Source organism: Cupressus sempervirens, chromosome 3 (genome assembly GCF_028749045.1).
Source record: "Cupressus sempervirens isolate cs-2001-9-10 chromosome 3, ASM2874904v1, whole genome shotgun sequence".
NCBI lineage: Eukaryota > Viridiplantae > Streptophyta > Pinopsida > Cupressales > Cupressaceae > Cupressus > Cupressus sempervirens.
The window spans coordinates 790,760,258-790,832,346 of record NC_143120.1 but is presented as its reverse complement, the minus strand read 5'-3'; the positions used below and the strand labels follow the sequence as shown (position 1 = coordinate 790,832,346).

Sequence of the window (72,089 nt, the reverse complement as noted above, 5' to 3'; positions counted from 1 at the left end):
CATTGTAGTGTTCTCAAATTTAAACATTATAAACTCCTTGGTCTCATGAACATTATTAAAAACCTTCATTTCATTTTAATCACACTCTTCAATCTCACGAATAAATGAAAACAAATTTTCATTTCAGAACAATGGAAATGAATTATTTACTATAATGGGAAGCATTTTACAATAATAAAGAATCTACAAATTAAAGTAGTAAATATAATATTGATGTCTCTTAATCATATACATACTAATCTTAGAAATGTTTATAACAAATATAATAATTGTGTCTTTTAATAATAAACACGATTGTATGACTAATGAATGTTATGATTTGAAGGGTAAAATTCAAGAATTCATTGATTTGGTATGATTATAATGACATGTAACAATGAAATGTGCATTTATCATAATTAATGTAAATAACATTTATGTTCCTATTATGTTGCTTCTCACTATGCGGCATTGCTAGCCTATCCTTTTCATGCTCACTATCATTTATGGTGATCTAGTTTACATATAATCATACTTTATGACTAGCATAATAGTCCTTATTCCCTCTCCTCACTTGATGACTATTTCACTCTCCTTTTTATCCCAATGATCCATTTTCTGCCTTTGTTGACTCGTTTATTTTATAACATGACATCCTTTCTTACATGTATTTGTTCCTTTACATAGGGATCTTCTATTTTTTCAAGAGATTCACATCTCAAGTTTCAACAAGTTATCTTGAAAGTGTTGGACTAACCATCAACATTCTCCTTTGGGATTTGTTACATGGCTTAACAGTCTCTTGTGTTCTATAAGTCTAGTGGTTGTATCAGGCATTGACAAGTAGATCTTTGAGTGCAACGACAACCTTGACTTCTTAACAATTGGTATTAGAGCTTGGTCACATGTTCAAATCTCCTCAAGTAATGTTGAGGGGGGTGTTGTTGGATTACCTGTTAGCATTCCCCTTTAGGATTTGTGACATGGCTTGACCTCCCCTTGTGTTCTATAAGTCTAGTGGTTGTATTGGGCGTTGACATATTGAGCTTTTGGTGCAACAATAACCCTAGTTTGTAATAGAAAGCACACGATTGTTATAAATAAACATTCACCAAAGGAGCATAATGTGTCGTCCTTTGTCAAGTATTCCCTTACCTAGCAATAGAGAAGGTGTGGATACTTGATCTTTCTTCCTCTTTTCTCTTCATTTCCAATAGATCCAATATTCCTTACAAACTCTCCTTTTATAACATTATATCCTTTATTGCATGGAATTTTTGATTTCCATATGTATCCTCCCTTTTTCGAGAGATTTACATGAGTTGTAACTTTACACTTACATGAAAGTGCATGTCTATCACAAATGGTATATATTGGATGTATTGTCTTAAAAAAGTGCACACTTGCTTTGTAAGACATTTTAGCCCTCCTTAATGTGGTTTGGTATATTAGGACCTCCTACTCTATTTAATAACTTAAATCAAGGTCATTTTTCTTCCTCTAATCTTGCTCAAAACTCTTGGTTGGCATCAATTCTATGCTTGGATTCTTATTTATTCTTCCAATCACAATAATCATGTTTTAAATGCATTTCCAACTATTTTTTCTGTATATCTCATCATATTTCCCCCAATGTCACAATATTTTTGAAATCAATAAAAATTTCCTAGATGTAATGCCCTACCCTGAAACCCATGAGAAATTAAACTATCTTTACACTAAGTGAATGCAACTTTTTTTTCTTAACTATTAAAAAATACATTATATATAATAAATGTGGAAGCAAGTACAACTATAAACTAAGACATCATCATTAACATATGATAACACCTTATATCAAACTAAAGCCAGTAAATTATCCAAAGGGTTATAAGACTGACTTACCTTTAACTATATTAATTAAACTACTAAGATCAACAATAACTTAAACATATGATATGACCTAAGTTCATTTAAAAATCAAAATAAAATATTTTTAATTCTTTAATTACCCATATTAAAATGAACACGTATCGAGAAGTAGACTTTTGCATTTAAAATGCTTCTAACATATAGTTTAAATATATCAGATGCATTTTTATTTGTGTTATGTGTACTTAATATTTTGGTGTTCTCCTCTGGCTTTTCTATGTCCTCATTTTTTGGTTATTCAGTTAGATAGTTTTCCATGTTTACTCATCTAGTCAGCGTTTAAGCCCATGCCTCATCGATGGTTTTAGTTCTTATCCTTGCATATAATATTAGCACTTATATATTTTTGGGTACGTTTATAAGTATGTGTACGTATATATATATATATATTAGCTGCCCACTTGCATATGTAATGCGTGTATTACATATACACCTCATGTATTTATTATATTTTTCTTTTTTCTTTTTTAGGCTTTTAAGTTGCTAGGGTATTTCTTAGTTGCTTTGATATTTTTACGTATATATATATATATATATATATATATATATATATATATATATATATATAGTGTTGCATATATGCATCTATATATATAGATTTACATATATGCATATATATATATATATATACATATATATATATATATACACACACACACACACACACACACACACACACACACATATATATATATATACATATTTATATATCTTTGTTTGTATTCTTGTATATATATATATATATATAACATTTTTTAGCTTTTGTTTGTCTTGGTCTTCAATAATAATTTATTTAAGTCTTATTTTTATTTTTATTTTTAATTTTTAATTTTTAATTTCATTATTCTTTATTCATTTCTTTTCATCTCTTTTTTAACTGTATTTGATTTTCTTGTCTTTTATTATTCATCTTTTTCTTGTGTGTTGACTTTGGTTTTAGTCTTTCCCCCCTATTGTCTTGTTTTGTTTTTATATAATTTTATTTATTTATTATGTTTTTTGGTTTAACTTTGGGGTTGGTGCTTTCTTTTCTTTTTCCTGTTCTCCTATATATGGTGAGTCTTTACTAAATCTGCTACTTACTTCATTTGACATCTCCTGCTCTCTCATCCTGATGATGGATCACATAGTGTGATTCGAAACGTTGATGACAAAAATCTCCACACAATCTAATCCATAAACTGATTAACATGACATATGAGGAATCAAGACACACTTATCATATCCATATAAGTAAAGTAAAATCCATAAAATACAATGATACATCATGACATATTAAAAAATGACATCTTTTAGTGCACATGTTGTAGGGAATACAATAATAATGAATCAAGTCATGATAAATTATCCTGAGTGGATCTCACGTAGCAATATGTCATAGAATACATGATAATATCTCATGATGACAATGAGAAAGTCTCCAAGCAATGATCAAGAATGTAGAAGCAACATCAAGGATCATCCGATGACACTAACATCCATTGATAACAACATATGATGAAAAACTATCAACCCAAAAAGTAACCTTTATACTAGTAATAGTTCAATAAAAATTTCTGAATATCCTCAACATATACAACCTTCAAAACTTTGATACAATGCTACGATCGTATGCTCCAATAAACTTCTCTCCTGTACTACTAATCCCCTTTTCATTTAGGTTTTTCACTTTACTACTTATCACTCTTTGACATCAATGGAAAAGGTGTCAATTTATGCCAAATATCATTTGACCTTATAAAGTTCTCCCCCTCCGATGATGATCTTCATCAAAGAACCTGCATTGGATCAATATAATCTCCAACCAAAGAATATGTAAGTGTCAATAAACATTGTTATGCCAAAAATAATTACATAAGAGATTTCAAAATAGCTCTGCTCACTGTGACCAGTCCTAAGGAGCAGTACTAAGCATTATTGTGATGTGGAGTCTAATTAGACTTAGAGGTTAATTTTCCCCCCTTTATTCAACACAATTTCCCCCCATATTTTATGACAAGGGTCCAAGGGCAGTGCCTCCAAGTTCAATGGGTCAACGGGGAACACCCCTTTGAGGTTCCTAGGGCAATATCATAGGAAGGGTCAAGGGGCAATGCCCCTTGTAGGGTAAGCGTGCTCCTCGAAGCCAAAAATGAATTTAATATTGTAAAAGGCATTGAGGGTTATATTTTTTTTTTCTATTGTTCAGCTTATTCTAGTCCTAATTATGTAAGCATAAAAATCTTGTATAAAAGGCTTAGGGTTAGGAATTTTATTATGTATGATGAGATTGTAGCTTCTTGCAGCAGTATTGAGCTATAAGGGAATACCAATTGTAATTAGGTTTTAGTCACTAGATAATAAGAATGTTGAACTCGTTGTTGGTGGATGTAGCCCAGGGATTGGGTGAACCACATTAAATCTTTGTGTCTTGTGTTCTATGTTGTGTGATTTATTATTTTTTGATATTGGTTATATTTGCATGTAACTATTATTTCTATATCTTTAATCCTAACAAGAATCACATCTAGATGAATGAATAAGCTTTGAATACACCAGTATGATGCAAATTTTCAATAATTACTTTGTACTAGGTGAGGTCATTAACCCAAGCATACCTCTAGGATACTCAATTGATGACGGTACACTCTGATACCACTTGATGAAGGTACGCTCTGATACTGTTGATGAAGGGCCACACCACCCTACCAACTCATAACCAAGAATGCAACAATATGAAGACAAAGAGAGATAAAATGCTTCCCAAGAAATTTTATTAAACTTGAAAATCCTTAGCAATTACAATAACCTTTCTGCAAGATCTCTCAAGATCCAATCCAAACCCAAGCTAGTCCAAATCCACACTCTAGTAGAAACCTCTGAGATCTCAACTTGTGCTCACAAGCAACCAAGCAACCTTCTTGTTTCTAAACCGTAGTCACTAGCTCTTCTCCAACTTTATCCAAAATCCAAGTGTAAACTACCTCACATTCAGCATCTGTCTACACACTCACAACTCTACTACAATCCCACTGTAAACTGCCTCACATTCGGCGCTCTGTCCACAGACTAAGGAAAACTCACTCTTCACTTTCTCCTTCTCTTTCACACCTTGAAGCCTTCACACCTTCCAACTTTCGCCTTTCCAAGCTTTCCTTCCAAAGCTTCTACTTCTCGAGCTTCTCCTTCTTGAGCTTCCACTTCTCAAGCTTGATTAGAAATGCTCATATGCCTTGCTTAAATAGGCACTTACCACCCAATGCATGACTTATCCACAACCTTCTAGAATTCCTCCACAACCTTCTACAACTTCCATAACCTTCTACAATATTCATAACTTTCTACAATATCCATAACTTTCTAGAATTCTTCCCACACACCACGATAAATGGAATGACAACCATTTATTTTTTTATTTTTTCTATTATGCCACCTATGCACCTCGAAAATAGAAATCCCTTTTTCCTTTCTTTTCTCCTTTTTTCCCCTTTTTATTTATTTTTATTATTTCTCCTCTAATTTTTGTCACTTTCTCTCTCCTCCAAATTTTTTTATTTTTATTTTCCATTTTTTTCCAATAATTTTCCCATGCAAGATGCTCCTGCATCATCAATGGTGTCTTTAGATAATGATTTAGTGAATATATATGCTATTTATTCTTTTGTACTCATATACTCCAATCTAATTTCCTTCTCAGTGCCTTCTCTCTTAGAAAATGATACTTAATTGCAATATGCTTAGTCTTGGAATGTAAAAATAGATCTTAGATGTGTTAATTGTACTTGTATTATCACAATGCATAATAGTAGGTTCAAGAAATGTAATACCAATATTCAACAACATATGTTTCATCCACACTATCTAATTATAGTTATTTTTTGTTGTTGCATATTCTACCTCTATTTTAGACTAAGATATACAATTTTGCTTCTTGCTCAACCAAATTACTAACCTTCCTCCAAGAAAAAATGCTTCTCCACTTGTGATTTTCTTGTCAACTACATTTCTTTCTCAATCAACATCAATATATGCATATAATGTAAAATCATTATGTATGCCATACCATAAGCCAAATTCTAATTTTCCCTTCAAATATCTGAAAAAACATTTTTACTATATCAAAGTGTGTCTCGTTAGGATTTTCCTAATACCTTGCTATAATTCTAACCATGTTAGCAATATTGGGTCTCGTATGAGCTAAATATTATAAATGACCAATCATTGATCTATATATAGTTTGCATAGTACTGGATGAATCACCATTGCTAGTAAAATTATATCATATAACCATAGGTGTTCCAATTGGTTTCCAATTCTCCATGTCAAATCTTACCAACAATTCCTTAAGATACTTAGTTTGAGATATAAAGATACAATCTTTACTTGGGTTATTTGAAATCCCAAAAAATACTTCATCTCACCAATCATGGACATTTCAAACTCATCTTTCATCTCATCGAAAAACTGATTTCTTGCATCATTATTCCTCCCCAAAACAATATCATCCATAAATACTTCAATAATCATCAGAATTAATTATCAAATACATGTACTATTTGCATTACCTTTCTTGAATCCCAAATTAACAAGTATTTATCCAATCCACTTACCAAGTTCTTGTTGCTTTCTTTAATTCATAGAGTGCATTCTTTAGCTTGCATACCATGTCTTTCTCTTCTATCGATGGTAATCCACCAGGTTGCTCAATGTAAACTTCTTCTTCAAGTTTTCCATTCAATAAAGCTTAGTTAACATCAATTTGATACATTTTTAAAAATTTAATAGATGCATATGCCAAAAATAATCTTAAAGCCTCTAATCTTGCTACAAGGAAAAATGTTTCTTCGATGTCTATACCTTCGTGTCGTGAATAGCCTTAACATACTAGTATTGCTTTGTTCCTTACAACTCCTCCTTGCTCATTCATTTTGCTACTGAAAGCCAATCTTGTTTCGATAAAATTTTCATCTTTAGGCCTAGGGACCAATTCTCGTGTATTGTTCTTTTCAATATTCTCAAGTCCTTTTTTCGTAGAATTAATCCATGATTCATCTTTACATGTTTCATTAGTATTCTTAGGTTCAATTTGTGAAATCAAATAAATTTCATCTCTTACCTTTCTTCATGTCAATACTCCAATATTTTCATTGCCAATGATCTAATCATCAAGATGATTTCTTGCAAAAAACTTCACTTCAATATGTACTTGAATCCCATCATCAATTTCAAAGAATAGCTCTTATTTTGTATCGTGATTTTGTACTAGTCTTTGACTTGTACTAGCCTAATTTGAATCATCATCGGAGTAATACTGAAAATTTCATTCTTATACATGAAATCTCTTTCAATAACTTTCTTTTATCTTGAATTATAATATCTATAACCCTTACACTTAGTTGTATATCTGAGAGATATGCCTTCATCATGTCTAGGATCAAATTTACCTATTTCATCTTCTCTTTTGATATAACATTTTCTTCCATTTTGTTTGAAATATTTAAAAATAGGTGTATGACCAAACCAAAGCTCATAAGGTGTCTTACTTATTCCTTAATAGATCTGAACTATGTTCATGGTGTATACTCCAGTATTAACTACTTCTCTCCAATGCACATGTGGTACCTTACCTTCAAGTAGCATCACTCTTGTTGCTTCACTCATTATTTTGTTTCTTATCTCTGCTACACCATTATGTTGTGGTGTCTTGGGTGTTAAAGTCTGCCTACAAATACATTTATTCTCACAAAATGTATTGAATTTTTTATAAGTAAACTCTCCACCTCTTTCATAGCTCAACATTTTATCCTCGCTCCTAATTATTTCTCAACTTTTTTCTTTAAATATCTTGAACTTATCAAAGGCTTCATATTTCTCTCTCAAGAAAGCAACCCACACTATCCTAGTAAAATCATAAATAAAGATGATAAAACACCTCTTACCATATAATGTTCTTGTCTTCATAGGTCCACATATTTTTTTGTGAACAATCACCAACTTTTTTGAACTAGTTAATTTTTTCTTGGAAATGTACTTCTTTTTTGTTTAGCTATTATACATTCCTTACGCATCATGTTAGCAAGTTGCACAATCTTAGGTAGATCTCTAACCACATTATAATTACTCATCTTCACTATATGATCAAGATTTACACGACAAAAGCATCTATGTCATAGCTAACCATCATCATATTTTGCAACAAGACGATTAACCTCAATGAGATTCAACTGAAATACATTACCTCTAGTCTTTATACATGTGGCAATCTCATTTGCATGGTTATCCTTAATTGAATATTTCCCATAAAAAAATTGCAAATGATAGCCCTAATCAACAAGTATAACACTCAACAAGTTATGTTTTAGTTCATAAAAAATGCGTACATCTTCACTATTAGTCTTACCATCAAGAGTAATATAACCTTTTACCACTACAAAATTTGGGGTCAAATTGTGATGACAATTTGCACTGGCGGTGTAATTTGTGGTGATTTTCATGTTTTATTTTTGCAATTATCCCCGACACATTGCAATACTAATGTTGGCATCATAATTGCAACACCTGCATGAGTATTAAAAAAATTGACATAAATCTTTCCCCATTTGTTTTGATGATGGAGAGTTGCGCATGAAAGAGGGTGGAGAGCTCTAAACATTGTCGTGTCCTTGTGATCGATGCATTTTGTTGGTGTGATCTTTGCATTTTTTTGTCATGCCCTTGCTTTTTGATTTCATTGCTTTGATCTCTGCATTTCGTTGTTGTGCCCTTGCTCTACGATTTTGTTGTTGTGCCCTTGTGATCTCTGCATTTCATTGTCGTGCCCTTGCTCTGTAATTTTGTTGCCATGTTGTGCCCTTGTGATCTTTGTGCCCTTGCTCTATGATTTCGTTTTTGTGTCATGCACTTGCTCTGGGATTTTCTTCAAGGGCTATGTAAATGTTCGTTTATTTTCCTTCTAAATAGGTATCTCTTTATATTTCCTTACAAACATGTATATCTTAGAGATCTTTTTTAAGGTGCTTATTACATCTTAGCACAATATAAAAATTGATCCAGCTGCATACATATTCTACAATCAAAATAATAAAACAATAAAAATCACTCAACCCATGCTAAGTGACTTACCTCAAGATCTTGCACATAAATAATGCAGACTAGGAAACATGGCCAAAGTTCAAAAGAAACTTTACAAAAACATATCCTAGCAGATATTTGTAGAAAGAAACTAGCCATAACCCAGTTAAACGGGTCCAAATATTGATTAGATGGGTTGATTACAAATTCCTATAGAACTATCATCAAGTAAGGTACAATAAAATGAACAATCAGTTGTTCCCAGCTAACAGGATCAAATATAGTTTTCCAAGATGATGAAATTGCATATGCAAATGCATCACTTACATGCCAGACATGAAGCGTATTGCCCAATTTATAATGAATGGTTGGATATAAAGGCTCTTATGCTGGCCCAACAATGGAAGCCAAGGACGTAACCATGCATGCATTGGCACACTCTCCCTATGAGGGTCCCAAGTATTTACTACTACTACTAATTTGGGCATCACTATACAATCCAAAATGTTATGAATAACTGAAGCCGGTAGTAACTTATCCCATGTCTCCAAAAAATGTAGCATAGGTTCAAGGTCCCTTGGCTCCCATGAATTCATAGTAGCTATTCTGACTACTGGAAGAATAACTTCAGTGAAGATTTGAGTGTAAGGAGTTGAAGAAGCAAGTTCTTCTTTTGTGTAAATGCCATTATCACGAAGCTCATTCCCTTGCCGAAGCCTCTGCCACAATGGCATTACCTCTAAACCATGCAAAAGATGTTAAAGTGGTTCCCAACCTTGAAACACTCTTACAAGCACTTGATACTTGGTATCATCATAGGGAGACTGTGCCAATACTTGAAACACTCTTATAAGCAAAATGAGATGCAATACATGACAAATTGCACAGCGTCTAGTCCTCTCGATATTTGGACTGTAGATTCTCAAAGATACTTGCAAGTAATTCCAATGTCATAGTACCTACTGCAACACTTTCATGAATTCTATCTAGTGGCTCCCATAATATCCTCTATGTTGTCTTGTTGTTTCTACCGTGTAGTCTCTTTCTAAAGCCACTCCTTCTCCTTCTCTTTCTAAAGCCACTCCTTCATTCTCATGCCTTAAATTTTGATTATCAAACTTTTGAATATCTGCCTCTACCATATCTAAAATCAACTTCACATTATCTTCTAACTTTGGCATAGGTGTTTGATCAATGATAGCTTTCATTTCAGCATTCAAGTTTTCAAGATTGGTCAACACCCTCACTTGCGGACCTCTCATGTCAAGCACTTTATGTATTGTTTCAACACCATGTTCTTGCTTATGAGCTAACATTTCTTCAAGTGCATTTTCTTGTAAAATATTAATTTTGTTGAACAATTGTAAACCCTTAGAAAGTGCATTGTTGTTTTCATGTGTGTGTGTGTGTGTGTGTGTGTGTGTGTGTGTGTGTGTGTGTGAATGTATATATGTATATATATACATGCACATACATATTTGTGTATGTATGTATGTGTGTATGTATGTATATATATAGAGAGATCTTGTGGATTGTGGATCATGGATTAAAAACAAAAAAGAAAAGAAAACACAACATTAATCAGTCCCCATTTGTTTTGATTGATTGTGGAGAGTTGTGTGTGGAAGAGGGTGGAGAGCTCTGAACGTTGGTAGAGATCAGTGGAGATCTAGAATTTTGTTGTCGTTCCCTTGTGATCTTTGCATTTCATTGTTGTGTTGTGCCCTTGCTTTGAAATTTTCTTCAAAGGGAGAAGAGGTACCAATGTAATGTTCTTTTCTTTTTTTCCCCCTTTCTAAACATGTATCTCTTGTTCATATATAATAGTTTTGGTTAGATTCAAGGATAAATGATTATGATGATTGTATGAATATGTGCATGTATGTATGTGTATTAGTTCATTATGTGAACTGCTTTACATGCATACATACACACTTGCATACACACTAGTTGTGCTAAATTAAATTAATCATTCATTTCTTGAATTCACACAAGAAATTATCCTTCCATTCAATCAAAACTATTCATACAAAACTAAGTATGCAAAAATATGTATTTACAAATTATATTATCTCTTGGTGATTGAGTAAAGATCTCATGCATAATATCATCGAGGTAATGATCAGATGCATTCACATTAAGTCATAATAGTATTCGAGCAAAATGATCCATTTATGTTACTCCATACTTGTTTTATTGAACATTTTGTTTAACATAATCAATAATACTAGAATTATACAACTACAACTAGTACTCTTGTTTATTTTATTTAATCATATACATTTAAGAATATTATTTTTCTTAAGATTAGACTGTATATTTGTAATAGGCCATATGGAGGACTACGCAAAATAAAAGACCATATGCCTATGTAATTTCTTGCATTCATCTCTAACATAATTTTGATTATGTATAAGAGGATTATATGTTTCTTCATTGTTGCCAATATCTATGTTCATTCTAAATATGTACTCTTTCTTATTTTTAGCACATTCTTTGACAATAATTTAACTTTTGACTGTTGTTAGGGCCCAAACTTCAGAATCAATGTAAGTTATTTTGCACGGTAGTAGAATTTCTTGAATTTATTGACATAGTGCTAAGTGGAATCCGAAAAAATTGCACTTCAATTCTCTGCTGGGGACATGATCATATTTTATTCCATAATTTTGGATGCAATAATGAAGGTTTTAGCTTAGGCCATGGGAGAGCATTTGAGTTGTGAACATAAAATTGGGAATATTTGAGCTAGAAACAACATCTAATCTTTTGTAAGTCTCTCTCTCCTCTAAAGACCCAATATATAGAGCCATTATCATCATGAGTAGACTCACTTTCCTTAGATGAATTCAAGAGAAACTATTCATACCAAACTAAGTATTCAGAAATATGTACTTATAGATTATATTATCTCTTGGTGATTGAGTAAAGATCAAATATAGTTTTCCAAGGTGATAAAATTGCATATGCATATGTATGTATGTATATATTTTATATGTATTTTATATGTATGTATGTATGTATCTATATATGTATCTTTGCATCTCTACATTTTGTTACCATGCCCTTGTGATCTTTGTATCTCATTGTTGTGCCCTTCTGATGCAACACAAGGTAGGAGAATCCCCAAAGGAGATGTCCTAGCCGCCAACAAATAATCACACAACAAAAACACAATAACAATGCAAGATCTGATACCAAATTACAATAATTATTCATAAAATAACTGTTACATGCAATGTGTCAGGCTGTAAGGCCTTCTCAATCATGGCCAAATACAAAGCAATTATAATAACAGTTCTGCAAGATCCCTCAAGATCCAACCCAAAAACTAGCTAGTCCAGATCTACACTCTAGTAGAAACCTCCAAGGAAGATCTCAACTTGTGCTCGCAAGCCCACCAAGAAATCTCCTTGTTTTCCAAGTCGTAGCCACTAGCTTTGCTCCAACTTTATCCAAGATCCAAGTGTGAACTACCTCACATTCGACACTCTATCCACACACTCACAACTTCATCACAATCCTGCTATAAATTGCTTCACATTCGATGCTTTGTCCATAGACTTAGGAAAAATCACCCTTCAGCTGCTCCTGCACTCACTCCTCTGAATGAATGAATCATTCCATGGATGAATGACTAAAAGACTCCACAAGACCCCCTACTTACACTAATCTAATCCATAAATTGGCCTAGAATGCTAAAACTAAATAAACCTAACATTAAATACTTGAAGAGCCACAAGTCAGCCTCCAACAACAATTAAATGTTAAAAAATTGATACCCGAGAAAAATCATGATATCTCCTAGCTTTGATTGAATTAGAGCTTGTGATTTAAATTAAATGTAGTACTTTATGTCCTCTACAACCACTTAAGCTCTCTAAGGTTGATTCATTAAGGATATCTTCGAATTCATCTCGGAAGTCACGCACAGAAACCAGTCATGCAAACTGCCAGAAATCGATACTCCAAGAGAATTTCCATATCTCCCAACTTATAATGAATTAGGACTTATGACCTTAACCAAAGATATTACTCTAGGCCCTCTTCAATCCTTGAACTCCATAGCCTCTAACTCATTGTGGAAAATTAGTTATATGACTCGCAATAGGCACCCAAAAACTAGAAAATACAGTTCTAGCAACAAGGTAAAACGACTCAAACTTCAACTCAATCCATTTGATCTTTATGCAATCACGAGGAAAGGTTCTCCAATGTGTCTCCAACACATCCCTAACCATGAAAAGCATAACTCCACCAAAATCCAAGCTTGATGTTCCTACATTAGACTCCCCAGGTAAATAGAAAAGTATATCCCATACTTTGATGCCCAAAGAAAGATTTGCAACCAACTTCATCTTTACTAAAGGCTTCCACTTCATCAAAGTCAATATAACAAATCTAAAAATAAACCATCTGTGCTTCATCCACTAAAACATCATAATCAAATACATATCAACAACCCAATCAACATGCTTACACCCAAGAACAAATTGAACATAATGTTTCATCAATAGATCTTCATCCTCATTAGCAACTAGTGAATCCACACCAGCAATAACAAACTCCACATCAACAACAATATGTAGATATTCATCAACACATGCCAAACTCACAACACCAACAATCTCATTACTCACAACAAGATGCTTTGCAACATACAAGTCATCACCAACATCAACCAGATCATCCACGACCAAGTGCTTTGTAATTTCCATGTCAAACTCAGCCAACTGATCATGAAAACCAACCTCTATCCCAACATCAACAAGGTTAGGAATATCCTCAGCAACAACCTCAAGTTTCTCTATAGGTTTTGTATCATACTCCACAAATTGATTAGAAAAACCAACCTCTTCTACCTTGACCTTGCTATGCCATCTTCTCTCACGAACAAGTCTCTTAACCAACCAGACAACTCTCTTCTAGATTGGTAGACTTTAGCTCCACAAACATCTATGAAATGCCTTCCTCATTCTATCCTTATCTCATTGAGCCAAACTAGTTTCAAACTGAGCATCCACCTCCTTAGCTTGATCAACCAAACTAGCTTTAACTCGAGCAAACATCTCAAAAAACCTCAGGCTCTAGCACATCACAGAGATTTGCAATCATATCAGGGTCCAATCCTCTCGAAGCCATCTCCTAAGATCTTCATAAACCCTCTACAATAAATCCTTCCTACGCTCCTTATGACAAAACTAAATTGTTTGCAAGTCAGATTGTAACTTGCCACCTCGCACAAACAATCAAGAACCACATCACAAGTCTAGGACCCCAGATCCGAAATCCACAAACTCTCTACGATCATGCTTCAATAAGATTAGTCTTCCATCTTCACATCCATCGATCCATTTGCAAGTCCTCTACAATTGCAAGCTAGAACTATTATCTACCTCCTTGCAACCAAGAGATCTAGGACTCTTGAAAGAAAATACACCACCAGATCAAGATCAACTCAAATCTACTTCTCCAACCCAAGTCTTGGTGCAAACTGCCACAACTTTGGCGATCTGTCTACACACTCAGGAACAACCTCCACTCTGATAAACTTCATCGAACCAAGGTCCTGGTAGAAACTACCTCACACTTCAGCAATCTACTTTTACACTAAGGAACAACTGAGCTCTTATACCACCTGACACAACACAAGGTAGGAGAATCCCCAAAGAAGATGTCCTAGCTCCCAACAAATAATCACACAACAGAAACACAATAACAATGCAAGATTTGATACCAAATTACAATAATTATTCATAAAATAACTATTCTATGCAATGTGCCAGGCTATAAGGCCTTCCCAGATATGGCCAAATACAAAGCAATTACAATAGCAATTTTGCAAGATCCCTCAAGATCTAACCCAAACACTAGCTAGTCCAGATCCACACTCTGGTAGAAACCTCTAAGGAAGATCTCAACTTGTGATTGCAAGCCCACCAAGCAATCTCCTTGTTTTCCAAGTTGTAGCCACTAGCTTTGCTCCAACTTTATCCAATATCCAAGTGTAAATTGCCTCACATTTGGCATTCTATCCACACACTCACAAATTTATCACAATCCTATTGTAAAATGCCTCACATTCGGCACTCTGTTTATAGACTTAGGAAAACTCGCCCTTCAGCTACTCACACACTCATCTTTCCTCTAAATGAATGAATTATTCCATGAATGAATGACTAAAAGACTCCACAAGACCCTTTACTTATACCAATCTAAGCCACAAGTTGGCCCAAAATGCTAAAAACTAAATAAACCTAACATTAAATACTTGAAGAGCCACAAGTCGGCCTCCAACAACAATTAAATGTCCAAAAATTGATACCCATAAAAAATCACGATATCTCTTAGCTCTGATTGAATTAGACCTTGTGCTTCAAACTAAAGGTAGTACATTCAATCCTCTACAACCCCTTAATCTCGCTAAGGCTGATTCATTAAGGATATCTTCAGATTCATCTCAGAAGTCACACAAAAAAACCAGTTGTGCAAACTATCGAAAATTGATATTCTAGGAGAATTGTCATATCTCCCAACTTATAATGAATTAGAACTTGTGACCTTAACCATAGATAATAATCTAGGCCCTCTTCAATCCATGAACTTCATGGCCTCTAACTCATGTGGAAAATTAGTTACACGGCTCGCAATAGGCACCCAAAGACTAGAAAACACAATTCCAACAACAAGGTAAAATGACTCAAACTTCAACTCAATCCATCTGATCTTTATGCAATCATGAGGAAAGGTTCTCCAATGTGTCTCCAACACATCTTGAACCATGAAAAGTATAACTCCACCAAAATCCAAGCTCAATGCTTCTGCATCATCTTTTGATTTTTGTATACGTATGTATATATATATATATATATATATACATATATATATATATATATACATATATATATATATATACATATATATATATATATATACATATATATATATATATATATATATACACATATATATAGATATATATACATATATATATATACATATGTATATATATGTATATATATACATATGTATATATATGTATATACATATATATGTATATATATGTATATACATATGTATATATATGTATATACATATATATGTATATATATGTATATACATATATATACATATGTATATACATATATATACATATATATGTATATACATATGTATATATGTATATATACATATATATGTATATACATATATATGTATATACATATGTATATATGTATATATACATATATATGTATATACATATATATATGTATATATATATATATATATATATATATATATATATATATATATATATATGTATACGTATATATATATATGTATATGTATATATATATATACATACACACACATATATGTGTGTCTATGTATGTATGTATATAAACATATAGATCTCTCTCTCTCTATATATATACATACATATATAGACACACACACGTGTGTGTGTGTGTATGTATATATACACATATGTATATATAAAGAGAAGCTTCTATATATATACATAAATACATAGACGCACACACATATGTGTGTGTATTTATGTATATATACACATACATATACGTAAAGATAAGATTCTCTAATCACCTACTAGGGGAAATATAAAGAGATACATGTTTACAGGGAAAATGAAAGAACATTTACATAGATACCTCTTCTCCCCTTAAAGAAAATTGTAGAGCAAGGGCACATAGATCACAAGGGCATGGCACAACAAAGAAATTGCAGATCAAGGGCATGACATGACAACAAAATCGCAGAGCAAGGGCATGACAATGAAATACAGAGATCATAAGGGCATGACAATGAAATGTAGTGATCATAAGGGCATGACAATGAATTCCTAGATCTTCACTGATCTCTACCAAGGACAACAACAAAATCCTAGATCTCCACTGATCTCCACTAAGGACAACAATGAAATACAAAGATCATAAGAGCATGACAACTAAATACAATGATATGGTGATTGGTCTTGGAAGATGACTCTTCAAATTTTGATTTTAAGGCTTGTTCATGCATAATGCACATCTAATGTTTTTTGACTGTAGTTTTAAGAGAGGGACCAAACTCACCACCATAGAAAATTCCCTACTTAAAAAGTTACTTTACAGACCCTCAAGTTGAGAAGGAGTTATTTTTAATCTTTGGTTGGAGGTGTGTGTGATTCCTATAGGTTTTTTGACTATAGTTTTAAGAGAGGGACCAAACTCACCACCATAGAAAATTCCCTACTTAAAAAGTTACTTTACAGATCCTCAAGTTGAGAAGGAGCTATTTTTAATCATTGGTTGGAGGTGTGTGATTCCTATAGGTTTGGAAGGGTTTAAAGTAGCAACAAAGGCCCCTATTTTAAGAATCTTGATAAGTTTTTTAGGAAGGCCTTAGAAAGGCACATGAGAAGGGAAGATGAAAAATAGAAGAAGGACCAAGATTGCTTTTTAGTTTGTCTTTCTTTTTGCCTCAACAATGTGCTTTCTTTTGTAGTTGTTTAATATGAAGACATTTATGAGGCAAACAATCTCTTGCTCAATATTCTAGGCCTTACAATTTCAAAATTCATGCAAGACCAAAGTTTTGATGGCACCAACCTTTTGGGTAGGATAACAATGAGAGGAAGATGGAATGAATAAATTGGAATGGGTGGCTTTGTGGTAGACACAATATCGAAAGGAGTTATTTGGTGGTGAAGAGAATGTCAACAAAGAGGAGGACTTGGTTTTTTAAACACTTTCATAAATAATATGAACTTGTCTATGTTATTTAATTGAGATTGAAAATCTTCCAAATTTTCATGATTGCAGGGCCAACAAGCATTAGTGTCATCAATATAGTGCTTCCACCAATTTGGTTTAAGAGTAAAGGACCGAAGAACAATATTTTTAAAGTGTCCACGTAAAGGTTGGTTATAATTAGGGAAGAGGAGAACTTGTGGCTACTTTATCCACTTGCGAATAAACTACACCTCGTAATGTGAAGAAAGGGATCTAAGGCACAATTTGACTAGGTTGGCATTCTCGATGTTGGATTTTTACTGAATCAACTCAATGAGTTAGGGAGGGAGACCTTGGTGAAGAGAGACACAACACCAAAGTTGACTAAGAGGTCATTATTATCAAATTTTTTACTATAAATTAAACCAATGAAGTGAGATGAATTTAACATAACATATATTTTTTAGAGAAAGGAGAAATGAGCTTCTCCAGCTGCACAATGAGGTTGTAGGTAGGTAACTTAATGACATCCACTATAGATTTAAGGAGAATACCAACCTTATGTATTTTTTATACCCCATGTAAATGTGGCGGGTCCAAGTTTGTGGCATCATTCAAGGATGAATTAGCAATGGTTGATTTAACTTTATTTAGCAATTGCGATGGGGTTGCTTATTTAAGATTTTTATATCTACAACCATCAAATAAGAGATCATGTGTCTTAGTTATATAGTCTTGCCTTTTCCTTATAACAACAAGATAACCTTTATACTCTTTAGGAATGATAAGGTCATTATTGTTTAAAAGGTTTTAAAACACATAGAGTTCAATTTCAGGGACATTGCTCTTAGGGATTCTAGCATGACGAAGAATGACCACACTCTCTTGTCTAACTTCTTTGACCACATCTTATCTAATTCTTAATCATAAATAATGTCACATCAATTATTTATCCACTAAGATAATAATTATGTACTCATTAATGGTCTAAAAAAAAATCTTAATTTTTGTGGGATTTAAGTTGTGTGATTTATAGTTCAAGATAACCTCACTAAGAAGGCAAGAACCCTCTTAATGTACAAAAACCTTACACACAATGTTCTTTAAATTTGAACAATGTAGAATAGTTATTACACTAATGGCCTATTCTTGATTTATAAGAAATTTGACATGTATGGCGTAATTGTTCTATTAGTATATTCCACACACTAGACTCTTGACTAAATATGAATAATAAATGTCAATTTTTTCTAATATAGCAAAAAATAAATCTTACAAATCATCTTCCATTTTGTATCAATATAATTTTACAAAATTACAATCCAAGATAATAGGTTTCCACAATCCTATACAATTGCTTCTTGTGTTCTTTAAGTATACTGTGTTTCTATTTTTGCATCAACGTTGTAGATGAATATTTAGCTCTCTCATTTGATGATATATTACAAAGTGTGATCCAAAAATAGAAACACAATCTACACATAAAACACAACACAATAAACGAATTACAATCCACTCTTAGATATTAAGAAAATGCATGACAAACTACTATAGATACTTTAAATATTGTATTCAAATCCCTCAAAAGAAGAAGAAGAAGAAAGCATCACTTGCTACATTTAAAATTCAAACAATGTAAAAACATACCCTTTTTCCTCCTTTAGCTAGTGCTTCCCAACTTGAAGGTTTAGTGTAGTCCCCAAAAGGAGACCATCATTTACCTTAAAAATAAGAAAAGCTTGTAATAAAAGCACAATATAAACTCTAAGGAATCTCTAGTCCTCTATCTTTAGGGCTCGTTTGGTTGTTGTAATATGATTTAGGAGTTAGAATCTAAAATCCTTGATTTGGGATTTTGGAACTCAAAATCCATATTATGGTTTCTGGAATTTATTCTGGGATTGTTTGGTTCAAACCCAAAAATATTTGATAATTGAAATTTCTTATTCCAAGCCTGTTTGGTTCAAAATACGAATATGTAGTTCAAAAAATGAATATAAAAGTTATAGTGAGAAAGGCGATTCATATTTCCAATTTGTTCAAGAACTTGTTCATGGTGCTTCCAACTCCACACATGCCAAAAATGTCGATGTTCATTGCAAAATAAAAATTTAAGAAAAAGTTAAAAGAAAGATGAAAGAAATTAGATATGTGTGGTACTAGTTATTTTATTTAATCCAAACATATGAGCAGGTGCAACAATAGCTGAAATTTTTCCCCCAATTAAAAAAAGAATGTATTTGTATGAATTTCTGCAATAATCTTTCTAATTTCTTCAAGCAACACCTGCTGATTTTTACAAAAATGGTGTTCAAAGGGTGCTCAAAGTAGATGCAAAGGGTACCATTTCTTGAAACACTTCTCTCTCTCAGTTACAACTCAATTAAATTTAAAAAATATGTGCAAAAATAGGTGCTCCCAAATGGGCATCTAGATGTCAAACCCAATTAAATTTCACTTTAGTTGAAATCCTCATTTTCAAAAAATGGGAATTAAAACGAGAATTCCAAATAACAAGTATTTTGAGGGGAGACAAAATTCTTGTTTTGGGGGTCAAATGGGGATACCGAATCCACATTTCCCCAAATTTCAATTCTCATTTTGCAAACGCAAACAATAGATTGAGAATTTTTGAGAATTTCGAATTCCAATTCACGCTCAAATCCACGATCCAAATGGACCCTAAGTCATGCATTGGTTTGTTTTATCCTCATCAAACCCCCCCAAAAAATAAAATTCACTCAAGGTTCCTTCTCAATCAACTTGGCTTCCTTAATTCTTATCTTTAGTTAGTAGCCGCCAAAAGTTAGCCGACTCTTGAGGTAATTTGTCTCACAACGTTAATTGAGGGTGATTTTCAACAACATTTTTCTCAAACAAATAAACAAAGTTGGCTTAAAGCTATATATAAATAATGGGTGATAAATATCTACGAAAAGTGTGTGCATTTAATTATACGATATGAATGAATGAAAGATTTTTAATCACGTCCACGAGGCCCTAAGCCTAAGGGACCCATATAAAACTCATAGATGTGATTTCTCCATATTGTCTCTTTTTTGTGAAATAAGTAAAAATGGCCGAGTCTTGGTTCTTCTAAAAGGTCTTTTATGTTGTTTGTATGAAGTGAAGTTTTTATGCTAGAGAACAAAGGCTTTTGCCATGGGAAGAGGAAGACTGAAAATCCGATTCGCTGGTTTCATCCCCAACTTCAATTAGACGCAGCAGTATCCATTCGCTCTTCAGGTAATCCCAACTTTTCTGAAAAAAATTGATAGAAAAAATCACAGGCTTGAGCAATGCGTGGGTTCTTTTTGTTTTTCTTTGTTTCACCAACAAGATGTAATCAAGATATGTGGATATGCAAGATTTTTATGGGCTTTGCTTGATGTGTTTTCATCTTGTAAGTTTAAGTGTACGGATTCGTTGGTTGCTCTGAGAAATACGAGAAACGGTTTTGTGATCATCCTGGGCTAACCATTATAGGGTAGAGTTTCTGTCATTGTGGTTTTGGGTAGAATTTTTAGTTTGTATTTTCGACCTTTATTAGCACTAGGGTTTTTGAACATCAACTAGTTAATTATTCTTTACAACTGTTTCTGGGGTCGAGGGTGACAGCTAAAGAAGAGAAGATTTCGGATAGATGTGATATGATATAATGATTCGGATTACCGGCAATGAAATTGAAGTGGGATTTGAATTAGAAGAATAACGAAAATATTCACTGTTTTTGGGTTGAGGATGACAACTAAAAGAACAAGATATCAGGTAGATATGATATGATATTGTGATTAGGAGTACTGGCAATTATACTGATGTGGGATTTAGAATTAGAAAAATAATGAGAAACTTCATTGTTTTGTTGATCTGTTGAGATCAGTCTTACGAGGTTTTATGTTTGGCCCTTCTGGCGCACTTTGTGTGTGGTCATATTGTTTTTTGAGAACGTTTTTGGTTGTTTGTTCATATTGATGATAACTTCACGAGTACTTGTAAGGAAATTGGATTTTCAGACAGCGATCCTGAGAGTTCAATTTTTACTTAGACTGTTAGTATTCTTATTAGAGATTATTCTCGGAAAGTTGTATTCATTTAGCTCAATATACGTGTACTGCTGCTGATAATGATTTATTGAGGAGGAAAGCTATAGTGTATAACGCATTGATTGACTGTATGGTCATCAACAATGCTAAGTATGCTATTTGTACCTTAGTTTAACAGTAAGAGATTAATGAGTAGGAGGCATTTTCCATAGTAAGTCAAATTGTGATATTGCTATCCAGATTAAACCATGTAGTTTTGAGGGAATCTTATTAACCTATGAGCTGTGGGTTCATTAGAAGTTAGAATCCTTCGCTCATGAAAATGAATAGAGCACTAAGCACTCACTACATCACATATATGTGACACTCATAGAGGTAAAGCATTGGACCTTCTATGTAGGTCAACCGTCCCAGTACTACTCCCAACTCACTGCATCACATCTATGCGACACTCGTAGAGGTAAAGCATTGGGCCTTCTATGTAGGTCAATCGTCCCAGTACTACTCCCAACTCAAACACACTTATTCAAAGGAAGAAAGGAGATTATATCCATACGTGGAAACCTCAAGATAATATATGAGGCGATTCTTTGTATCAACTCATAGTAGAAAGAGAACTTTCATCTTTGAACTCTGAGTCTGAGAGTACAAGACTTTTGGGTCAAATCTTTATTACTCCTTTGCCCGAGGAAAGATTATACCACGATAAGATTGTTTCTTCTATTGGAGATGTTGCCTTTTGACCAAATGTGTCTAAAGAAGTAGATCAACACTGGAAATACAAGAATGCCCTAGATAATAGGCAAAATCTTGGGCATATTCCATTTGTTAGAGGAATCTTATTGATTTGACTGATCCTATAGATTCAGAAACCTACCTCTGCAGATCTTGAAGAGTTACTGTTTGAAGTTGAAGTACTTAGAAAGAAGGTTGCAGAGGAGGATGCCAAACACATACATTTGGAAAAGGAAAAAGAAATGATCACCATGAGCGCTCTTATAGAAAGGGAGAGTACTCAGAAGAATGGAAACTCTTAAATAGCAAAATAGGAAGTTGGAGGAGAAGTCTTCGACTCTACATTTAGATCTATTTGTAGATAATGGAGAAATGAGATCTAAGGTTCAAGACCAAGAACATGCTCTACGTGAGAAGGAAGGATCTGCTATTTCATAGATCCAACCCTATAGACCCCTTGAAGAAAATGTAATAGGCCTTATTGCTAAAAACATTGATAAAGGAAAGCAAAAAGTTGTTGACATTTATATCAATGAACCTATTGTTGCATCCAAGGTGAGTTTTGGTATCTGCAAAATTGATTTGGAACTGGAAAGAGCTAAGAAGGAAAGAGAAGATCTGGCAAAGGAGTTGGAGAAGGTTGAAAATGAAGCTCAAGCAGAAGAAATGAAAAGAAAATCCAATTCCTGAAGTCCACCTCTGGTCTAACAGTAGGGCAAAACGAAGCCTCACAAGGTATATCTTCTATCCCAATTGTGGTCCTGTGACAAATGGTCAAGGAATTTCCTTGTCATTACTAGCCTCTTCCTCCACCAAAATTGGTCAACTGACCATAGCACAACAAGGGAAAACTTCTATGCAAACCCAAGCTGTTGGACCTAGTTCTTCCAATGTCTTAGGATCTCAAAAGAGGCCCATATATATGGATAGATATAAGCAAATAACTTTTGTAGGTATCCCTCTTTATCCAAATCCCATATCCAATGAAATAAGAGACAAAGTGTCAAAATTCTCTAGGAACAATGCTATTAGTGGCGAAGAGCACCTCAGAAACTTTATTGACATGTTGAGTGACTATGAGGTAGAACATGAAGATGTTGTTATGAAACTGTTTGTGCACTCACTCATAGGCGATGCCAGAGATTGGTTTAGTAGACTTCTTGATGACAGTATTGGTTCATGGAATGATTTGGAAAGTGTTTCAATGAACAATATGAAGATAACACTAATGCTAGCTTTGTCCTAAATGAACTTAACAATAAATCAGAATGAATCCACTTTTGATTTCAATATTATGTTCCAAAAGGTGATGTACAAGTTGTTCCAGGTCATGAGATTGGATGAGAATGTGTGCTTGACTACCTGCTTTAGTGCATTCAATAGTAAAACGACATACATACTAGGGGACAAGGATCCTAAGACATTGAGGGATGCTTTTAAGATAGCTGTAAACATTGAAAAACAATAGGAGAGCATCTGGGAAGTTACGAAGAAGGGATGATCCAAAGTTGTTTAATCCCTGGGGTAGCAAGAAGGAAGGAGACAAGCTTGGTACAACTAAGAAGCCTGAGGAAGATAAGATGGATCAAGTATTGAAGAATTTGAAGTCTCTAGTCAATAATGTAACTAAGCCTAATACTGGTGAAAAGCCACAATTTAATAACAATTTCAACAGGCAGACCAGATTGCAAAGTAACCCCTACAACACAGTGGAAAGATGGTAAACCTATTAATAATCTGGTGCAAGGTGCAAATGACAAGAATACACCAGATCCATTACAGAGGAACTTTGTAAATATGGTTGAGGAAGTGCCTTAATGTATGGTTTGTCAATCCTCCCATTCTCTTGAATATTGTACAGTCGCTCAGTCATTTTCTGCATCCCAACAATCACAACCTGAAGGAGAAGAAGAGAAAAATCATGATGATGGGGTTTTTAATATGACTATCTCATGTCATGACTGTGAAGAATCAGATACAAATAATCTGAAATGGATGTAAACAATCAGCGAGATATATATCAAGTCTATCATCGGCAGATTTTCTCAGATGATGAAAGTGCAATTGATGACCGAGCATGCAACATGACATCAGATAGGACACATGAATTTGAGAAGACCATCTAAGGAAGAAATTGAAAAGATAATAGCAGAAATGGTTGCTCAAGTCCATAGCACCTATAACTTAAGAAATAGAGCAGTGAACAATGTTGCTGGCAATACCTTGGGCATTTTCATCAAGGATGTGACTCACCAAATGAATGATGACAACAAAGGAAAGAATCAAATAGTTGTCAAAACAAAAGATGCCAAAGCCAATAAATGAGAACCTAAGAAGAGTATGCAAAGTTGCAAACCCAAAATGCAGACTTAACCAAGACAAATGTGGAAGAAAAGAAGCTAAAGCCTGATGCTATCAAACAAGTTAAGGATTTTGCTGTCCAAGGACAAGAAAATAAAGGTATTTTAGATAAATCTCTAATTTTTTGATTGGTTGGGAGGAATTGGAAATATTGGTATCATTGAAAGTGAGTCATCATTAGGAAAAATGATACGAGTCAAACCCAAAGAAAAGTAAGAAAAGGGAGTAATATCTCAGATACCCCCAATGTACTTAGACAGTTCAGCAGCAACATACATAGAGAATATTGACCTTTTCTTTCTTAGTCTAATTATAAATGGAAAGACTGCGAGGAATTGTATGATTGACTCAGGAGCCTCAAACACTGTAATGCCTTTCAAAATCATGGAGTCCCTTGGTTTGAAAGTAGACACAAAACAGGGTAGATGTTGTGTTATGGATTCAAGGGATGTCCCTGTCATAGGTACTATTAGTGCATTACCATACAAACTAGCTGCATATCCTGACAACGATTTAAGTATGAGTGTTCTGGTAGTTGATATTCCTCCCCAATATGTTATGTTATTTTCAAGGAAATGGATTGCTGCTATGGGAGGGAGCTTATAGTGTGACCTATCTTTTGCTACTTTCCACATAGGTGACAAAGCCATCAAAGTCAATAGAGAGCCTAGGGTTACTCATATGATTAAGAACAATATAGATAATGATGCCACATGCGTCCTTGGCATTGATATAAATGCCTTTAGAGCTGAAATCACTGTTTTAGAAACTGAGAAACCAGTCCCATTAATTGTGCAGGAAGTAACTAGGTGTTCTGATTCACGAGGACCATGGGTCATGTATTTTGATGGTACCAATTCTAAAGAAGGATCAGGGGCTGGGGTGGTCTTTGTTTCACCAGATAAGAGGACATTTAGATATTCTTTCACTTTAAATTTTACATGTACCAATAATATAGTAGAATATGAAGCACTCTAACTAGGGTTGAAAGTAGCTCTCAAACATGGTATTAAAAAGTTACATGTAATTGGTGATTCTTAATTGGTGGTGTCTCAAATTAGGCAAACTTATGTATCCAAGAACAAAAGGTTGAAACTGTATATAAATGCTGTTTGGGATGAAATTGAAGCATTTGATGCATTTGGGATAACTTGGATGGACAAAACAAATAACAAAATGACTGATTTGCTTACTAATGTGGCTATTAAACCTGATGTTGTTTTTTTTACTGTGGTTTCAAATGTTGAAGTACAAAATAGGCCATCTATCCCTGATAATATAGAGAATTGGCAAGTGTTTGAATATGACAAAGACATGCTGGAAATTCCTTTTAAATGAAGATAAGTACCATGGCCAAGAATTAGACTTCAGTGCCTTTGTTGAAATTGTAAATGGGAAGGACATTGTTTTGGTCAAGAAGTTTTGCAATTGAAAACAAAGAAAGTTTCCAAGGGATTTGTAGTGTTGGAGAGTGTCTTTGACAATTAGGATAGAGTTCAATCAAAAGTCAAAGACAAAAAGCCAGAAGAGTTGGAAGAGGTCAACCTTGGAAATGTTGAATCGCCAAAGAAGGCATACATAGGCAAGAATTTATCCTCCACTATAAGAAAGTCTTTAATTGATTTATTGAGAAAATTTAGATGTGTATTTGCTTGGTCTTATAATGATTTAAAGGCTTATGGGGAGGACTTATTTAAGCATGTTATCCCCTCGAAAGAAAATGTCAAAACCATTTAGCCAAAAACAAAGGCCTATAAATCCTACATGGGCTCCAAAGATGCAAGAGGAGTTAATGAAACTCAGAGATGGAGGTATTATCAAGCCCATAAGACATTCCACTTGGTTTTCAAATTTGGTACCAGTCAAAAAGAAGAATGGGGATATCAGGCCGTGTAGATTTTAGAAACCTAAACATTGCTTCCCTAAAAGACAACTATGGTCTACCAAACATGGAAGATATGTTGTAGGATGTGACTGGTTCTAAATTAATGTCAATGATGGATGGATTTTCAGGTTACAATCAAGTGTTAGTTAATGAAGCAGAACAATATAAAACTGCTTTTACAACACTGTGGGGAATTTATGTATATGTTAGAACGCCTTTTGACTTGATTAAATGCAGGGGCAACCTTCCAAAGAGCCATGGATGTTGCTTTTACTGATTATATAGACAAATTCATGGTGGTGTACTAGGATGACCTAACTGCATATTCCAAGAAGGTAGAAGATTATTCTAAACATTTGGAGAAAATTTTCATAAAAGACCTAGAATATGTAGTTTCCCTTAATCTGAGGAAAAGTACATTTGGAGTCATAGAGGGAAAACTTCTTGGTCACATAGTATCCAAGGATGGGTAAAAATTGATCCAGAAAGAGTTGCAGCCATTGATAAAGTCCCTAAGCCTAAAAATGTCAAAGGAATCCAATCATTCTTTGGCCAAGTTAATGTCTTGAGAAGGTTTATAACAAATTGTGCAGAGATTAGTAAGCCAATCTCCAAAATGCTCAAAAAGGGAGCAGTGGTCAAGTGGGATGGAGAACCTTTAGTAACTTTCCAGGAGATAAAAGATGCAATAAAAAATGCACATGTACTGAGGACTCTAGATTATACTAAGCCTATGCATATCTTTTTATTTGCTTCTTTTCATACAATTGGAGCAATTTTGCTCCAAAAAAATGAGGAGGGTTTTGAACAACCCATTGCATTCTTTAGTAAATCTCTTCAAGCTGCAAAGCTTAAATATGATATAAGCGATAAACAGGCTTATGCCTTGCTAAAAGTAGTTAAGTCTTCCAGGTGTTACTTGGTTGGTGCCACAATCATAGCTTTTGTCCCAAGTGCTGCTGTAAAAGACATTCTCTCAACAAGAGGTGTCGGGCAAAAGATGTAGGTGGATGAACAGGATTTAGGAATTCAACGTATATGTTCAGATCACAAAATTGGTAAGAGGCCAAAAGTTGGCAAAATTAATGGCACAATCAAACCTAGATGCTAACAAAATAAATGTTCTAGATGATGATCACCGCTCTTATATTTGTCATATGGACCATTGTGGATGGTACGAAGATGTCATTTATTATTTGCAACATATGAATACTCCACCTAATATGATTGATAACGAGAATAGGTCTTTGAAACTACAAGCAATAAGGTACATTATAGTTGATGGTAAGCTTTGGGGGAGAAATCTTGAAGGGGCACTTTTGAAATGTGTAGACCAAGAAAAGTCAGTCGAAATCCTAAATGAAATACATAGTGGAATATGTGGAGGACATTATATGGCCAAGACAACAACTCATAAGGTGATGAGATCTGGTTTCTAGTGGCCTACTTTATTAAAAAATGCTTATGAATTGGTAAGAAAATATGACTCATGTCAAAGGTTCACTGGTAGACTGAAATTTTCAGGAAACGTGCCTCTAAAGCCAGTGGAGATGCAAGCCCCTTTTCAACAGTGGGGATTGATTTCATTGGAGAGATTGACAACAAATCTAGTGGGGGTTGTTCATGGATTTTGGTTGCCATTGATTATTTCACCAAGTGGGTAGAAGCAATCCCAACTAGAAGGTCTACTAGCAAAGTTGTTAATGACTTCATCCTAAATAAATCATTGTTACATTTGGTTTCCTGAAAGATTTGTGACTAATAATGCTATGTGTTTTAGATCTGAGTAATTTGTTCAATTTTGTGACAAATATGGTATTTTTTTTTTATAGTTAACATTTTTTGTATTGATTATAAAGACGATTCTTACAATAGCATGCCATAGTGTTAAGAGGACACTATAAAAGTCCTCATAAAAACCACCATTAACAAAAAAGTTAATGCATATTATAAGCAAAAGGCATTAACGCCTACTAACTTAACCCATCCCATTACATTATGTAAACGCAAATATTAGGAAAACAACCAATCATCCATAAAAAGATCCTGCCCATTCACTTCTTGAACTAGGTTGCAGCCTCCTCCATAGTAAAATTTGGTATGGAGAGGTTGTCCTCTTGATTGCCGCTTCCTACTAGAGCCACTTGTTACTGCCTCCCTTGCCAAAGACATGTCAACCCACATACCTGCTTGCGTGGAATCCCTAGCAGTGTCACTTCTTTCCTTGCCCAGCTGGTATCTCAACGGTTCTCTAGGTGGTCACACACTTTTCTTGGGCGTCGTCTTCATAAAACCCTTCCTCCCATCATCTAGCACCTAGATCCTTTCTTGCAGAAAGGTAATCACCTTCCTCCACCCTTCGGCCTCTTTTGGCATGTGTTCCTCATGGGGAGTTGTAAACGACCACACAACCAGAGGTTGCAACAAAGAATCTCCACCTCCAATCAGCCTCCACAGTTCTTGCCCCATTTCCAGTCCTACACCTAGCTTGGCTCTATCAATGACCTCGTCTACTCCCAACAACCATTTCGGGTCAATACACACAACAATGACTCTGTATACTTCCTCTTTTGACTATTCGACAAGCAGTGCCAGGGCCACAAAGAGGGACACGATGTCCAGATTGGACCTCCTCCTCCAGTAGGAGTCCAAATATTCCGGGGTGACAAATATGGTATTACCAAGTGCACTTCTTCCCCATATCACCCTTAGGGCAATCGGTAGGCAGAATCCTAAATAAGAGTTTGTTGAAAATTATTAAAAGGATTCTAGATGATAACAAAAGGGCTTGGGATTCCAAGTTACCTTTGGCACTTTGGGTAGATAGGGTGACAGTGAAAAAAGCGATTGGAGTAGCACCAATGAACTCGTGTATGTGATTCAAGCTAGATTACCTCAGAACAATCTAATGGGTTTATACAAGTCTGTCCAAAAATATGATGAAGATATTGGGGATGATATGCAGGAAAGGATAGATGAACTTGCTGGGTTAAATGAGCATAGAGGAGAAGCAACAACAAAAAATGCTAAATTACAGTTGCAAATGAAGCATTTGTTTGATAAGAGGACAGTAGAGAGAGTTTGAAGTGGATGATACGATACTACGGTGAAATGCAAGACTGGAGGATAAAGGAAAACATGGGAAATTTGATCCCATTTGGTTAGGCCCTTATCTGGTTCATAACAAGTGGGGTGAGGATTCATATTTTTTGAAAGAACTCTTTGATTCTTGAAGAGATACTTAAGAAGTTTTATGCTTTCCATGAACAGTAGTTAGGTTTGTACATATTGTTTATATTGTGTTTCTTTCTTGGTAGGTTTGTTGGTTGTTGTCGTTTTGGTCTAGTACTCTCCAGTCTTGTCAAGCGAGTGGTATGCTCTAACCAGAAATTCTGAGCCCTTCCATGAATATAGAATATCCATCATCCCTAGAAAGAGCCACTGTTAGTCCCTTTAGGAATTGGTATCTCATTAGCTCTGATTTTTGAACCTTAGTTCTCAACAGTCTTATTTTGAATTTTTAGAGCAGCATTTTATAGATAAAAACCCTAAATGATCTAAGAGAGGGTTTACCTTTGCTTAATTTCGAATATCTTTTAAGGGTTTTGTTTGTGTGCTAAAAGGGGTTTTAAAAAATAAAAGCTTTTATATCGTATGCTTTTTGTGATTTTACTTTATTACCCTTTTTTTGTACTTGTTGGTTTGCTTAATGCTTCGAATTTTCCAATTTGTTACTTACCTTCGGTGGACCCATGTTATGTGATTGTTTTCTAACCATCAGACCTTGATTAAATCTACAATTGTCACCTTTTCACTATTGGAATGTGTGAGGATTTTAATCATTGCAAGAATGCGACCTTTTGACATGTGTTCAATGGGGCCATCAAGCGCATCTGATCTAGATTGTTGGATTATGGTTAGATCAAGGGTTGTCACATTGTCGCTATATCAAGATGTGCGATCTTTATTCATTGCGACAACTCGACATTGTGACACCTATACTCAGTAGGGCCTTGGAGCGGAAGGAAGTTGGGAATAGATGCATGAATGATGGACACATGTCAGAATCAGGAATGATTGTAGCCATCAATCAAATTGTCTTAAGAGTTTGTTGTAGAGTGGAAATATCACTCAAGTTCACAGATACAGAGATATGCTAATCATACAGAATATCCCATTTGGTTAGGCCCTTATCTGGTTCATAACAAGTGGGGTGAGGATTCATATTTTTTGAAAGAACTCTTTGATTCTTGAAGAGATACTTAAGAAGTTTTATGCTTTCCATGAACAGTAGTTAGGTTTGTACATATTGTTTATATTGTGTTTCTTTCTTGGTAGGTTTGTTGGTTGTTGTCGTTTTGGTCTAGTACTCTCCAGTCTTGTCAAGCGAGTGGTATGCTCTAACCAGAAATTCTGAGCCCTTCCATGAATATAGAATATCCATCATCCCTAGAAAGAGCCACTGTTAGTCCCTTTAGGAATTGGTATCTCATTAGCTCTGATTTTTGAACCTTAGTTCTCAACAGTCTTATTTTGAATTTTTAGAGCAGCATTTTATAGATAAAAACCCTAAATGATCTAAGAGAGGGTTTACCTTTGCTTAATTTCGAATATCTTTTAAGGGTTTTGTTTGTGTGCTAAAAGGGGTTTTAAAAAATAAAAGCTTTTATATCGTATGCTTTTTGTGATTTTACTTTATTACCCTTTTTTTGTACTTGTTGGTTTGCTTAATGCTTCGAATTTTCCAATTTGTTACTTACCTTCGGTGGACCCATGTTATGTGATTGTTTTCTAACCATCAGACCTTGATTAAATCTACAATTGTCACCTTTTCACTATTGGAATGTGTGAGGATTTTAATCATTGCAAGAATGCGACCTTTTGACATGTGTTCAATGGGGCCATCAAGCGCATCTGATCTAGATTGTTGGATTATGGTTAGATCAAGGGTTGTCACATTGTCGCTATATCAAGATGTGCGATCTTTATTCATTGCGACAACTCGACATTGTGACACCTATACTCAGTAGGGCCTTGGAGCGGAAGGAAGTTGGGAATAGATGCATGAATGATGGACACATGTCAGAATCAGGAATGATTGTAGCCATCAATCAAATTGTCTTAAGAGTTTGTTGTAGAGTGGAAATATCACTCAAGTTCACAGATACAGAGATATGCTAATCATACAGAATAACACAATTGAGATACATATAAAGTAAAACACAAAATGTACCATTAATACCACAATGCCAGTAGGTGAGGAAATGGTTTCATTTATTAATACCCAAAATCAACATCCGTACATTGATAATATTCCAAGTACTTATAGAAGAGTCGGTTGGTTGGAAACCAACTGACGCATTCCCTCACCGCCTAACTACCCAACCTGACTAGCTTAAACAAGTACTAAACATAATAGTTACTTTATTCCAACTACATTTGCTTTAAGCCGTTGATTTGAATAAAGATCAACGATTGTCGCTATGGATTTGTGTAAGCTTGTTAAGGAATGCGACAAAGTGACCTTCCAACACTTGTCCTCAGTGGGTCAAAGTGTGTAATAGAATTGCTGTTTTTGACACTGTTGATCTTGATCATCATCAATAGATGTCACGTCGTCGCCAAGATAAAAAGCATAATGCTTATTTGTTGCAAACATGCGATAATTTGCCACACGTCTCCGTATGTATTTATATTTCTTGACTATCTTATATTTGAGCTATACTGATCTCCAATGTTATTTCTCACCTTGTTATATGTTTTATTGATGTCTGGACGTGTATTGACCAATTCAGTTATATCTATTTGAATTATTGTGGTTTGAAGGCCTCTATATCTCTTTGTATCATCTGTAGTGGTCCAAGAACTACTAGGCAGATATTCAAACAAAATTCACTGATAAACACATTCTACAACACCGATCAACATTGACATTCTGGTCTATGTTCAACGATCTGATATTGTTCTACCACGAGCAGTTTATCTCTAATCTCCTCCATAGGGTGTTTTTGTTTGAATCACGAATGTCCGACACATGAGACTATATTCTTTTCTACACAACTAAAGAATTTTGAAGGGAGAGAGCCAACAATACATTCTATTAACGAGTGTCCATCACATTGCCATCAATTTTAAAATAATTTCTTAAATCTTTTAATGTAGATCTTTGTGGTGGTTCATCTTCAATGCACAGGCGTCAGATCTTCTACTCTAATACCATGTTAAGTTTCTAAGGATCTGCTGCAAATATACTATGCGTTGCCATAATATTTGGTATTTGTGTTCCAAATGGTAGCGACCTCATTATTTATAATGAGAAAACAATAAGAAAAGACATGTCCCTTCACGACATATGTCGATTCGTTAATTGTATAATTAATATAATAACAAAAATAATCATAGTTATATATATTAATTTCTCTCATGTAATAAAGTTATATCTCATATATCATTATATATAGCCATAGTTTTATCCCTACCAAACATCAACACTGAACTGCCCAACGTGTGGGGATAAGAGAAAAATAAATGCGTGGAACCTTGAGAAGATCCCATTTAGGTGGTTTGGGGAGACTAGAGGGCCAAACAATAAGTTGCAAAGTGAACAATCATAAACTTGCACAAGCTAGGTCAGAGCTGTCTCTTTGCAATAAGGTAAACCTTTTTTTTCCATTCACAACCTATAAATTTACTTGCTAGGGGAGAAGTCATAGAACAATGATTTTTTCTTTCTGATGGTTCCTTTTGGTACCATTCCTTTTCTATTGACTGCACTACAGATAAATATTATTATTCAAATTACACTATCACATGTAACTGTTCTAGTGGCCTTTTGCATACGAGGGAAGGGAATGTTAAATCACGAATCCTCAAATGATGTGTCGATTTCAGGTCATGAACAATTTTTTTAATGAAGGATTCTAAGTCAATATGTATGTGTTCTTTGTGGCAAGTTTTGTTTGACAGTTGAATGTAGATCGAATTTAATATTTTTCTAGAAAATAATTGTTAAAAAAAGAGTAGCAAATAGATACTCATTTTTCTTGCTTGTCTATTCAGTCAGTTTGGAAATCCCAGTAAGGACTGTATATCTAGTCTTGTGTTTGTGGATGTTTGATCTTTTGCTCATGGCCATTTCTTAAAATTGGTTTTTTCGTTAGAATTTTGTCATTTGTTTATTCTGTATACTTATTTATGTTTTCAAAAATGGATGAAATGTTCCATCGTTTGGAAAACATATTGGCTGGTTTGTTTTATATAAAATTTGTATTGCTTGCTTGAAATCTCAGTAAGGACTGTATATCTAGTCTTGTGTTTGTGGATGTTTGATCTTTTGCTCATGGCCATTTCTTAAAATTGGTTTTTTTGTTAGAATTTTGTCATTTGTTTATTCTGTATACTTATGTTTTTCAAAAATGGATGAAATGTTCCATCTTTTGGAAAACATATTGGTTGGTTTGTTTTATATAAAATTTGTATTGCTTGCTTTAATTCCCTACCTTTGTTCCAGGGCATTCCTTTTAGTTTTTATGGTAATTGTGGGAATGTGAAAAGGGGAAGCTTACAAGTACCAGAATGACAAAATTCTAGAAATGATATTTGAGCAGGAAGTATGGGAACATTACAACGACTAAGGGGACGGAGTATGACGGTTAGACACAAATTTTAGAACAAATGGGAGTGAAGTTCCTATGAGCATGTAAAAACTGCAGTTAGCTTTCATCAACATAAACTTTGATACAAGGACATTGGGAATGACTTGAGCTTAATGATCTAGTAGAAATGACAGGAAACCTCCATAACCATATCTTTGTTTGAGGAAGATACCAATTGACTTGAAAGCACTGCAAAGTTTCCTTTCAACATAGGAAAGGAAACAAAGAACCCTGTACAAGGAAGAAGTTACAGACATCTACCAAATCAAGTTAATGTGAGTGAAATCAGATTACCATCCATGCAGATGAGAATGTTGAAGAACTGGTAGCAATAGTGAGCACTGGGTGGAATAAGCGAATGGGAATTTGCAATATTACAAGGAAAGGAAGCAAAATGAAATCATCAAAGGAGCACAATGAAGTTTTTATAGCAAGTTGAGAAGACAACCAAAGGATGGTCAAGGAATTCTAAATTAAACTTTCTTTAAAGTAAGTGTATGAAGGTTATCAGATGGGTAGAGTCCATCTCCTAAAGATTTCCCATAAAAAGTTTGAAGTTTGTTTTAGTAATGAATCTTTTTGGAGATGGAAATTACATAAATCGCCTTTTTCTCCGACTCTCTAAAAATCAATTGTTAACTGCCTACCATTTGTTAATAAACTACACGCTGTTTGCCATCTTTATTTTTTGCATCATTACAATTTACAATAACTGCTGTTGACCTCAGTCAATTCCAAATTGCTGTTTAGATTGACTTACAGATTTTTATAAATTTTTTTTTTGTCAATTGACTAGGTACCAAGGACAAGAAGTCTTAATCATGACATTGGCCATGCTTTCTAAACGAATTTGTACAAACTTCAAGTCTCAGCGTTGTCAGAATCCTTTGCCTGTCTGCAACATGATTTTCCGAAGCATCTCCAAACGAACAGAATACCTAAGTACTCTGTCCCTTTGTTGCTTTATTTTTTCAATGATTTCAATGACAAAAAAATGATGCTCATTGTAAATTCAAGTAGGGTGTAGCTGTTTGTTGTTATTTTCCTTTTTATTTAATGGAACTAATAATAGTTAAATGTGGATGCAGAGGAAGTAGATCTTGCAGGTTTCCTAAAGGCTGTAGGGAATGGAGTTGAGACACATACTGAAAAACTTGCAAATGAAATTGGAGATTTGCAACAGCTGCTCACTACCAGAACTTTAAAGCTGAAGAAGATGGGAGTTCCTTGCAAACAGGTATTTTTTAATTTTGGCATCAAAATTCTGTTTACTATTAAACTATGTTGCAGTGCTCGGGGTCCCGGAGAGGGAAAATGCTCTCATGTGTCTGTTACAAGTTTTCTGTGCATGATAAAGCGGGGGTATCTTTATTTTTCATGCAAGTGATCCTAGTATGGATACATTGTAAATCAACTTTCTTGGTTGCCAACTGTAACATGTTTTTTTATTTTTTTGCAATGTGTGCTCATGGTGACAAGTTACAGATTCATGTAAGAATTTGGTTTTTCTTGGATAATAATGTCATCCCAAAGAGTTCAATCCATCATAAAAAGTCTGTTTGAATTTTGAAATGACAAGCTTCCAGAATTGATCTCATTTGTTTGCTTCTACAAATCAAAGAGGGTAAAAAATAATTTGAAGAAGTCTATAAGAACAAAAATGTGGATGACTGGCATAAATCAGTCTGGTAATGTGGATTTGCAACTGAGAACTCCACTTAAAAGTGTAGCAGATTTTGTAGTCAAGATGGCTATTGTAATCTCAACAGAGAAAGTGTTCAGTAGCCTTTCTGTTTATTTGACCAAATGTAGCATTTGTGTGTAGCAAGTTTCTTTTCCTATGTAGCTCAGAAGATGCAGAAGGCCCTCTGAAAATTCCTTATTTAACTGTGTTAGAGCGCTCCCTAGTGATCCAGTTAAAAAAATACATATGTTGGAGCTTCTAACTGTAGGCCACACAAATATACCGAGAGGAGGGTAGATGTAATGCCCCCCCTAGCCTATATAACATATTATTAAGTTTTTATTTAATGCTAATCCCCACTAGCAATTAATAATAATATTTAATACATTTCTTTTGTATTCATAATAGAAAAAAACAAACAATAAAAGAAATTTATTTAAAAAAAAACATTTTTCTCATGCATGGGGAAAATAAGGATAAAACAAGAAGACATGGCAGTTACGGGGGTTGTAGAGATAAGGGTGGGGAATTTTGACCGAATGCAGGTAGGGACTATTATTCTGCACATGATTTTGCAGGGATTGCAGAGAATTTACATTGCAGCTTCTGGGGACTTCGCTCGAGGCGTACTCTCAAACTGTGAAGTATCCATTTTGTGATTACTCACTTCCAGTTACTGTCTAAGTCACAATTGATACCATGTTTGTTGCTTCGCTAACACTCAGTCTGCAGATATCATGTCAATGAATCATGTATTTGGTGCTTTTCCTTCAATCATAGGATTACATGAGATCAGATTTCTGTGATGTAGCATTCAGTCAAAAAAATCATACACCACCTTTTCTATGCTTCGACAATATCCTTACATGTCTACCAGAGTATTCCCATTTGTAGTATGTAATGATATTTTCCCCCTTCTGTTATGGTTTGATTGATGTCCATAGCTAGTTTTAAAGCTACCATTTAGGTACAGACCGGTAGTATGCTGGTAGAAAAATCAGGAGGTTGGTACTCTTATGCATTCAAGTGTCAAAATTCTACTCATGAAGAATATTTGAATTTAAACATTGATGGTGTCACTCTTTGGACAGATGACGGAGCTGGGAATGGAAAGTTGTGTCGCTAACATGCAGTATGCAAATATCTGCATTTCTCTTAAGCTGAATGATGTCTGTCCCCTTATAATACCACTCCTCCACTTCATACAAACTGTGCTTTATTTATTCTGGAGATATGGCTTACACCACTTTGAATAAATAAATAAATAAAAATAAATCAGTAGATACAATGATTATCGCCAAGATATATCCAGTTTCAGCATCATTAGCAAGCCTTTCGCATGTACAGGTCTTCAACAGTATATGTGCTCTATATGAAGTTAACCTAAGCTCCCATTCTTTCTTTTCCATTTCTGCCTTGTTTCCACAATCAGAGGGTAACGTTGACCTGACTTAAGTGAGCAGCATGAGCAGCAAATAGGGCTTATGGACTTGACTGCCTGATCTCTTCATCCATTTTCCATCCGACAAAACAGGTCTTCATTCACAAGAGAAATGCGTACTCATTCGATCATGAACAATTTTTTACTCCTCTCTAATCAAATCTTTATTAGATTCTGCACTCCATGTATTGCTTGATGTATTCTTATTATACAAGGTACGATTTACACCTGCAACTTGGCTCTGATACAATGTTGATTTTTTGAGGATCGCTACAAATGTACTAAGCACTGCCATTGTATTTTGTATTTGTTTTCCAAATGGCAGCAACCTCTTATTTAAATTGAGAATAAGCCATGAAGAGACATGTCCCTGGTGCACGTCTATTCATTAATTAGATAATTAATATAATAAAAAAAATTAATCGTTGTTATATATATATATATATATATATATATATAATATTAATTTCTCTCATATATAATTATATATAGGTTTATCCGACGGAAGCTACCAAACATCAACAAGAAAATGACTGGACTTTCTTTCATTCAATTCATATACTGAAGTTGAACTGGTTGCAAACAACAAGACACATTGATCAAGCAGCTTGTCTAATCGACTTGGAGGGAACCAAAATCTTTGTAGATCTTGAGGCGATTCCAGCTATACCTATGCAGTAAATTCTTTCTTCACTGGTTAGAGTACACTTCTGGATTCCTCTATGATGTCAACGGATCATGTAGAATTTTCTTGGGAAGGGGTTTCTATCTCCCAAAGGAATAAATGGTGAAACAATAAATCTTTGGATTTGTTATTGCACTTAACCCTTTCCTAATTAATGTGGGAAGAAAGCATATTATGTGGTCCATGATAGGGTTGTCTAAATCACAAAGAATGATTCCATGGTAGAGGTAGTTGCCAGGCTTACAAGGTTGAGCAATGCATTTTCACAAATGTGGTGGCAAAAAGAATTTACAATTTTCAGGAAGTTGTATGATTATTCAAAATTCCTTTGTAATATAAATGCCACCTCATTCACAGTTTTTTGGAATGAATATTTTGCAACTTTATGCACTCGATTGATGTTAGCTCCTCATATTATCCTCAAAACTGGTTTGTCAGCCTACAGGTCCAGATCCAAGTCCAGCTCCAATCCCAGTTTAGAAACTGGTTCGTTTCTATACTGTAGCCATCCAGGGTTCTGTCATGTTGTTTTGTAATTGATCTGAACAAAACTGGGAAGAACCCACAACGAAAAATAGAACTTTTAAAATTTTGTCATGGTCCTGGCCCAGTGTCTGCTCTTCTCTGTATTTCATGCTGGTGTTGGGCTTCAAAAAATAGGTGGATTGTAGGTATGTTGGTTTTCTGTGTGTTGTGTCCAAATCTGGTTCTGTGCCTGCCTACCTGAATGACTCTACAGAGTTCATGCTGGTTCCAGCAAGCTCTAATTTGGACAGAATGTTTGCCTAGAAAATAAATCCTGGAAACATGAGAGATATCCATTAATTGAAGTGGTAAATGATAGGGTCAGAGGGCTTTAAACAACCCAGAAAGGAATATGCATTCAAGTGGTGAATGAGAGAGTTAGAGGGCTGGGAAAATCTAATGCTACTGTTAAACATTTGATAGCGATAAGACATCATAGAATCAGCTATTATATGTGAAAGTATAATGGGAAAACATTTGGTATCCTGAAGACATCATAGAATTAGCAATTGAAAGTGAAGTTTTTGATTCATGTAAGAATCATTTTTGTATCCCACACGATGAATGACAATTATGTGAATTTGGTATCCCACACGATGAATGACAATTATGTGAAGTTTTTGATTCATGTAAGAATCATTTTTGTATGCTATGGTACGATTATTTATTAATAAACAATCTTCCAAGGGGTCGGATTCAGTGGAAGCAGATGGTGTTAATTCATGCTATGGTTATCTTTGTGAGTCTCTTTCAAAACTTGGACTATCCACAATCCAAAACATAGGAAAATGGAGTATTTGATGATTGTCCTTGAATATTTATTTCTATTGCCATTTAATTAAGATGAGAAGAGCTTAAAACATAAGGATGTTGCTGCGAATGTAAACTAACTCTGCTCAGTACCCTCACCTCCTGGAGGAGGAGGAGGAGGAGGAGGTGGCATATCTGGCCTAGGTGGTGGTCATGCACCCCTTGACTCTCGAGCATACTGGGAAAATCGGGGCACCTGCTGAGCCTCATTGGGCACCACTGTGGAATATGCTGCAAAATAATAGGCCGCTTGAGCCGCCTGAAGTTGAACCTCATCCTGCAGCATCTCTGGCTTCTCGTTTCTGTAAAGGGACAAATTGCAAGAATGTTAATGCTAGTTTATAGAGTATTTGATTCTTCTCTAATATCATGTTTCTGTTGGTATATGCTTTGCATACAGAATTTCCTGCAATCTAAGCATAGAGTGATGATTGATTGTAGTAGTTACTAGGCTGGGTAGCCTTGCCATGTTTTTGAACTGATAGAATTTGTGGCATATTCTGCAACAAAGAATTTGAAGACACTGAAATATTCTCAAGCCAATCTCACTTGAAAACCTAGATTTCAGCTTAGACTCTGTAAATCAATAGGAAAATATTATTATTTGTAAATTTATTATAAATGTTTAGTGACTACAAAATAATAGATTCTGGCTGGAAATTAGGAAAGTAATAACAAGATATTGTAATATGATTATTATTAAGCAATAAAAATATTGGATGGTTTCACAATTTTTCATTTCAGAGGAAGTAAACTTTGGAACAGGAAGCCATTGCAAGAATAATGAATTGGCATTTAACAAATTATTTGATTATGCTAATAAATAATCACTTCCCAACTATTGAAAAAAATCTCATAAAATTATTGATAATATTGGTACCTTAGCGCAGTTAACAGCTACACCCTTAAAACTACAAGGGTCAGTGGAAGGGTAAAACAGAAATACCTGTGACGTGTTTCTGAAAGGCTTAATGGCATTGTAACAAGCTTGTGTACATTTTAAAATTAGGAGATTAAGAGGTGCAAGGGTTATACATTATGTAATTCTATTTCATTTAAGTTAGTAGATTGTTTTCAGTTAATACCATTGGTTTGTATGGTAGATTGTATTTAGCTAATACCATTGGTTTGTATGCTTGTCCTGCAGAGAAAATTGATTCTACGATTTACACACAAGTACAGGCTAGGATTATGGAGGCCAAGGGCAGTTGATTTAAAAAAGTAGATCCTCTCCAGCTTCTGTGTTGCTTTACTACTCTTTGTAACTTTGCCTAGCTCTTGAAAGATCCTAGAAAGGTTTCATTTTGGTATAACTTGGGTGAGCATAGGTCTCTTTCTGAAGACATGAGGAAATTAAGATTGTGTAGTCCGTCACATTTCATTACTTGAAGTTAGGAATTTACAGAAGTGTTCAGGTGTTTTTCTTTTCTTTTTGTTGTTGCTCTAGAGTTTTAAATGACATCAGTTGCCTCATCTATAACTCAATTTTAGGGTGGTGGAGTTATAAATTCCATATCCAGAGCAGTAATGCATTTAACTATTAAAAGGGTTTTTGCTAATGTGAATTAGAAATTCCATCGATTCCTCAATCAAATTTTAACTTTGTTTAGTTTCTTGATGTAAGACAATGTGCCTTCATATGGTCTCCTGCCAAATGGTTCCACTTGGGCCATAGCCATTTCATTTTGTATGCCATATATGCCGTTTGATCATGCATAAAGCACATTAGGGGCATTTGCAATGCGGTTACTTCAGTTACAACATGCACATGTGATGCAGATCATCTTAAAAAACTTAACCAATCAGTGGGATGCATGCTGATCCCTTCAAAATCCATGAAATAATTTCATTATATAGAGGCGTCTCATGAGGCAAAACAAAGCATTTTCCAACACAAAAACATCAATTCTTCTCCATTTGCATATTCTGATTTCTATATTTGATTCCATTGTTCATAACTTCGATTCTAAACATCTCCTTGAAAAACCCTTTGGTGTAATTGTTTCAATTAGACCTATTAAAACATATCCAATCTTAGTAAAATATAATATTCCAATTATAAATTATGTTGTGTGCACCGAGACCCATTTTCTTTGTCATAAACTAGAAGTAAAACATGTAGCCCTGCCTAGGGCATCCAATATCTTTCACAAAACAAATTCAAATAACTTCAAACTAATTCCACATTATCCATTTGTGAGTCTCGTTTCCAAATCTGCACGCCATTATTTTTTCCAATACATAAATAATTGTATAAGCACAAATCTTTGCCTGCAAGACCATTGAAAAGCATTTAAAAACTAGTTTTCACTCAAATCTTCATAACTTTCGCAAATTTGCATAAAAATGTCGCAAACAAAAATAAAATGGTAGGTAATTCACATATCTTTCCAATGAATACATTTAGACTTCTTAAACCATCCATATGTGTTCATACAAAATGCTGCAACATGACTATTTGCAAGAGTTCTCAAATTTGAAAGCAATAACTTTCACCAAAATGATAATAACTTTCTCAAAACTAAATGAAATTACTCCAAACCAAAGAGAGAAGAAAGATAACTCATACCACTATCCAAATATACAAAATATATAGGGCTCCCAGGTCGTACATGGCTGCACAAGGCCTAAAACCAACACAAATACAGAAAAACCAATCAAAATTGCAATAGTTGAAAACACCAAAATTGTTCAAAATGATTCTTTCTTCTCCTTATTCTCATTAATTGATTGAGAACGACCATTACAATTCTTTTATAGGATTTGTGATAGTTGAGAACTTTCCAACTAACTTTTTAACCAACTTATTACATTCTTTAACCTTTTTTGCACTTTTTGCAAAGTTTTAAAGTTGCAACATTTAAACAACTTTTACTCAACCTTACAAACATGTCATAATGGAATATTAATCACCATTTACAATACTTTTACCCTTCCTTGGTTTACAAACATATTTTGACCTCTTCACCAATTCATGACCCTATTAGGACAACCAGGGAAAATTGACAACTTTTACAATTTATGACGAAATGGCTTCATAGCCTTTACATCTTGACCCAAATACAACATGAATGACTCAAATGGATTTAAATATCTCATGTAAGGAATTTTGACCTTATCGTGTTCTTGTACTTTAGGTGCTCCTGCACCATACTACCAACCTTGAAAAGTTTCCAACTCTCTTAGAAACATGGAACCAATAACTTACAAGAAAAAAAGAAGAAGACAAAAAATCTTCATCTTTACCTTCATTTGCTTTTGCCTTTTCATTCCTTTATCACCATCATATTTTCCTTTAAGGACACAGGACTACCCTCAAAATCACCTTATCAAATTCTCCTATCAGTGGAGCATTAATGGCTGCAACTTGCATGGTGCTTTATCAGTCAAAGATCCACTTTTACCATGCTACTTTAAACTCACCAAAATCAATTCTCCATGTGCCTCACTTAGGAGTCCCTCACTTTGCCTCTCTCTCTAGTCTCTTGGCATTCATTGGACCTTCCCATGGCCCTTGAGAGAACTTCCATACCGATCAACTCAACAACACAACATCTCTATTTTAGCAGTAAGATGGATGAGCATTTGCAACCAAAAACTCGTCAACAAATCAAAACCAAATCTTTAAGGTCCTCGTGTGGATTGCCTCCTTTGGCGCTCTACCCACACACTCAAGATCTTCAAGCTTTGATACCAATTTGATGCAGAGCATCTTAAAAAACTCAACCAATCAGTGGGATACATGCTGATCCCTTCAAAATCCATGAAATAATTTCATTATATAGAGGCATCTCCAACACAAAAATATCAATTCTTCTCCATTTGCATATCTTGATTTCTATATCTAATTCCATTGTTCATAACTTCGGTTTAAACATCTTCTTGAAAAACCCTTTGGTGTAATAATTCCAAATTAGACCTATTAAAACATATCCAAATTTCAGTACAATATAATGTACTACTTATAAATAATGTTGTTTGCATCGAGACTTGTTTTCTTTGTCATAAATAAGAAGTAAAACATGTAACCCTGCCTAGGGCATCCAATATCTTTCACAAAACAAATTCAATTAACCCCAAGCTAATTCCACATTATCCATTTGTGAGTCTAGTTTCCAAATCTGTAAGCCATTTAGTTTTTCCAATACATAAACAATTGTATAAGCACAAATCTTTGCGTGCAACACCATTGAAGGCATTTAAAAACTAGTTCATTCAAATCTTCATAACTTTCACAAATTTGCATAAAAATGTCTCAAACAAAAAGAAAATGGTAGGTAATTCACATATCTTTCCAATGAATACATTTAGACTTCCTGAGCCATCCATATGTGTTCATACCAAATGCTGCAACATGACTGTTTACAAGAGTTCTCAAATTTGAAAGTAGTAACTTTCACCAAAATGATAATAACTTCCTCAAAATTGAATGAAATTGCTCCAAACCAAAGAGAGAAGAAAGATAACTCATACCACTATCCAAATATACAGATTATATAGGGTTTCATGGCTGTACATGGTCGTACAAGGCCTGGAATCAACACAAATACAGAAAAATCAATCAAAATAACAATAGTTGAAAATACCAAAATTGTCCAAAATGATTATTTCTTCTCCTTATTCTCATCAATTGATTTGGAACGACCATTACAATTCTTTTATAGGATTTTTGATAGTTGAGAACTTCCCAACCAACTTTTGAACCAACTTATTACATTCTTCTTGCACTTTTTGCAAAGTTTTAAAGTTGCAACATTTAAACAACTTTTACATTTTAGAAATTTTGACCTCACAACTTTGTACCAACCTTACAAATGTGTCATAATGGAATATTAATCACCATATACAATACTTTTACCCTTCCTTAGGTTTACAAACATATTTTGACCTCTTGACTAATTCATGACCCTACTAGGACAACTAGGGCAAATTGACAACTTTTACAATTTATGACGAAATGGTTTCATAGCCTTTACATCTTGACCCAAATACAACATAAATGACTCAAATGGATTTAAATATCTCATATAAGGAATCTTAACCTTATCATGTTCTTGTACTTTAGGTGCTCCTGCACCAACATGAGTTACTTGTCTATAAAGATCTGTTGAGCTTTTCAACGCAAGATCACTTCATGCATGTTAAGATCATCTTCCATGGCCTCATCTTGTTGGTTGTTTTAAGAATTTTGTTAACAAATATACCTCATCAAGATTAAAGGAATCAAAATATATATTTTACCTTTTGTTGCATTTAAAATTTGTTCAATGATGGTTATATACGAGTTTTGCCTTAGAGATTCTACAAGTAGTTGATATGGAGTACTTGGGTCAAATTTTACCACCATGTTTGGAAACCCAAAAGTTTATGTATCACTTGTCCATATGTCCAAGTCCTAGCACTTTGCTTGTAACTTGTAAGAAATTTTGCTTGTCCGTAAAGATTGTCTTGTTGCAAAACATTCCTTGCACATGCATCATTGTTGAACGTTTTTTTGAATTTAAACAAATTAATATAAATAAACATTCCAATGGCGTGCAGTGGACCTGACACTTGCATACCTATTTAAGGTGCTTGTAGATTTGTATCAAAGGGCTTGAAACCCTCAACACTAGTGGGTGACAACCATTGGCTCTGCCACAAACCATTTATTACCACTAGTGTTGGTAATGCCACCTTTAGTGCAATAGTGTCTGACCAACTCTGCATTGCAACAACAATTCAAACATCTAGCTTGATAGCCAAAGTAGATCAAATAGTTGTGGGCTTCTTTAAAACCATATCCTTGCTTGAATTGAGTTTTTAGGTAGCAGATTGACCAGCGATAGCTTTAAGAAACCTCTTCTGAGAAAAATATGTAAAATGCTTGTGAATTCAACATTTAATGTGCAGGACAAATGTCTAATCGAGGGCGATTTTTTTGTTCAAGGCAAGAGAAAATTATTTTCTATTGGTGAAATTTTCCTTTCTGTATCAAAATTTAATAATAAAAAATAAATGTGGGCGCTTTTTTGTTGGTCATAAACATTTTTGTAATGTAAGAGGCAAATTGATTGTTTCATATAGCACAAAATATTAATATAGTTGTCTAATTTGTCTTTTGCTACAAAGAGATTATTTAATTTTTGGGTGAATTTACAAAGTCACAGGTGTGTCATGGCCCATATGCCATGTGTACAATCTACAATGTACTTGTAGTGTGCAAATCCATTAAGATTCAATTAATAATGTGTCATTTTTTGTTGTCAACTTGGTTGTCATCACTTTGTATGTTATCATTGCTATGGTGAAAGGAATTAATATGGACCATTGATGTAAGATTGACTAATGACCTCAACTCTATTTTAGGCCTAATTTCAAACGTTATATAAATTCTAATTCTCCTTGAAACCAAGAAACATGTCCCAAAGCCCAAAATATAAAATAGTTGGCTAAACGGGGTAGTTGGAGATGCATCGACAAAATGGTAGGTGATGCTCGACCGTGGGGAAAATATTATTTTATTCTAAGGGCGAAATAACATTGTCCAATAATAAGACATTAGCTAAACGCTGGCGAGAAATTTAAAAGAACTGTGCGGTAAATGTAGATTACATTAGTGATTGGACCATGATTGGACCAATTATGTGTAAACTAATGGGCGATTAGCCTGGGATTTGGACCCAAATTATGTAATATCTCAGTGACTTGGTTTACCCCATATGTAGGTTTTATTCGCAAAATTACAATTACCAAAAGAGATAGAATCGCCAATTGCCGAAGACTTGCCACTAAAAAAATCATTGAGATTGACAATAATTACAAAGGTTTGAGGGTATGAGGATTGATATTATTTTTAGAATGCTTTTCGCTACTACACTCCTAAGAAAATAAAGTAGCAACTAGAATTGTCTTTCTCAATAGAATTTTAACTTTGTTTATTTGATGTAAGGCATTCTTTCATATGGGTGCTTGTCAAATAGTTCAACTTTGCTTTAACCCTTTCATTTCAAATGCCATATATGTAGTTTGATCATACATAACGCAAATTATGGGCATTAACAATGATCTACAACATGCACGTGAGGGGTAGTAATTACTTAGGTATAAATTATGTTAACATCTTCTTTATGGCTTTATAGATTGGTTTAATAGATTCCTAAAGAAAAACTCACTATTAAGATTAAAGCATTTGAAAAATATAATGTCTTTTGTTGCATTAAAATTGTCACAATTTGCAAGATAGACACATTTTCATCCAAAGTGTAGAGCTTACAGCCAATGTTCAAGAAACATTCAAAAGATAGTAGAGAATAACATTTAGAAAAAAATGAAATGTCTCTGCCTTTAGCTCATTGTGCTTGCAACTGCTTCTGCAATATCTCTAACTATTGTTGTTGTCCTCGATGAGGCTGTCAATGAGTTTTTTGTGGTTGGTATTTTGTTGGAGGGGATTTCTTCTTTTGCCACCTTGTCTAAGTCTCATTCTATTGTCTTAGGGGATAGAGGGCGACTTCTCTTCCCTATGCATCTTCGTTGCCTAGGTTGGAGATTTTAGTTGGTGGTATTCTTGCTACATTGGAGGTGGAGGGGTTTCTACTTCTAGAGTTGCTATGGATGACACTCCCCTCCAAATATTTGTTATTGGTAATGGACAAAGTTATGCCCATGCTGCCAAATTTGGGGGCATTATTCCTCCAAAGTTGAAAACCTAACCCATTACTTGTGCCAAGACCTCCTTTGTGGTGATGCATGACCCAAATGTGGTTTGCTACCAACGTCTTTGGTTGGTTTGTAGATTCATTGGTCTTTGGCCTTCTCTCAAATCTACATCTTTGGGTAATAAGTTCTTGGAAACCCTTTGTCTCTAGTAACGTTGAACTTTTCCCTTGTATGAAGGTGTTTTTTATTGCCCCATTTTCTTCCTTTGAAGATCATGATTTGGTGGTAAGAAAGTTGCAGGGTTGGGGGGTTCTATCTTTTGGCCAAACCTCGGAAAACCTTGTTCAACCCCTCTCCTTCTACTCCAATCTTCCAATTTGGCACTCCATGTGGGTTCATCTCCCTAATCTACCACTCCATTTTTGTGAGATTTTTTGCTTTGAGGCCATTGGAAGCTCTATGGTCATTTGCTGAAGGTGTATGAGATAATGACTTTGTTGGGCTTCTCTGCTTCTGCTCACATTTTGGTTGACATGGTTATCTCCATTCCACTACCAGGGGACGTGACGCTCATGGTTGGAGATAAGTCTTATACTCAATCTTTGGATTGCAAGCACCTTCGCTTTCAATGTCAGTGATGCTACTTTACTAGCTATCTAGCTACAAATTTCTCTTTTTTGCATCCTAAAGGTGTTCACCGAGTTTCAATAGCCCCGCATCTGCATGAACCCCCCTACACTAAGAGGATATGTATATTATTGGTACAGATGCAGGGCTAGGAGGGCTCTCATGACCCCTACCCCCTACTATTTATTAGGGAAGGGCTAGCGCCCGATTGGGCCCCCAAACTTTCTATAGTTCGGGTGCATGCAGAGGTAGATTATTGTAGGGCTTGATTTTGTGTGGAATTGACACTTGTAAAGTTACATTATGCATCAGTTCCAAATATCTAAGATGTGAAAAGATTTTATTAGCATGAATTAAGATGCAACAAAGTGATTAGGAGTATGAGACAATCTATCGTTATACTGTTTTGTGTGTTGTTGTCGAGCATTTGAGGTATTACAATGATTGCCGAGTAGAAGAGAAATGTTAGTGATAGCCGAGCTTGCTATGTTAGCCAAACATTCTGGAAACCTTATATTGACCGAGCTTACAGCTGTATAAGCATTGAGCAATAAATGCAAGTTTTTCATGGCTATATAGTCAATTTTTGAGTCATTTACACTTACCAGATTTTGAAGAACATGAAGGCGATTTGCAAAAGGAGATTCAAGCATTTGCAAATAGGATTCTACTGCAACTTGACAACTTTCAACAAATTTGAGAGGTATTTTACTTGTGTTGAGTTACACTGTTTCGTTTTCGCAAACCCTAGCGAATTGAAATGGTGGTGAGTTCTTCATCTATGGTTAGGAAAGAGGGGAAGTTTTCAATGTTCAGTTGATAAATAATGACATGAGGCAACCTCCATTTCGAGCCATCCCTGAGATCGCTTACAAGGGAGATCCATCTAGTGCATTATCCATGATACCACCGAAGGTTTTGATGATCCAAGATGTGTGATGCTATTACACTTGCAAGGTTGGGGAGGTTGGAGACATGGAAATAAGGGAAGAAAAAAAGAATCATTGAGAGAAAAGGGTTAACTCATGCCCTAGATTCTCCCCAATTCTTCAAAATAGAATAGATAAAAAATGTATTAAGCATAATTCACGACAATCAAGTATGGTTGGAAGGACCCATCAAAATTTCAAAGAAAATCATTCATAGAGTATCTGGGTATCCTACCCTAGATAGACCAAAGAGCATGAGGAGCGATGCAAAATAAACAATCGAGAAGAATACTGGAGCCATGTGGAACAAGTGAGGAATGCCAATTGACACAGTCCAAGATCCTTTGATAGCATTTGCAGTACGTGTGATTGCACACAACTTCTTTTAGTCTAGCCAATTGAACAATGTGTCTTGCATGGTAGTCGACCTTAGCTACAAGATTGTAAAACGTGACCATTCCTACGACCTAGCCAAGTTATAGCTTTAGCAACTTTCAAAGAATTTGGAAGCAATTAGGAAGGCTAAGAATTCACAATGTAAATTTGACTTTCTCATCATGTGCATATTCTTTTATGTACATAATACTTTTCCCACATTTGGCAAGGTAGTGTGGAAGTCAAATAGGTCTGTTACTCAATAGATAGGTGAATTCATTGAACAATTAGGAGATAATTTTGATTCTGTAATGACAAGCTACTTTGAGGACTTTAAGAAGTCAATGAAGCAAAGGCTGAGAATCCCTATATAACTAGTGGAACAACATTATAATGATGTGTTTCTTAGTTGATGATGACTACACATATGTCCAGGCAACTATACCAAGTGTTAGATGGTTGAAACCCCTACCATATGAAATCAATGTTGATGTGGCTTCAACAACCATCACTTCACTATTGGAAGAGGAGATTGACAAGGATGCTACATCATTTGGTAACTAGGAGGAGGCAAAGTCTAGAATAAGTATTAACTTGCAGACTGCCTCTATCATAAGGAAGAAGAACAAAATTGTAAAGAAATTGAAAGAGAAGTTTGGAGAGGGGGTAGTAGAAGAAGAAGAAGACGAAGAAGAAGAAGATGAAGAAATGGAAGAAGGTCAAGGACCTCTTGAATTTACACAAGGATTGGGTGAGGATAAAGATGAAGCAGAGGATGCCGAGAAAGCACCCAAGGAAACATAAAAGAAGAGAAAAGCATAATAGAAGGTAGTGGAGAAACCTAAGAAGTATGCAAAGAAGACACAAGAAAAGTTAGCTGTGCCTTTGACAAGGTCAAGCATAAGGGCTACCACTATATAAGCAAAAGAAGATACAAAGGCCAAAGGCGAGAGAGTAAATGCTACAGTAGTGTCGAGTCAACCTGCCACGAAACTGAGCAAGTATAAATCTTAGGGAGATTCAGATGAAGAGAAGACCAAGTTTGATGACGTAAGTCAACTCAAAGTGGTAAGCCACAATCTTTCATCTGACATTGACAATTTATGTGTCAATATTAAGACTAATACAAAATTTTCAAGTTTCACTCATATAGATTTTGATAAGTTAAGGAGTGTAGGAAAGAATAGTATTGAAAAGGCCATATATGATATGATGGCAACTTTTAAGACCACTCCAATTGAGATTGCTAACTCTATACCAAAGAGTCTATATTCTATATTTGAGCAAAAGTGGCAATTCAGTTTAACTACTAAAAGGAAAATTAGAGAGGCTACATTAGCCCAAGTTATCCCTACTTTGGATAAGCAGATGATTGCTAAGGCAATGGAAAAATACAAAGGGATATTTGCTCCCAAATATTGAACATTTCATATTTTGAAGAAACAAGTAGAGGAGGTGGTAACCTAGAACACCTTATTACGAAAAACAATCTATGAGTTATCCACAACAGAAGTGGGAGAGAAATGAGAGAAAGCACAAGATGATACAACTAAGGAAGGTAATGTGGAGGCAACATAAGAAACAAAAGAGGAAGAACATGATGTTCAAGATGTATAGCTGCTGAGTACCAGTCCCCCACATGCAGACCAAGAGAGTCAACATGATTCAGTTATTATCAAGAATGTTCCTGTTAATACATCTCAAAATGTAAATCCTTTAACTAAAGAAGATTTGAAGAAGCCACAACAAGACTCTACCAATGCAACCATTCCATGCATTAATCCCATATTGATGAGAGTAGATGAGATACAAAAGGTAGAAATTGCATCTGCAGGGGAGAACCATCAAGATACACCACATGTGCCCCCATTAGCCAAAGAGGTAAATGAGAAAGAAACACAGGATCAATAGAATGATCAAAGTGTAAACCTTGAACAAAACGATGACACCACAAAGACACCATCTACAATGCCTACCATAGTCATTCAGATGAAAGAGGCAGAGGCACAACCAACAAATACACCATTGTCGAGCCTAAATAGTTTAGGTTTGCCAACTATAGTAATCATTGATAATGATGGAGGTGAAGTGAACAAGGGTAAGGAAGCTAGTCCTGTACACACTCTACCATCACATGGTGAAGCTCACAAAGGAGAGAAGATTGAAGAGGACAAGTTGATTGTTGCACCTGAGGAGAAAATTGCCATACAGACACTGGTTACTTTGCCAGTCTCTACATCTCCTCTCAAAAATTAGACTCTTTAGAGCCTGAGTACACAAGACACCCCATTGCAAATATCAAGGCCAAGTCCTAGCACACCAAAGAGTGCTGATGCTACATCATTTGAGGATGTCACACCAAATGTGCCCTCATTAGATAAACAGGTAAAGGAGAAAGAAACAAAGGATCAATAGAATGATCAAAGTGTAAACCTTGAACAGAATGATGACACCACAAAGACACCATCTACAATGCCTACCATAGTCATTTAGATGAAAGAGGCAAAGGCACAACCAACAACTATGCCATTGCCGACCCTAAATAGTTTAGGTTTGCTAGCTATAGTAATCATTGATAAGGATGGAACTGAAGTGAACAAGAGTAAGGAAGCTAGCCTTGTACCCATTGTAGCATCACATGGTGAAGCTCATAAAGAAGGAGAGAAGACTAAAGAGGACAAGTTGACTGCTGCACCCGAGGAGAAAATTCCAAATAGACATTGGTTACTTTGTCAGTCTCTACATCTCCTCTCAGCAATTAGACTCTTCAGAGGCCGAGTACACAAGACACCCCATTGCAAATATCAAGGTCGAGTCCTAGCACACCAAAGAGTGTTGATGCTACATCGTTTGAGGATGTCAGCTTAGATGAGGTGATTGAGTTACCTAAGTTTGACTTATCAACAATCACAATTGAAGAAATGAGTATTCTTCAGGACGCTCTATAATGAAAGAAAATGCAAGAAATACAAAGGTGGGAGCACAAGAAGAAGCAAGTGTTACATAAAATCAAAGATATATTCATTGATGCTTTTAGCCTCTCAGATTCAAATGCAGAGAAGCCTATTATAGAGAAACTTGTTAGCATTGTGGACAAGATCAAGGATGAAGACCTAGAAACTAATGTAAAACTATTAGAATGATCTGAAAGGAAGTTTCATCCAAAGGTTCTGGAAAAGATAACTAGTGCTATTGCACTTAGGTTGATCTTGCAACCAAAATGGAAAATGTAAGGAAGGTGTTAGAGAATATTTTCTTTCTATACACAAAGCTATGCAGTGTGGATATATTCACTAAGGAAACACACCAGGATATTGACTAGCTGCAAGGAGATTTGAACCTCATAGGTACAACATTAAGACAACCTCTTGGTAATAGTTAGTTACATTTTTAGTAGTTACTAATGACTCAAAGTATGCTTGCCGAGTTGCAAGCCAAGGATGCACATATTCGATCCACTTTGATCAATATCTAGTCCATGTTGACAACTCACATGTAAGTATTGCAAAAGGAACTAACCTATGCAGAAACACTAATGAAGAAAGATACCCATCTTTCTACACATGAAGGCTTAGTTGACCTTGCTGCACATTTAGAAATACATGTCCAATCTCTAAATGCAATAACAGACAATCGGGATGCAACTTTGAAGATTATTTTGGAGTTACAGAAGCCATTCTTGGACAACACACTATTAGTGTGCCACCCAAATGACAATGTCCAAAAAGGGGGATCACACAAATTTTGAAATTTTGAAGAATTTTTCAAGGTAGATACCTACCCAAAAGGAGTCAACGAATAGAAATGAAGCATTTACTCAGGGGGAGTAAAATAGCAAGGTAACTTCAAAGTTTTTGCAAATTTTGAGATTTTGAAGATTTTGTATAGAAACCAAGCAAAGAAGAGACATTGTTTGACTTATGCATGAAGGAATGTATATTCCATGACAATGTTTTTTCAATCATGTCAAAGGGGGAGATTGTTAATTTGATGCAGAGGGTCTAGGGTTCTAACAATTAACCACTTTTAATTAAGGTTCTGATCTTGAATCAAGAGATGATTCTTGTTTCTTGATCTTTCCACCAATCCAAGCCTCCAAGACTCTTCTCCCAACTTAACTCCTAGGTATAGTTTGTTTGGTGTAGACTTAATCTCCCTTTTAAGGCACTAGTTCTACTATCCCTTCATTCCCTTAGAACCCTAATCCTTTCTTAGGATCTTGTTCTCCCACTCCCTTGGAGTCTACTGATGTTGTAGATACCCACCATAACCTTCTTGACCTTATTCAATGCTTCTGGTCACAACAATAACCAAAGATAACTCACTTCTCCCAAATAGGGCTAATTAGGCCTATTTGCTTCTAGGTCTAGGGACACTATTTTGTGCCAATACTTCAAATTATTCCAAACAACCTCATGAAAAACCTTAGGAATCTGAAATCAATCACCTAGCACTCCAAGATTCCAAAAATTTAGAGCTACAAAACACCCACAACCCTATTCACCCTTAAGCCCTAGTTTTCAGCCTATCTTTTAGGCCTCTAGACCAGTCTTCACTAAAAAGCTTCTAGATCTCTTCAAAAATCAAATCAACCTTCCAAATCACTTTCTATTTCAAGGTAACATGCTAGGGCTTCTAGATAACTCCATTGGTTTGATCCAACTTGATCATTGGTGTGCTCTGCAACAACTTCTTCAAATTGTCCTAGCTTACTTACTCCCAACAGTTAGCCTAGGGCATCAATCCACGACAAGGTAACCAAACACAAAAATTCAAAACAAAACAAAAACACTAAGCAAAATGTCTAACCTATCATCCCACAAGGTTCACCCATTTTCCACCATGGATGATTAGGTTAGAGCCTTATTTGTAGAAATAACCTTGTGAAGGAAGTTCTTAGACCAATTAGCAAGAAAATGCTACAAGTTGCTAATATAAAAACTTCAATCCAAGTTTGAATATGAAAAAGAACAAGGAAACACTATTCTACAAGAATCGTGAGCCTGATCTCCTGTGCCAATCCGTACACAGCCGTACTAGAACATTAAACAATTAAAACCTCAAAAAATTGTCTGTACAACAGACCTACATGTGCATAATCTGAGTGGAAAACCTTCTAACCTTCCAAAGTATGATCCTTGTGCTTAAATACCTAAGAATGAGTAGTTACAACTTTCCAAACCACTAATTGAAACTTTTTGTAAAAATTGCAAAAGTTGCTCAAGCAACTTTTTGTGCAACTTTGCAACTTTGAGCAATTTTTGTTCTTTACAGCTTTTGGTCAAATGGGTCCACCTAGGACCATACTAGGACCCTAGATAAGATACCTAGGACCTATTTAGGGAATCAAACACATTTTTTCCCATCCCTAAACATATTTGACATATTGAGCACCTTTTGACTAACCAAGGACGTAGTGAACAATTTGGCTCTTACATTTGGACTAGTTGCATTCCAAGGACTCTTGGAACGTATTAAGCACACGCACATACTTAACTAACCCCTGAAAACTCCAAAAACCAAATTTACCAAGATTAGGGAAGGTGCCTTGCACCATACTCCCCTGGGACAAAGAACTCAAGTCCCTTGAGTTAAGAGGTCTTCAATGGTGACCCCATGCCTTAGTATGTTTGCTTCAGTCATCCAAGTGGCTTCAACATCTAGTAGTGCCTTCCATTTCACCAAATAGGTCTTGTAGTTGCCCTTCCTAGTCTTCTTGATCACCTTAGAATCTGTTATGCTGTCTAGTTGCAAAGGCTGGGGAGTTGGTAAGTCTTGAACCCAATTTGCCCCATCCAAGTCTGCAAGAGTGTGTTGTTCAGTACCAGCATGGGTACCTTTGTAAGGAAACAAATCACACACATTAAAGATAGGTGAAATTCCTAATTCAGGAGGAAGTTAAACTTCATAGGCATTGTTCCCAAATTTGTGCAAGATGTTCAGAGGTCCTATCTTCTTCATCAACAAAGTGGATGGTTGTCCCTTTGGTATTCTCTCTTTTCTAAGGTAGGCAAGCACCAAATCTCCCACCTTAAACTACATGTCCCTCCTTGTTTTATCTGCCCTTGCCTTGTACTTTTCCCTTGATGTTGCAATGTCTTTCTAACTTGCTCATGCAACTCTTTCATCTGTTCTACAAATGACTCTCCTTGTGCACTCCTTTTGTCATGTAAACTAAGATCCCTCAAGTCCAAAATCCCCCTAGGGTGAGTCCCATACACAATCTCGAGTGGGATCTTACTAGTGCTCCTATTAATGGAGTCATTGTAAGAAAACTCCGCCTACCCTATGAGATGATCCCAAGATTGACCATGCTTCTTGCTCAAACACCTTAATGGGTTGCCTAACCATCTATTCACTACCCCAGTTTTCCCATCAGACTGAGGATGATAGGCTGAAGAAAAGGATAGATTGGTTCCTAGCATCGTCCAAAGGGTTTTCAAAAAAATTCCCTATGAATTTACTTTCCCTATCACTCACTATGTTGAGTGTCAAACCATGGATTCTCACTATGTCATTGAAGAAAAAACCTGCTATATGTGAAGCATCATTTGTTTCTTTGCATGGGATGAAGTGTGCCATCTTGCCAAAATGATCCACAACCACAAATATATTGTCATGTCCTCTAGGTGTTTTAGGGAGTCATGAAACAAAGTCCATACTCAAGCACTCTCATGGCCTTTGTGGTATGGTGAGTAGTCGGTATAACCTTGCATTGTTGTTATGTCCTTTAGCCCTTTGACACACATGACATTTCTCCAAAAACCTTCTTACATCAGCCTACAACCGAGGCTAGTGATAGTATCTAGTGACTTGTTCAAGGGTCCTATCCACTCCAAAGTGTCCCCCTAAACCACCTCGATGCTTTTCCTTGATTATGTTCTCCCTCGTGGAACATTGTGGATTGCCCAATAGGCGCCCTTTGAATAGAAAACCTTCCTGCAACATGTAATCATTAAAATCTACTTAAAAACCTTTCTTGAATTTTTCACACACCTCATTGGATTCTTTGAAGTCCTTATCCTCCTTGTAGAGGTATCTTAGATCCTCCATTCCCACACTCTACAATTGGATCTCTTGGATGGCTAGGATTCTTATAAAGAGAGCATCTACAACCTTGTTTCTCACACTTTTCTTGTGCTTGATCACAAAGGTGAATGCCTACAAATATTCCACCCACTTGAGGCATCTTTGATTTAGTTCCTCCTACCCATTCAAGAAGCTAAGGGCATGGTTGTCTGTATAAACCACAAATTCTTTTGGAAGGAGGTAGTGCCTCCATTTATTTAAGGCTTGGACCATTGCATATAATTCAAGATCATAAGTAGAGTACCTCTATTTTGCCTCATTTATCTTTTTAGAGAAAAACACCTCAAGGTGTCCTTCTTGGCTTAACACTACTCCAATAGCTAGCTTACTAGCATCACACTCTACAAAAAAGAGTTGATTGAAGTTTGGAAACCTTAGGGTAGGTAGGGTTGCAATCCTTTTTTTGAAAAGCTCAAACCCTTTATTTGTTGCCTCTGTCCATTTGAACTGACATTTGATACCTCCCTTAATGGTGTTGAGGATAGGTGCACATACATGACTGATCCTCTCAAAAATTTCCTATAGTAAGATGCCAAGCCATGAAAAATCCTAACATCTCCTATGCATTTAGGTGTTGGCCACTCCAATATGGACTTGACCTTGTTAGAATCCATTTTAATATGCCCATTGGAAACACCAAACCCAATGTTAAATTTTGTGGATATCTGATAGATAAAAACAATTACAAAATTAATAATTGTGATGTGAATATCAGGATTTAACTGTGTGATTTTTGAGTCAAGTTTGACTCAAAAATCACACAGTTAAATCCTGATATTCACATCACAATTTGACTAGCTGTGGAAATCATCTCCTACTTATCAAATTAATAATTGTCGAGAATATCCTTACTTGAATAGTGCTGAAATTATTTCCTCCTTTATGACTTTACCAACAATCACAATTTGCCTTCCTTTGATTGTATACTGAAATGAATGGAGATGATATATATTTGATGCTATTATATCTACAAAATGAAATGTTAAACAAATGTCTTTTCTTTGATCACAGGTACTGGAATGCTGTGAATTGATTGCTTTTCACTGTGATCAAGGGGCATATATAAGAGGGCAAAGCACATGACTCTGAAGAGTCATGTCTCTACATGGCCCAAAGGCCACATAGAGGCATGCCTCTTCGGAGGCATGTTTCATAACAAAAACAACTTACATGATTAGTTATAAGACCAACAAACATAAGTCATGTAACGAGGCACAATAATATATATTTGCGGATAGTAAGGAGCTTGATCACAATATATAAAAGGCTTCTGATAACAAATGAAACCCGATCACAATATATTAAATGATTGTTGATAATCAACTTCATAATACTACATGTACATAAGCATATCTATGTATATGTATGTATGTGTATATGTATCTATGCTTACATATATGTATGTATGTATGCTTACATACATGTAGTTGATATAATTAGCAATAATTTAATTCTTTCATAAGCTTAGATTAGTATATCAAATAATCCATGTTTTGCTTCTTTTGATGCTAAAACATTAACACTCCCTCTTTAGCAAGGGAGAAGTAAAACATTAATAGATTAGAATCAAAATCATCATGTAATTAGCACAATATGTATTAAAATCTCTGAACAATATAAAGTATATCCTATGATCTCTACTTGCACTTAAGCAATGTTTAGAGATGTCCATAGCGATTAAATTTTCGTGATCTCTACTTGCACTTAAGCAATGTCTAGAGATGTTCATGACACATTCATGATCTTTACTTGCACTTAAGCAATGTCTAGAGATGTCCATAGTGATTAAATTTTCACAATCTCTACTTGCACTTAAGCAATGTCTAGAGATGTTTATGACACATTCATGATCTCTACTTGCACTTAAGCAATGTCTAGAGATGTCCATGATACACATATAATCTCTACTTGCACTTAAGCAATATCTAGAGATGCCCATAATACTCTCATGATCTCTACTTGCACTTAAGAAATGTCTAGAGATATCCATATAATCTCTACTTGCACTTAAGCAATGTCTAGAGATATCCATATAATCTCTACTTGCACTTAAGCAATGTCTAGAGATGCCCATATAGATGCTTATAATACACACAGGTTTATTATTTACAAGATCGTCACCTTGTAAATAATTTCCTTCTAATGAATATGTCCATGAAAAATTGTCACCTTTCATTACATATCAAATGCTACTAAGTAACGAATAGAAGCATAAACTCAAATGAGGCACATTTTATTTCAAATTTTATTATTACAATTAATCATACCAAGTTTTTCTCTGAAGTATTTCAACTTCACTTTAGCAAGAGGCTTGGTAAGGATATCAACAGTTTTCTCATTTGTACATATATATTCTAGTTGAATAACTCCTCAATTCACCATGTCTCTGATGTAATGAAATGGAATTTCAATATGTTTGGAGCGATTGTGAAATACTGGATTAGATGAAAGTTTTAATGCAACTTTGATTATCACAATAAATCATAGTGGGCTTCAAATGTCTTTTGAAGAGATCTGATAACAACTTTCATAGCCATACTACTTCTCTAGCACCCAACAAAGATGCAATGTATTCAGCTTCAGTGGAACTCAATGATATTGAAGTTTTTTTCTGACTAGACCAAGAAATCATACCAGATCCAAGATTAAAACAATATCCTGAAGTACTCTTCTGCTTAACAGAGCTTCCAACCCAATCAGAATCTGAATATCCAAGAAGTTCAATGTTGACTTTGTCATACTTGATTCCCATTCCAATAGTGCCCTTTAGATATCTCAATATGTATTGAGCTGCATGTAGATGTATCTTCTTAGGTGCACATATAAACTGACTCAAGGCATGAGTAGCATAGCATATGTCAGGACGAGTATTTACCAAATACATTAGGGATCCAATAATTTGTCTGTAGTAAGTAGGATCTACAGGTTCAAATTTGTTCATATCATCTTTCAATTTGTGTAGATTTATTTCCATAGTAGCAGCCGGTTTACGTTCCATTGTTCCAAATTTGGTTAAATTATCAATTCTATATTTGCCTCGATTTAGAATAATACAATTGTCTTGTTGGCATACTTCTAATCCCAGAAAGTAGTGAAGTAACCATAAGTCTTTCATTTTAAATTCTGTTGTGAGTTCTTTCTTACATTTCTTTATGAGATGTTCCTCACCTGTTATTAGCAAATCATCAACATATAATACAAGGATAATCATATCATCACCATTAGTTTTGAAATACAGATTTGGATCAGCTTCATTTTTGGAATATCCTAACTTCAATAGGTGGTTATCTATTCTTTCATACCAAGGTTTAGGAGCCTGTTTGAGTCCATAAAGTGCTTTCTTTAATTTACAAACATGAGTTTTACTGTCAAAAGTATTGAACCCTTCTGGTTGTTCAATATAGACTTCTTCTTCAATCTTGCCATTGAGAAATGTTGTTTTTACATCCATTTGATGTACCTTCCATCCTTTGGATGCTACAATTGCTAGGATTATTCTGACTAAAGTGTACCTGGCAACAGGGGCAAATTTTTCTTCATAGTCAATGCCTTTTTTTTGAGAGAACCCTTGAGGTACAAATCTTGCTTTGTATTTTTCAATACTGCCATCTGATGCATCTTTAATCTTAAAAAAACATTTGAAAGAGACAACTGATTTGTTCTTAGGTCTTGGTACAACATCCCATACATCATTCTTTAATATAGAGTTATATTCCTCAATCATTGCTTCCTTCCATGATTGATGTGAGAGTGCTTCTTCAACATTAGCAGGCTCAGATTTTATGAGTTCAGATAGCAATGCAACATAACATGATTGGTTTCTGGTCCTTTTGCTTTCCTGAATTACTTCATCTGGTTCAACTTGATTTTCTTCTAACATTTTCCTAGCCCAAAGAGGTCTCTTTTTATTATTACTGATTTTTTAGGCTCTCTATGATTAGACATGGAAGAGAGATCAGAATCATCCTCTCTCTCAATTTTTGTAGTTTGATCTTCTTTAGAGATGGATTCATCACTATTACTAGAAATTTTAAAGGCTGTGTCTTCTTCAAATATTACATTTCTGCTAATTTCAATTGTTTTTTGCCTAGGAATGTAGATCCTGTATCCTTTTGTAGTTTCACTATATCTAATGAATATTCCCTTCTTCTTGGAAGGCTCTAATTTCATTCTTTTCTCTTTTGGTATGTGAATATAAACTGGACATCCAAATATTCTCAGGTGACTTAAATCTAGTTTAATGCCTATGAATACTTCCTCTAGGGTGGTATTCTCTAATACAGAGTGAGGGCATCGATTTTGAATGTAGACTGTTGTATTAGATGCTTTAGCCCAAAATGAATAATTAAGATTGTGATCATGTAACATAGCTCTGGCTAATTCAACTATAGATCTATTTTTTCTTTCAACTATTCTATTCTGTTGAGGATTATAAGGTACAAAAAACTCCCTCTTAATCCCAATAGAAATGCAGAAGTTTTTAAAGATATCAAATATGTATTCACCCCCATTGTCTGACCTTAGGGTTTTGATCTTTTGACCTGATTAGCTTTCCACTAAGGCTTTGAATTCTTTGAATTTGGATAAGACCTTAGATGACTCCCTTTTCCTTAGAAAATATATCCAGGTTCTCCTAGAGCAATCATCAATAAAGATTATATATAAAAGACACTCATTAAGAGAGGGGACTGACATAGGGCCACAAAGATCTGTGTGAATAAGTTCAAGAATGGATTTGGATTTATGATCACTTTTAAGGAAGGAATGTTTAGTATTTTTACCTAATGCACATCCCTTACAAATACTTGAATGATCAGCTTTCAGATTAGGTAGAACTTTTACAATTTTTCCTATAGATGATAACGCCTAATAGTTAAGATGACCTAGTCTCCTATGCCAAACTTCAGGGGAATTTGAATGATCATAAAAAAGAGTTAAGTTTAGGTTAGGATTTTGATTATTACAAAGCTTATAAAGACTCTCCCATCTCTGACTCCAATGGAGATGGCTTTATTAACATTTGATTTCTTGGGCCAAGATAGAACTCTATCTTCTTGAAATGCAATTTTGTATCCTTGATTAACAAGTCCAGAGATGGAGACAAGGTTTCTCTTGATTCCTAGTACATATAAAACATTCTTGAGTTGAAGTGTAATTTCATAATTCAGTTGTATAGAATAGTAACCAATTCCTTTAATAGGATAAGAGGAGTTATCTCCAATGGTTACTTCTTTTGATGCATGATTAGTGAAAGTTTCAAACTTATCCTTAAATCCAGTGATGTGATGAGAAGCTCCACTATCTATGATCCAAGTATTGTGGTTAGTGTTTAATTCACTTGAGAGAGCTAAATAGAATGCATAATTCTCTTTTTCTACTTTCTCAACATTTTCATCTTTAACTTGTGCTAATGTTTCTTGAATTTTCTGCTGCTCTGGACATACATAATAAGAGTGACCAATCTTGTCACATTTAAAACATCTAACTTTGGGCCAGTCACATTGTTTGTGAGATATGTGATTTTTGTTGAATTCCTTCTTGTTATGTTTAAACTTTCTTTTCTTGTTCGATTTAGTATACAGTGCTTGGATGTCTCCCTCTTGATTTGTACTTAGTCCTCTTGAAGCTAGTCTAGATTCTTCTTGAGTACATTCATTCTTTAATTGATCAAATTTTGGAAGTTCAGGTCATGAACTTAAACCTCGAATGAAGGTTTCCCATGAAAGAGGAAGACCTCTAAGAGCAATCATGCTTAGCTCCTTGTCATCAACTTGATTATTCATAGTTGCGAGTTGATCATTTAATTCAGTAATCCTTAAGAAATATGAAGTTATAGATTCTCCATTTTTCATCTTTACATATAGTAGATCTTGTTTTAAAGTTAATAACCTACTAATGTTGTTGATTTCAAATGTATTTTGAATAGAGGAGAACATTTCAAATGCAGTTTGAAGATTAGCTATAGAAGGAAGAATATGATCTTTTATTGAATCTATAATGATCTTCATTGCTTCATTATTATGCCTTTTCCAAGTTACCTTTTCTGATTCATTTTCAGGCATGGGTAAATTTGATTCAATATATTTCTCCAATTCCATTTCTCTTAATACTATTAATAATCTAATTTTACAGGATGAGAAATTTGATGCTCCATCTAGCCTATCCTCTATCCTTACATGATTCACCATTTTAATAATATGTTTTAAAAACTCTTTCTTTTAGCTTTTGAAATTTCAGATTGAATAGATACTTTGTAATAGTTTTCCTATCAATATAGCTCTAATACCATGTTAAATTTTGTGGATCTCTGATAGATAAAAACAATTACAAAATTACTAACTGCAAAGAATATCCTTACTTGAATAGTGCTGAAAGTATTTCCTCCTTTATGACTTTACCAACGATCACAATTTGCCTTCCTTTGACTATATACTGAAATGAATGGAGATGATATATATTTGATGTTATTATATCAGCAAAATGAAATGTTAAACAAATGTCTTTTCTATGATCCCAGGTAGTGGAATGTCATGAATTGATTGCTTTTCACTGTGATCAGAGGGCATATATATAAGAGGGCAAAGCACATGACTCTGAAGAGTCATGTGTTTGTGTGGTCTAAAGGCCTCGTAGAAGCATGCCTCTTCGGAGGCATGTTTCATAACAAAAACAACTTATGTGATTATTTATAAGCCCAACAACCAAAAGTCATGTAATTAGGCACGATAATATATATCTACCAATAGTAAGGAGCCCGATCACAATATATAAAAGGTTGTTGATAACAAATGAAACCTGATCACAATATATTAAATGAATGTTGATAATCAACTTCATAATACTACATGTACATAAGCATATATATATATATATATATATATATATATATATATATATATATATATATATATATATATATATATATATATATATGTATGTATGTATGTATGTATGTATGTATGTATGTATGTATGTATGTATGTATGTATGTATGTATGTATGTATGTATATATATGTATATATGTATGTATGTATATATGTATATATGCTTACATACATGTAGTTGATATAATCAATAGTAATTTAATTCATTCATAAGCTTAGATCAGTATATCAAATAATCCATGTTTTGCTTCTTTTGACGTTAAAACATTAACACCCAAGGTATACCAATTCAGTTTTTAGAAACTCACACTTTTCTTGATTGATCATCAACTTCTCTTGATGTAGCCTCCTCAAGACCATCTCCAAGTGCTTCATATGTTCCTCTTTGGACTTGCTAAAGATCAAAATGTCATCCAAATACACAATAACAAACTTTCCTATGAAATCTACTGGAACCTCATTCATTAGCCTCATGAAGGTACTTAGGGCATTTGTCAAGCCAAAGGGCATTACTAGCTACTCATACAACCCTTCATTTGTCTTGAAAACTGTCTTCCATTCATCACCGGGCCTAACTCTAATTTGGTGGTACCCTGATTTCAAATCCACCTTGGAGAAATGGCAAGAGCCTCCCAAATTATCTAGCAAATCTTCAATCCTTGGCATAGGGAATTTATATTTGATGGTGATCTTGTTGATTGCCTTGGAGTTAGTACACATCCTCAATTTGGCATCCTTCTTAGGTGCAAAGACATTTGGTATAACACAAGGGCTCAAGCTCTTCCTTATTAGGTCTTTTTCCAACAAATCTTGTATTTGTTTTACAATCTCAACATTTTGACTTGGAATCATCTTGTAGGCTGCCTTGTTAGGTAGATTTTCCCCTTGTATTAAGTCTATTTGGTGACTTACCTCTCTCATATGTGGTAATGCACTAGGTAGCCCATTTATCCACTATTTCATGATACTTCTCTAACAACTATTGCACTTCTTGAGGTACTTGGACTTTCTCCTAGTTTCTTCCCTAGGTCTTACCACTACTACACAATAAACTCCTTTCTCCTTCATCATATCCTTTAGCAACTCCTTCCCACTCAATAACATCATGCTTGCTCCCACATGTTTCTCCTCTTGAGGCTCAGTCAAAGGGTCCATCTGTAATTTCTTACCTTGTTTGGTTATCACATAACTATTCTGCTCCCCATCATGTATAGCCTTCACATCATGCTAACATGGACGTCCTAACAAAAGATGACAAGCATCCATAAGCATTATGTCACATAACACCTTGTCCTTGTATTCTCCTATCTCAAATTTCACAATTGTTTGTTCATCCACCAATATTTGTTGGGCCATATTCAACCAAGACACCTTGTAAGGAGTAGTGTGAGGTATTCTCTTGAGGTTCAACTTATCTACCATCTCTTTGGATACTATGTTCTCAGTGGAGCTAGAGTCGACTATCACTCTACAAATCTTTCCATGTGACTTGCAAGTGGTCTTAAACAAACTCTTTCTTTGAGGTGGTTCAACCGCATTAGGGACTTTCAACAAAGTCCTCCTTAACATCAGATTCTCACCATCTAATACTGGTCCTGCTTTAGAAATAGGTGATGCAAAACTTTGGGTGTCATCCTCTTGTACCAATTGTGTTCTCCTTTCTCCCATGGATGAAGTGGAACCCTTTTCAAGAAATTTTCCCATAGTGTGGCCCACTTGGTTATAGTTATAACATCTGCCTATAAAAATAGTATTGCCTCTACCTTGGGACTAGAACCTACCCCTAGGTGGTGCTCTTCCTCTATAGTCCCCTCTTTGAAATGTGTTCTTGTTTTGATTACCCCCATAACTGTTATTAGTGTGAGTCTCTTCTAGCCTACTTGGTCCCAGTCCTCAATCAAAGTTGCCTCTGCCCTTGAAACCTCTGTTATCTCTGCCTCTTTGTTGTGAATCATGCCTTCTCCTTGCCTTCTCTTCTCCCCTTAAAGCTAGTTAAAAAAATTTATGCATACTGCTAAGAGGCATCACGCTAATCTCATCTTGAATCCCTTACCTCAATCCATTGAGGTATCTTGCCACTGTTTCCACTTCTTCTTCTTGTCTTCTTTCTCTTAGGCTTAGCTTGTTAAATTGTTTAGTATAAACACTCATAGTGAGGTCCCTTTGTCTTAGGTTCTGCAACCTCTAATGTATCTGAATTTCATAGTTTGTGGGTAGGAATTGGGCTCTCAACCTTCATCCTACCCCAAGACACAATCTTCTTCTTCCCTGCTGCTACTCTATCATCTTGCATCATGTTCCACCATACTAGTGCTGATCCCTTGAGTCTAGCCTTGGCATAGCTCACTCTCTTCTCTCCTTGTACTTCCTTGTAATCAAATTGATTGTCTATGGCCTCAACCAATCCAATGATTCCTCCCCATTCAAACTACCATAGTAATAAAGAATAAGCTCCATATTGTCTTTGTTAAGGGATTTAAAGGCATCCAAAAACACTTTGATCCTTTTCCACCTTTGGATCCTTGCCCTTGTCAGATGTCTCCCCTATGAGGCTTTCATGTTCTTTCTCACTCTCATCTCTCCATTCTGTGATTTTCTTCTTACTCTTTATGTTTTCCTGATTGGCTTTGGCCACTAGTCCTTGACCAAATCTAGTATGACACCCTTGCTCATTTCCTTGAGTGGCATACTATCAACCTCTTCAACAACTTTTGGTCAAATGGGTTCACCTAGGACCATTCTAGGACCCTATAGAAGATACCTAGGACCTAGTTAGGCAATCAAACACATTAGTTGCCCATCCCTAATCATGTTTGACCTATTGAGCAACTTTTTGGCTCATTCAACACCTTTTGACCAACCTAGGACCTAGTGAGCAATTTGGCTCTTACTATAACTTGCACTGTATTGTTTTCACACATCTACATACTAGAACACATCATCATGATAGTGTCATGAAGCTTCCCACAACTGTACATAAGATAACTCTCAGCGCATCATCCGTACTCTTAAGATCTATTCTCTAAATTGATGCAAACTGTCTAATACTTAGACAATTTTCTGTCTCTAAATGTGCATTTGAAATGCTGAATATATGTTTCCATAAATGACAACCATCAAGACATCTAACTATTCATATTTCCATGACTATATGACTAAGTATTTGATACTAATAAACAACAAAACTAGAGAGATCAACAATCTCCCCCTTTGACATAAATGAAAAAAACACTTTGTCATGATTACATCATTACAATATAGTTCAAAAATGATAGTACTCCCCCTATGTCAATGACTCGGTCCATATGGGACTACATTTTTTTTAACATCAAACTCATATACACATTACATATATTACATGACTTAGATAGGCTGATGTAGCTTTGTCATACCTTTGTTCTGTCTTCTACTGTCCATGTATTCATTGAATATAATCAATTTTATTTTCCTTCTTTCAAATCGTCTTCTATGCCCCCTCAATCATGTCTTTTGCTCGTGTTAGGAGGATGGAATTAAAGCATACTTATCAATAAATATCTTGTGAGTTGGTATGATCATGGCAAGAGCATGATCCCATGTGGTTGTAACTAATTCCAAGACTTTAATATTGATCTCCAAATATGCAACTAAGTCAATCAAGCTATCAACAATAGAAAGATTATGATTTGATTATACTAGATCCTTTGCTGAAGCTAACTCATGTTGCATTACCTCCAAATGAGGTATTAACATGAATTGTATAGAGACAAGTTTATTCCTCATTCGACTAGTTGTTGTGTGTAGCTCGACTAGGCTCCCTTGTGCAAATAATAATCTATTGTAATGCATTGAACTTGATCTAATAGATTGAAAGATAGAGTTTCCTAAAGATTTTAAAGCACCCTCAATATTTTTAATGCTAGCTGGAAATTCATTTGTGAATCTAGGCACATCACAAAGAATATTGTATAAATCTTGGATTTTCTTCACAAGTTCTTCTAGACTCTATACAAGTTCCAACAATTCAACTTTCCTCAATGCAATAACAGTAGAGACCTTTTAAAGTACCTTCTTCTCAAACTTCTTTTTAGACCAGGCCATCAATTTTTAATCTTTCTCTATATCCTCAGGGTTGACCTTTTCAACAATTTTCACCAACTAAGAGATAATAAGAGCTTGTTCATTAATATGATTAATTCCAAATGCATTAACAAATATATCTTTGATATCATGCAACACTTGTTTTTGTTGTTTCTCTCATCTCATTTCTTCTTGTCTCTTCTTTCTTGCCAAGGTGTCTTGCAAGATGACTATCTACTCAAATGATAGATTCTTCAATTCCCAATCTGGCAATCCAATCACTACATCCAATGTAACATATTTACCTAAAGATATTATCTTTTTCTTCTTCATTTTTCTCTTTTTAGGCATGTTGCTACTCAACATAGATAAGGATAGAGTGGGTGAGGGGTTTCATCACTAAGTCTATCTTGAGCATCAGTGCTAGGGGCAAAAAAAATAACACTTGGCATGATTTGTGTTGTAGGGACTTGCACTCATTGTGCAGATGTGGAATTTGAAGTAGCTAGTGGTAGAATGTGGGCTCTCACACTTGGCTCTATTTGTGATACATCAATCTTATTTTCTTCTTGCTCCTTTTCTTTGGGCTTTGTCTCCTTGTTTCCCTCTAATAGAAGTCCTGAGACTTGTAGTCCTTTTTGACCTATAGTAAACTGATCTACCTTTGGTTCTTTATCTTTGTCTTTCATTTCTTTTAATGACTTAGTTGATTCATTTTCCTTTACTAACTCCTTGACACTTATCTGTGTCTAAGATGATAACTGAATTTGTGTAGTAGGATTTACAACTAGAACTTGTGTTTCTCCTACCTTAGGATAATCCATTATTTATTGTATTAGAGGACTATTAGGTGTGGTTGAATGAATAGGGGATACATTACCCTATTCTTGTGAGCTTGACATACCTTTATCTTCTTCATCTGTATGAACATCCTCTATAGTTACAATACCTTTTTCACTCTCCTTGACCTATTTTCAGATAGCTTCAGATAGCTTCTTCAAGTGTATCCAAGTCATTATATATGTTCTTTTTAATGACCTATTGAGATTTTCTAGTAACCTTACCTTTATCATCCTTGTTAGCCTCGTTGTCCATGGTCAATTCAAAAATATTCTTCCATAATAATTCACTCTATTTTACAACATCATCAATTTTATGTTTCAATACAATAAATGCTCTATATTTAGGAACAAATCTATTCCTATATTTCTTCAAAAAAATTATGATTTTCTTATTTGTTAAATCATGTATTATATTTGCTAATGCTCCTTCTCTAATCTACCTTTCAGTTTGTATTGTTTGTTTCCATTTGGCATCAATTCTATAATACAACTCATTAGGAATAGTATTACCCATCTCTATAGGTGTATTCTTAAAATTTTCCATCATGTCTAACATGGATTCTTCCACTTTAGTCTTATTTGATACACTCAATGTACCAAAACTTATAAACTTAAAGCCAGATAAGCCTACAAAGTTCATAATATTGTCACATACCTCGTTAATTGATTTAGGGTTTGTATGTATAACTATTTGGTAGTGACTAGGTTCATCAAAATTTGTCTTCTCTTCATCTTCCTCATAATCATCCTTTTCTATAATCATTTTTCTTCTCCTTAGTTGACCTTTGGTGGCTGAAAATTTTCTCTTTTCTCCACTTGTGCCACTAGAACCTTCACTGGGTTTACTAATTCTTGAGACACCCTTTCTCAATGGTGGATCGACACTTGCTAATGTAGCTACCTTGGTTCTCAGTCTGATTGGTGTAGGAAGAGAGAGGGGTTTAGGTATAGTTTTCTTTACAGATTTCTTCACCTCAGGCTCTATAATTATGACTTTCTTTTCTTTCTTTTCCTATGGTGAGACAAGTGCTAGGGATTCTTGTTAGGATAAACCGCAGACATAAATAAAAACTACATGCAAATATAACCAATAACAGAAAATAATAGATCACACAGAAATGAACACAAGGCACCATGATTTAACATAGTTCACCCAATCCCTGGGCTATGTCCACCAAATTGCAAGTGTAATACTATTACAATCTAGTGATTACAACTTGATTACAATCTGTAATCCCTTACAACTCAATACTGTCACAAGAAGCAATTTCACATCACAACATAATGAAAATACCTAACCCTAAACCCTTTTATACAATTATTTTATGTTGTTTTAGGGTTACAACATGTCGGCCATATGTCGGCTACAACGTCGGCCACGACCATATGAAGTATGTACAGTACTTTCTTGATCAGTCACCACAATCTAACAATCTCCCACTTAGGGATTGATCAGGTTCCACACTAAAAAAAAATCTCCCACTTGGAGACTAATCCTATAGCAATGCCACTACCACATGGGGCTGCCACTAGATCAAACCACCCTAGACTTTGTTGTTCTTTTATACATGTTCAGTCTAGAAGACCAACCAAAGCTAAAGAGGAGTTCAACTTCTTCCTTGTTACAACCTTTGTCAACATATTTGCTAGATTGTCATTTGTATGTATCTTCTCCAACTTTAAGTGTCCATCCTCCAAAACTGATTGAATGAAATGGTACCACAACTGTATGTGTTTGGTCTTAGAATGCAGAGCTGAATTCTTTGCAAGATGAATGGCACTCTGACTCTCTGTGGACAAATAATTATCCTTCTGAGGATGTCCCAATTCTTCCAAGAAGAACTGAAGCCATATCATCTCCTTGGCTGCCTCTATAGCAACAACATACTGTGCCTCTATAGTGGATAGAACATTAATCTTCTGTAACCTACAAACCCAGCTCACGACTGCCCCACCAACAGTAAAGACATAACCTATAGTACTCCGCCTGGTATCAATATCCCCTGCCAAATCTGAGTCAACATAGCCCTATAAATTAGTAGTAGAGCCCCCAAAGTGTAAACACTTATTGGATGTGCCTCTCAAATAATTGAGAATCTATTTGACTGCATTCCAATGCTCAATTCCTAGATGAATCATATACCTACTAACGACTCCCACTGCATGTGCAATATCTGGCCTAGTGCATACCATAGCATACATCATGCTTCCTACAGATGAAGCATAGGGTACCTTGGACATCTTATCCTCCTCTTATTATGTCTTGGGACACATCTCCTCAGTCAACTTCAAATGACCAGGTAAAGGTGTGCTGACAGCTTTAGCATTCTCCATAGAGAAATGTTGCAACACCTTCTCAACATAATTAGCCTGAGATAGTGTCAATGTTCTATTCTTCCTATCTCTGCAAATCTTCATACCAAGGATTTATTTTGTTGCCCCCAAATCCTTCATAGAAAATGCATGTGCTAACTGGCATTTTAGCCCTTTAATATGATCCATGTAAGACCTAGCTACAAGCATATCATCAACATATAAGCATAAAATAATGTAGCTATCATCATCCAACCTCTTAAAATAAACATAGTAATCAAAATGACACCTATTATGTCCATGCTCATGCATAAAACTGTCAAATTTTAGATACCACTACCGAGGTGCTTGCTTCAAGCCATATAAACTTTTCTTCAATTTGCACACTAAGTTCTCCTTACCTTTGACTTCAAAACCCTGTGTCTGAGCCATATATATTTCTTCATCCAAATCACCATGAAGGAAGGCTATTTTAACATCAAGGTTCTCTAAATGAAAATCTTCAATAGCCACAAGACTTAAAATAATATAGATAGAAGTCATTTTAACAACACAGGAAAATATCTCATCAAAATTAATTCCCTTTTTCTGTACAAATCCTTTTACAATTAACCCGGCTTTAAATCTTTTCTTACCTCCTTCCTCTTATTTCAACCTGTAAACCCACTTATTCTATAAAGCTCTTTTTACCTATAGGCAACTTGCACAAATCCCATGTCTTATTCTTCAACAAAGAGTCCATTTCATCTTTCATTGTAGACTCCCACTAAATCTTAGTTTCCACCTGCATAGCTTCATCATAACTTTCAGGTTCACCAGCATCAGTAAGTAAAATAGAATAAAAAGAGGGAGAAAATCTTTGTGGAGGTCTAATTTGCCTTCTTGACTATCTAACATTCACCGGTGTGTGTGGTATTTGTTGTTGCGGTTGTTGCACATCATGAAGAATGGCTGAAACATTAGCTTTTAGAGTATCATCCAACACTACATAATCATATTCTTTCTTCTCATGTTGCTACAATAGATCTTTGTACAATACTTTCTCATTGAATATGAAATCCTAACTTCTTACAATGTTATGATTTTTAAAATCCCAAAGCCTATAACCAAATTCATTAATGCCATATCCAACAAAGACACATTTCTTTGATTTAGCTTCTAGCTTGGTTCTATTTTCAGAGTCTATATGAGAAAAATCTTCACAACCGAAGGTCTTGAGAAAAGAATAACTCACCTTCTTACTAGTCCATGCCTCCTTTGGAATACCATAGCCCAAAGGAGTAGAGGGACCTCTATTAATCAAATACACAACAGTATTGATAGCCTCTGCCCACATGTGTAAGGGCAACCCAACATGCAACCTCATGCTCCTTGCACGCTCCATTATAGTCATGTTCATGCTTTTAGCCACTCCATTTTCCTGTGGAGTCCTTGGAACAGTTTTCTGTCTACGAATAGCATTAGTGGAGAAATAATCTTCAAATTCGTGACTGCAATACTCACCACCATTATTAGATCTAAGACATTTTAATTTCTTACTAGTCTCATTTTCAACCAAGCATTTCCATTTCTTGAAAGTTTGAAATACATTAGATTTATGTCTAAGGAAATAAAACCATACTTTTCTAGTTGCATCATCAATAAATGTAACATAATAATAAGAGCCACCAAGGAAGATACTTGAGCTAGTCCCCATACATCTATATACACAAGCTCTAATTTCTCTTTTTATTTTCCTTCCCAATCTTTACAAAACTCACTCTCTTTTGTTTTCCATACATACAACTTTCACAGAAATCCATATTAACACATTTTAGACCTGGTAAAACT

General features: G+C 35.0%; 1 protein-coding gene across 1 annotated transcript; it reads left to right on the top strand.

Annotated features, from left to right (window-relative positions):
- The first annotated feature begins 20,725 nt into the window (after positions 1–20,725).
- Positions 20,726–40,928, top strand: LOC149569168 (uncharacterized). The gene is made up of 4 exons (XM_089821930.1): positions 20,726–20,921; positions 35,151–35,296; positions 35,443–35,591; positions 40,647–40,928. The coding sequence occupies exons 2-4, from the start codon at positions 35,176–35,178 to the stop codon at positions 40,722–40,724; spliced, it is 348 nt and encodes a 115-aa protein (XP_089678056.1). The 5' UTR covers positions 20,726–20,921; positions 35,151–35,175; the 3' UTR covers positions 40,725–40,928.
- Positions 40,929–72,089: the final 31,161 nt, after the last annotated feature.

Excerpts from the sequence above, each read along its gene's own strand:
- LOC149569168 (XM_089821930.1), top strand. The coding sequence starts at position 35,176 with ATGACATTGGCCATGCTTTCTAAACGAATTTGTACAAACTTCAAGTCT. Across the intron at positions 35,297-35,442 it reads CAAACGAACAGAATACCTAA|AGGAAGTAGATCTTGCAGGT; the intron begins GTACTCTGTCCC and ends ATGTGGATGCAG. Across the intron at positions 35,592-40,646 it reads TGGGAGTTCCTTGCAAACAG|AGAAAATTGATTCTACGATT; the intron begins GTATTTTTTAAT and ends CTTGTCCTGCAG.